Below are 72089 nucleotides of genomic sequence, written 5' to 3'. Positions count from 1 at the left end.
CTAACCTTCGAGTGATCGGGCAACTGCCTGAACTCTTTGGTTCATGCGATAATATATGTCACTCGAGGTGGTACCATCATCGTCTGCCTTGATGAGCGTCAAGTCCTGAAGGGGTACGACTGCATAATCTTTTTTATCAGGATGTTGAGTGTCATATTGGCAATCTAGTGCATTCTACATGAAGCAAATATGAACCCAACCCCAATCAAGTTTTTGAAGCACAGACTGGTTTTTTATGCAGAGCATCCAGAGACAGAAGCAGATTTAGATCTCAATCCAAATATCTAGAACTGTTTCGGACATTACTACCCAAGGTGATCCACACACTTGCAGGACATCTATGGTCCTAGTGGATCTCCCAGTTAGTCGATGCTCGCCGTACTTCTTTTATTATTTTGATTCCATTGTGGAATCATATTTTTGGATATTGTTTCAACAATAGTTATTTCATGTAATCTTTTTTATTTATTTTTTTTGGAGTTGGATTCTACAGATCCGGATAGTTCTGGTACCCTGTAGGATCTTTTTTATGGTACTGGAGGGTGTATAGGGTCGAAGGGTAGTTTTTTATTTTTTTCGTAAATTCGTTTTTCTTTTGTGTTGGTGCAGGATCCAGTTCGTAGCTTATTTGGATCTAGATCATGATCCGTCTTCATGAGACGGGGTCCTAGGTGGCGCCACCTTGGTGTGGTCCATCTTGGACCTCATTCAAATTTTGTTGACCGTAGGAGGTCAAAAGTGGGTTGTTGAAGCTTTATTAGCTCTTAGCAAAAATGAGGCCTTGCACGCTCGTTTTTGGAGCAAGGCTTGGGAAGGCCCATGGCCTCTTTAATGTAGCCCTTCCTAGGCACCAAGGCCTTTAATTTGGGGAGGTCGACCAAGGCAAGGGAGGCTTCTTCTTCATTTGAAAAAACATGAGTTTTGGTGTGGCTGGAATTTTTCTCGAGTGTGGATATTTTGGTGGAAGGTTGCTTGGAGAAGAAGGTGAAACCATATATCACCTTGTGAGGGTGGATATGATAGCTTGTTCGTGGTGGTTGAAATCCATTCCTAAGGTTTGAGGTTCATTTGTGGCTTCGGTTGCTTCCCAACGGTGGCCATTATCATCTCCAATCTGGATATTATCCTTGGTTTCTTCGTTCTAGTCTTTTGCTATTCTTATTTGCATTCGTTTTGCGATTATTCTAGATTTATCGTTGTTAAATTATATTGGATCATTACAGAGTTGCGAATACATGCTTAGAAGAGTTTTATGTTAAGAGTTGTCTTATTTGATTTTAATTTATTTTGGGTTATTGATGTGTGTGAATGAACTCGGATCCCTTTCAAAAGACCAAAACGCTGTTACGAGTTAACATAGATGTCTCAGATAAAACAGTCGTGTCAGGCTCATTTCTGAATGAATTTTTGCGTTCTTTAGCTTCCTGAAAAGCTAAGACAATTTGATAAAACTTTCTAGTTAAACATTTTTCAAGATTCGTTCATTTAAGTCCCTGACATTTACTGTCAAGGCATCGAACTGACAGAAGGCCACAGCCTTTTTTTTGTTACAGAACGTTTGAAATAGTGTTGGATATTTTGCGGTTATCTGAAGATTCCCTACAAGAAATTTAGTTTTTTTTATTTTGTGAAAAGATAAGATCTTAATCTACATCTTTCATGTTTGGAGATTTCGTTGAATCGTTGTCTTTATGCTCTAAAATTGTCAATTTTTGCTACTGTTATTTCGCTTGGAGATTTTTGTTTCATGCTCATTAGATATTATCATTTTCTAACTTCAAAAATTCATAACGGATTGTAGAGATTTCAGAAAATTCCAATCTTTAGAGTTTTGGAAAGGTCTGGATCTGGCCTTTGTTTTGTCAGTTGTGAGTTTTCACAAACTCTAACGTTTGCTAGTCCAAAAAATCCCATCAAACAGACTGTCTGTCGAATTCGCCAGTTTGTGTTGGACTTGATTAGCAGTGCCGGTTTTGAGTCTGTGGAATGGACACTCCTGCTCCGAATCTGTTGTTTCTAGATTCATTGGAAAGTTGTGCGAATTGCGCACAACTTTTATTTGGATCATTTCTGTCAAAATCTAGTGCTTGGGTCCCAAAAACCTGTTTCTTAGAGTTCTGTCCAGATTCTCTATCATTTAATATTCTGTCTGCGTTTGGATTTGTTTGGATCATGGATCAGTGTATACCGAGTCTAGTGTAGACTCGGTACACACCGATCCAGGATCCAAACGCACGTGGAAGCTTAAATGATAGAGAATCTAGATGGAACTCTGAGAAACAGGTTTTTGGGACCCGGGCATTAGATTTTGACAAAAATGATCCAAATGAAAGTTGTGTGTGACTCACACAGCTTTCCAACAAATTTGGAAACACCAGATTTGGAGTAAAAGTGTCCATTCCACAGACTCGGAACCGGGACTGCAAATCAAGTCCAACACAAAGTGGCGAATTTGACGGACAGTCTGTTTGATGGGAGTTTTTGGACCATCAAACGTTGGATTTTGTGAAAACTCACAACTGATGAAACAAAGGCCAGATCCAGACCTTTCCAAAACTCTAAAGATAAAAATTTTCTGAAATCTCTACAATCCATTATGAATTTTTAAAGTTATAAAATGATACTATCTAATGAACATGAAACAAAAATCTCCAAGCGAAATAACAGTAGAAAAAATTAATAATTTCAGAGTATAAAGACAACGATTCAACGAAATCTCCAAACATAAAAGATGTAGATTAAGATCTTAGATTTTCACTAAATCAAAAAAATCTAAATTTCATGTAGAGAATCTTCAGATAACCGCAAAATACCGAACACTATTTCAAACATTCTGTAACAGAAAAAGGCAGTGGCCTTCTGTCAGTATGATATCTTGACAGCAAATTTCAGAGACTTAAATGAACGAATCTCGAAAATTGTTCAACTACAAAGTTCTAGAAAATTGTCTTAGCTTTACAGGAAGCTAAAGAACGCAAATATTCATTTCAAAATGAGCCTAACATGGCTGTTTTATCAGAGACATCTCTGGTAACTCGTAACAGTGTTTTGGTCTTTTGAAAGGGATCTGAGTTCATTCACACACATCAATAACCCGAAATAAATTAAAATCAAATGAGACAACTCTAAACATAAAACTCTTCTAAGTATGTATTCGCAACTCTCTAATGATCCAATATAATTTAAGAACGGTAAATCTCGAATAATCACAAAACGAATGCGAATAAGAATATCAAAAGACTTGAACAAAGAAACCAAGGATAATATCCGGATTGGAGATGATAATGGCCACCGTTGGGAAGCAATCGACACCACAAATGAACCTCGAACCTTAGGAATGGATTTCAACCACCACGAACAAGCTATCACATCTACCCTCACAAGGTGATATACGGTTTCACCTTCTTCTCCAAGCAACCTTCCACCAAAATATTCACACTCGAGAAAAATTCCAGCCACACCAAAACTCACATTTTTTCAAATGAAGAAGAAGCCTCCCTTGCCTTGGTCGACCTCCCCAAATTAAAGGCCTTGGTGCCTGGGAAGGGCCACATTAAAGAGGCCATGGGCCTTCCCAAGCCTTGCTCCAAAAATGAGCGTGCAAGGCCTCATTTTTGCTAAGAGCTATTAAACCTTCAACAACCCACTTTTGACCTCCTACGATCAACAAAATTTGAATGAGGTCCAAGATGGTACACCAAGGTGGTGCCACCTAGGACCCCCTCTCATGAAGACGGATCATGATCCAGATCCAAATAAGCTACGAATTGGATCCTGCACCAACACAAAAGAGAAGCAAATTTACGAAAAAAAATAAAAAACTACCCTTGGACCCCATACACCCTCTAGTACCACAAAAAAGATCCTACAGGGTACTAGAACTATCCGAATCTGTAGAATCCAGCTCCTAAAAAAATAAATAAAAAAGATTACATGAAATAACTATTGTTGAAACAATATCCAAAAATATGATTCTACAATTGAATCAAAATAATAAAAGAAGCATGACGAGCATCGACTAACTGGGAGATCCACTAGGACCATGGATGTCCTGCAAGCTTGTGGATAGCCTTGGGTAGCGATGTCTGGAATGGGTCTGGATATTTGAATTGGGATCCAAATTCGCTTCTATCTCTGGATGCTCTACATCAGTTTCTGTGTGGATAGAGACTACCTTTATGTTTTTGTTTATATGCATGCAAACATCGCTCTTGGGGTCTACGGTCTTAACGAGCACTTCACCCTTTGCGGGTGGATAGCCAACTCTGGCACAACGGCACTTGTGAGTATTATTCATGTACAGTGTTTTACAAAGACATGCATAATCAAAGATTACTTTGGATTGACTGCTCAGCATATTTAGCTGCAACAAGCACTTCCCTAACAAGGCGCAATGATTACTCTAGCGTAGCAACCCTTACGAGTACGGTGCCCTTGAATGCCTATATGGAACGAGTCATCCTGGCAGTGTTCCCACAACAAGATCATCATCGTGCCATCCATAGTATCTTAGGTGAGTATTTTGCTAGAAATTTTTGCAGCATCTCCCTTGTTTAATAAGAAAAATATGGTGTTCATTTTAGCTTAAAGAGCATCTTGTCAGAAATTTTGACAGCATCTCTCATGTTTAATGGGAAAATCGTTACATTAATTTTTTGATAGAAGTATACTATTGTGTGTACCTTGCATCTTCCATGGTTTATTGAAAACCTAAGCCTTAGTTTGGGTGATAGAGATCAGTTACTATTTGTATGCTTATTATAGTGCAATTATATTTAGTAAAAGCAAAAGCTTGTGCATATAATAGCACAATAACAAAGTAAAGTACGTAAAGCGGTAAATAAAACCACACATCAGGCTAAGTAAAGTGCATAAGCAGGGCCCAGTGAATGAAACCATGCATTGGGCTAAGTAAAATTCATAAAGCAAGAGCCTGTGTACATAATAGCACGACGGAAAAGTAAAGTGCATAAAGTAGGGCCTGGTGAATGAAATCACACATTAGGCTAAGTAAAATGCAAAAAGTAATGTATATATATATATATATATATATTAAATAAAGAAGTAGTCACAAGGATACATGTGTGGATATCGAAGCAAGCTTGTGGTACCCTAGAGGCCGTAAACCAATCACTAAGACCTATGACACATATTTCACCATAAGTATTGAGCGATAGTTGCAAAAGTATGGTCGTGAATATTGAAGCAAGCTTGCAGTGCTCTAGAAGGCATGAACCAAGGACTAGGACTAGATATTATTTTAGAAAAGTGTACGGTAAGGAAAATCTCATCGTACATGATAGTTAATTCAACAAATAACATGAAAGATAGAGAACGACGTGCAAACCTATCAAAATTCAGCAGTGATGGCTCAACATAGTGTAGAGGTGCAAACCTAGCAAAATTTAGAAGCTCCAGCACATCTTTACATTTAGTACGGTCACAACCAAGTATGTCTCATTTCAAAACTTGTTGGCACGGTAAAACAATGAGGTATAGGCGAAAATGGATTGGACCTAGTTTAGGTCCAGCTAGATTCGAATGTACCTCAAGTGCGCTAGACTAGGTCAGATGGGTTGGACCTAGTCAAGAAAATGATAGAGGAGATCAAGCTATTAGGGTCAAGGGGTCTTGACCCAGTTGGGTTCAATATAGGTCAGGTAGGTTCAAGCTCACCTCAAATGGGCTTAGTCTAGGTCAAGTGGGCTTGACCTAGGCTAACACCAAAAATAAAAGAAGAGAGAGAAAAGTTAACCTAGTAGGTCAAGTGGACTTGACCTAGGTAGGCTCATGGTAGGTCAGGTCCAGGCTAAAACAAAGAGAGAGAAAGAGGAGAGAGAAGATAGGGAGAGAGATGCTAGAGAGAGAAAGTAGAGAGAGAATGAGATGGGATAATTTTTTTAAAGGCGGGACTCCTCTTATTTATAGCCTCTGACATAAATTATTTTAGTATTTTTCAGGAGAAGAGTAAAAGATCAAGAGCGGTTGCGGGATGGTGTGCGGACCTAGATATATGATATATTGTGTTCCCGGGATGTCAAAAGTTAATTTGGCTATTATTAACTATGGCAATCAGTCATTCAGAAACCCTGACCTTATGTTTTAAACTTTTTATTAGAAATGAAATGAATGATAATTACTTTGAGGATTCCTTTGACGCGCCTGAAATGTTTAACCTGGTTAATTGTGAATCTTTCCGCTGAAATTAAAAAAAAAATCCTTAAAAATTTGGGTTAAATTTCAAGGCGTTACAATATATGTATGTGTGTTTGTGTGATTTGTTCTAAAAACACGCTTATATATATATATATATATATATATATATATATATATATATATATATATATATATAGAGAGAGAGAGAGAGAGAGAGAGAGAAAGTGGCAGTTGTGTAATTACCAGTGGGATGACACTGAGTGTCCATTGTGCAGCATCATGCAGTGCAATGGATGCTCAGCATCAATTTCCGCAAAAGATCTTTATTGGAGCACTAAAAGTGTGCGCCAGTAAAGGTCCTGAGTGCGCCGCTAAAGGTCCAGACCTTTACTGGTGTACACTTCACAAAAGTGTGCGCCAGTAAAGGTATTTTTGCAAAAATTGGCATTGAGCGTCCATGCGCCATGCGATGAACGCTCAGCGTCATCCCGCTGGCATTACGCTCCAAGTGATTGCGCAGCTACGCATCACTATATATATATATATATATATATATATATATATATATATATATATGTTGTTACTTTGCTTTTGGAATTTTTTCTGCGAAACATTGAATCATGCACAATTAATTTTAATTGATTATGTTTTTTATATACGTGTGTTACTTTGTTTCTGATGAATTTTTCTATAAAAGCCTGAAAGCATGTTTAGTATTATGGATTACGTAATATGTTATTTATATATGTGTATTGTGCTTTTGTGAAAGGTTGAAAGCATATTTTGTTGGTTTTACTGAATATGTTATGAATAATTGAATATATATATATATATGTGTGTGTGTGTGTGTGTGTGTGTACAACTATATATATGTATATTCTGGTTACGTATATTAATATATTTTGTGAAATCATATGTAATTTCATACTTGTGTGATGAAAATATCTTATTAGTAAAACAATTAAGCATATTTTTATATATATTTTTTGTATACTTTTTTATATTCTAATTAGGGTATCGACTAGTCCCGCCTAATCCTCGACTAGTCCCGCCTAATCCTCGACTAGTCTTTTTAGGGATCTATCGACTAGGCACCGCCTAGTGCTTTTGACTGGATAGTGGTGGTGTAGTACCACTAGGGGTGGACAACAGGCCGGGTGCCCGGCCCAAGTTGGGTCTGTCTTAGGCAGTCATTTGGTGACTAGGCTCGACCCGATAAATAATTGGTTTGGACTCGGGCTTTAGTCTAAGCCCGAGTCAGGCCCTTATACCCAGTATATATTTTTATATAAAATATATTTAAATTATAAAAATATTTTATCTTATACATGCCCGGACCATATTAGGAATTTAGGTTTTGAAAATTCAAAACCCAACCTATGTGGGGCGCCTTGTATGTGTGTTAAAACGATTGGAATCTTTTCTATTTTATAAGCAATGAGTGTCTTTCGCTCCCTTCCTCTCTACGATATGGGACTATTCTCCAAAAAGGTTTTCCTTTCTTCAAACTTTATTATTGTATGAGACGAGAAATGTAAAGTTTTCTTTCGTAAATGATTTGGAATTAATACTCTCTCTCTCTCTCTCTCTCTCTCTCTCTCTCTCTCTCTCTCTCTCTCTCTCTCTCTCTCTCTCTCTCTCAAAATGGAGCATTAAATTTTTTACATTTTTAAGCATTCCTTGAAAAGAAAAAAACATAACATTAACTTTTTACCTTTTTGAAGCATTCCTAAAAAAAGAACATTAAATTATTTACCTTTCATGCATTATATCAAAAGAAGTGCAGCTTTTGATTTAGTCCCAATCGATGGAGCAGGGGCAAAGTCCCTCCAATGGCTATAAAAGTGGGGAGCACCCATCGTGCAAAACTAACCGGGTAAAGCCAATGGGTTGCTTGCCCGACCCAATCTGACTTAGAATAGTCGGTGTCACCGGCCTGGTGGCTAAATCCAAGCCCGATTGAAGTGGGGCCCAGCCCTACCCAACAATTATTGTGTAGGGCTATCGACGGCCCCAAAATTTATTAGGTCAATCGGGCCATCGTGGGCCCGCTATTGGGCCAACCTATGTCACATGGGTGCGGGTGCGGGTGCGGGTGCGGGGATGCGGCACTTTAAAAAATCATGGGTGCAGGGGTGCGGCAAAAAAAATCAGACCCAGGATTCGGATCCGACCTGGATCCAAACACGATAAAACATACTCGTGCTTATTTAAAGCACACATGTGTCGCTATCTGAGTATAAAAGCTTGAAGAAACAAATGAAATCTGATTTCTTGGATATGGTTCCTTGGCATGCTGGGGACACCTACAGATCTATTAAAAATGATTTTGATCTCTTAATATTTGTAATACCTTTTATTGGATGTTTTTGATATGCATATGATGCAGGTACCCAAATCCATATCTATTCTTTTATGGGAGATGTTTCTTTTGCCCATTTGAGTAAGTTTTGCAACTTTCATATTGGTATAAACCTGAATGCTTAACTGTGCTCCTACCTTCACAGGGCCATCAATAGCCCCGTTATATACCATCTCGTGAACACTGTTGTCAGGTGGTCCACCCTTTGCTGAGATTTCATTATAGGTGTCCACAACTGGTCACCTCTCCACCAACTTCCAGCACAATACATCTTCTTCTGCTTACCTTCTACATGCCCATTCTCACTATAGCAACCATCACATTGTCACAACAACCACGGGCCCACCAAATATTTTTGTGGGGCCAACACATTTGGGGTTTCACTGTTATTTGTTGTGAAAAAAAGTGAGTATGTCATTCTCTTTGTCCTAACAAGAAGAAGCAGATTAGCTCTGCAAAATTCTCTAATTTTGCCTAGTGAGTGAGATATGGCTTCTTAACTGTTTGAGCGTATATCTATGAGGATATATATGTCCTAAATATAATTGGCTCTGCAAAAAAATTTTGTTTCTCATTTTAAGTTAATACGATAAACTTACATAAAAAATACCTCTTATTTTTATTCCGAATTTTACTAAAAAAGTGTGGATCTTACACTTTACCTCTTCTGATAGTGCCAAATAATAAGCCAATTTTTTGACCTGATCAGTTCAACCCTTGTCATAGATTTATTTCATGCATTGTTGGGCTTTCGCAATGTTCTGCTTCAACATAGCGAAAATATAATGATCTACTTCGAGAGATACAACACTTCTATGCTCGTATATGACCACTGACAAGAGAAGAAACTCGTATGACGCCTCGAACAAAGTCATCTCTATAGAGGAGTGATGATTTGTGTTGTAGGCATACTCGCCGATGGCAAAAAGTGGTGATACTTGTTTGGATGGTCTTCCATAAAGCAATGGAGATAAATCTCTACCACTTTGTTCATAATCTTTGCCTGTCTATCCGTTTGAGGGTGGTAAACAGAACTATAGTTCAACTTTGTCCCACTAATCTTGAAGTAGGTGGTCCAAAATTGACTCAAAAAGAACGGGTTATGATCATAAACAATGCTTCTTATCATCCCCATTGAACTTCACCACGTGGCTCACAAACTTTTTGGCTATCAACCAAATGAATGAGTGTACTTGAAAAATATGCCCACCACTATCATGATGGCCTTTTTCTGCTCACATGAAGATAGGGCTTCCACGAACTCCATAAAAATATCTTGCCATGCTCGCTTGAGGATTAGCAATGGCCATAGTAATCTAGGCGGTTTCATTGCCTTGTACTTATGGGCTTGACAAACTACAAGATGCACATATTCATGAACACAAGCCTTTCTGCCCATCCAATAAAAGAGGGTCTTCAACCTATAGTATGTCTTAGACACGTTCCCATGTTCGCCACTCGATGTGTCATTCACCTCATACAATGAAGCCCATATCATGTTGCTCTCCGATGATAGGTAGATTTGTCATTTGTAGAACAAGATCTTACCTCTAACCTTGTGGTTAGGGTGACTGTCTAAGTTCGTACCCAACTCGCACACAATCTTATGAATCCCACTATGGCCTGTTTGGATATTACATGCCTTACTCCATACATTACATTCAATAGTAGTAAGTGTGTGAAATGGTAGTGTATCCTCAAAACATCAGTAATGGGCATCAGTTGCTTTATTTTCCCTGCCCTTTTGGTATTGGACCTCGAAGTCATATCCTATGAGATTCGTGGCCCATCTTTGCTGACTACTGTAGTCATACGCTACCTCAACAAGTATTTGAGCCTTTGGTGGTCAGTCCACACGATGGACTTGTACCCAAGGAGGTAGGGGCGCCACTTCTCCAACACAAGAATTGTAGCAAGTATCTCCTTGTCATAGGTAGACAAGGCATAACTCTGGTTGGGTAAGACCTTATTCAAGAATGCTATGCAGCATTCCTCTTGTGAGAGGACAACACCCACCCTAATGTCACATGCATCTGTCTCTACCACAAGGACCTTGGAAAAGTCTGGCAATTTAATCGCTCGAAAACATTAATGGCTTTATTGGTCCACATGAAGTTGTCCTTCTTCAAGAGGGAGGTAAGGGGCTGGGCTATGAGATCATAGTCCCTCATAAATCTTCAGTAGTACTTGATTAGCCAGAAGAAATCCGAAAGAGCCCGCACAGATTGTAGCTTGGGCCATGCTTATATCACATCTAATTTGTTTGTATCGGCTAAGACGCCTTGGATAGAGACAATATGTGATGCCCAAAAGTTTCTAACCCAAAAAAATTACAAAAAAATTGTTTTTTTTTAACCTGTAAGCAGCAAAAAATGATTATTTTAACTTAGGGGTTAAGCAAACTCTGGGCGGGTCATAGGTGAGAATCATGCACGAAAAACTAGATAAGTTAAAAAAATCCAGATTGTTAGATTTACATGAGAGTTCGTTATACAAAAATATAGGGTCAAAATAATATATAAACAAGACACCCTAAACTGGCCCGTGATCCTCTGGAAGTCTGGTTCAGGATGTTGCCACTGTCTCATGCCATCCACTTTTCATGAGTTAATCACCTAAAAATTCTCTTTAAAGGGTTAGACTGGTGAAAGCCTGGTAGATAATTATACCAATTTCAGGTAAAATCATATATAATTTCAGATAAAGCAAGATTTTAGAGAAAATATGAGTACAACTAAAGCATGAGTATAGTAAAGCATAAATACAGTTAAAGCATGAATATAGTGTAAGTTAGAAATCACATTTCATTAAGCAGGTATTCATAATAATAATCAGTGTGAGCATGAAAATATTTTTTTTTATATTTAACCCCCTATGGGTACTCACAGGGGCAGTTTCAAGTGAAGACCAAGACCGTATGTAGAATTATTATTGTAGGTATTTTAGTAACCCATATGATTAGCCAGCCATAAAAGCTACATAGGACAATATAATGACCAAGAGAGATTTTCCCAGGGCATGTTTTAGTAAGGATGTACCCTAACCTTCTGCAGAAGTGTAGAAACTACCAACCTAAGATTATACTTGCAGTAGATCATCTCTCCTACATCCAATGACCAGAGACATTGAGTTATTGTCACTCGAGGAGCATGATTTTATTGACAACAATGTCAATCGGAGTTGTGCTACTCATCCTCTCCAAAGTAAGCGCAAAGCTGAATGGGTAACATGGTTTTCACTTTATTGTGACACTTATCATTACGTATGTCTCTCGTAGGCATTCCAAGGCTCAATGGCTTGCTTACCCCTTTTGGGTAGCTAAATGTTTATGATATGTACCCACCCATTCACTATTTGCTTTGGTATTGACAGCATTGCGCCTGCGAAGGCAGATCACTTTAAGTGTGTGTATGTATGTTATACTCTTCATTTCAAATTGCTTTGGTGTTATTAGCCCTTTACAAGTACTTTGCCTATGAAGGTGGATTCAAGTATCATATCCATATGAGTGAACATAACAAGTCACATGTCTCATATACACAATTTGATATTTAATTTAGATTATTGTGGTTCCTTTTAACCTTGGTTCTATTTTGAGCCAAACACATATTTGCGTATCAGAATTTCCATGCTTTATGTATATACGTATTCATATGATCCTTAGGGTTTCGTGGACCCTAGCTTGATAGTTGATCAATACGAGCAGGAAAATGATACCTTAGAAACTTGTAAATGCAAGCCTGGAATATTACATGAGAATTCATAATTTTATGTCAGCTATTACATTCCTACACAAAGTAAGACACACGAGTCAAAGTCATACACATGATTCTTAGAAGAACATGCTGCACTAATATTTTTATTCGCAAGAAATGTCCATTTCTCGACTCTCACCAAATATGAGTCGACCCTTACCCAATAGTCATTTGCCAAAGCCAGGAGTTGACCCTTACCATGCAAAAAGTTGACTCTAGAGTCTTAGAAGTCAATCCTAGCATGACCTGAGTCTAGTCTCTTCAATATCCAACCTTAATCCTAGTAGGGGTCGGCTCACTTAGCCATGGGTTGGCCCTTGCTTTGCATAGATCCAAGCAAGGTTGACTCTTTTCTACAAGAGTTGACCTTTGTATGGGTCAAAACATTTCCTTTCTATCGCTTAGGTTTTAAAAAAGAGAATTAAAAATAGTTTGTCTTCCACGGTGTTTTAAAAATGAACCTTTTATGTAATTGTTCTTTTGTTGTGTTAATCTCTTTTAAGTTATTAAAAAAAAAAGTTTGGATTTTTGGTCACGATGTTACAGTTACAGTACAATAGCAAATCAATAAAACTGAATGTTGTGACAGAACAGAAAATTTGTCAGCAATGATGAGGTATCACCTGACCAAAAGATAGTGAATCAGTGAGAACTACGGGGAGAATGATAAAGAAGTTGAAGGATGGAGAAGAATACATAACAGAACTTTGTTTGATCCCCTCCTTAAAAAAGATTGCTGCCAGGAAGAGGAACAGATTCCAAGAATAGGGGAAGACAACAGCGGCAATCTTCGAAGTAAAGCCTTGAGACAACCAACCCAGTCCAACGATGTACCACGCCATTTCCTACGGGCCCTGTCTGTTACAATCCAGCACAGTGCCTCTAGACAGGATCGAGCTATACTCCCCTGAAAATCTAATTATTCCTTTCGCTCTAAATATGTTTCCACACCCAAAGGATCCATCCCCTCCAAACAAATTTCCAATGTTTGCCCTTTGAGTTGAGGTGTGTCGCAATCAGCACCTCCCTAGGAAAGTTGAGGGCATCCAAGTGGAGGTCAAGGTCCCCCCATGCTTTGCTTAGCAGGCTGCGTGTATAGGTGCAATCTTAAAATAGATGGGAGGTAGACTCCTCGCATTGAAATAAAGAACAAGTGAAAACCCAGTTGTTTTAACCTTGCTTTCATATTCACCTTGCCAATCAGAATTTGCCAACCCATGAGAGAGCACCTATTCGGAAGACCCCTATCCCACAATGCCTTGTTTGGAAGCCACTACATAGAGGGGACCTCCCAAAGCCCGATACAACAGCGTTATGACTTGCTGTTACGAAAAGACTCGTTTCCTTTCTCTTTTTGTTAGTTTTCTTTTGTTCTTCATGCAAACATCACATGCTGCAACTATATTACCTGTATATTTGTATAATAAGAAGAGTTTATGCAACTCAATCAACTTAACTAGGTCATTAAACTTGGATATTTGTAGTAGCAGGCAATTATGTTGAATAAACTGGACTTTTAATCAGGTTGTACTTCACAGGCAGGAAAAGGAACATACACCAAAAAATTCTAAATCAATAAGTGATACTGAATAGCAAGCAATTATATTGACTAATACTATACTTTTATTGGCAAGAATTGCTAGCTAGTGGGATCAGGTTGTACTTCACAGGCAGGAAAGGAACATACAGCCAAATGTTTCCAAATTAAGAAGTGATACTGAAGTGGGACGTAACATGGATATTGAATACATCTAGAACATTAGAGTTGTTTTCATAGCATAGGAGTACTATGTAATGTTTAGCTCACTAACCACTTTAATGAGAACAAATCCCACTAATAAATGAGTCTGGAGCACAGCTTATCCATATGCTGAGTTTGTGTTACTTGGTATGGCTATCCTCTACACTTTCTACTGTAACCACGTAACTGCAGCATGCTGAAAAAAATACTCGATTGGATATTTTAGCGCTCTCTCTCTCTCTTGCTTTCATATCACACGAATATTGCGGCTTTTTGGCTTTTCACTCTAGCTATATATACTAAGGAAACCAATATGATTGTAGTCATGGTTTTAGCAAAGAAACTAATGTACCAATAACATCAAACTGTGTGCTGGGAACAGACAATGAGCTTTAATTTAAAATTATCAAATAACTCATTGAAAAGCAACTTTTGTCTTCATGAAAGTTGTGTACCATCTATCATCATGCAATGTGCATGTGGATCCATGACCTTTTCTCAACAGCAGAAATTTTTTCCAAACAGCATTTTGGAAAATATGTATCTGTTGAAAGAAAAAACAAAAGAAAATGTGTTCTGTGAGTGATTATTTCCACTTTCTTTAGGTGCATCATGTTCATAGAATCCAGGGTACATTCAGTGCAACCGCTATGAATGCCATGCCATGTCACAAGGGCACAGGACATGCCATTTTTGCGGAATTTTCATCAAGGATAGTATATAAGAGGACATGACACGGGAGTGAATTGGAGTGTCCCTGTGACATAGATGCCATGTTCTTTCTGTTGACATTGAAGATGACCCATACGTTCCTAGTTTTTCCTTTGCAGGCTTGCCATGGTTTACTTATGATTGCTTTCAACCAGAGTATTATTTGTTGGCTTCAATTGCTTTGCTTCAGAATTTCCTTTTCATACAAGGATAGTCATGCTGACTTGAGTACATATTATGAAAATCAGGTGTGATAGGAGTTGAGCAACTATTACGTCAAGGGCCTCATTCTTAGTTGTCCAAACTGTAGTTACCAAAGCAAGAAGTAGGTGCGAGAAGTGATGCATGAAACATTGAGCAGGAAGTTAGTGTTTAAAAAAAGACCTTAATTAATACGTGAAACATAGAGCATTTAGGAAGCAAGTAACGAGCAAAATTAAAGCTAAGTATAAAGTCACACAAAAAGAAAAACATAAAAACTTGTGTTTTAACATATCCTTATGCTTTGCCCCAAAAATTACCTATCATATGTTGATTCTACAATAAATAAATAATTAAAAGAAACTTTTTACTTGAAAAGTGCATTTTCAACATCAATGAGAGTTACTATTTTTATATTAGAGGAAGTAAGCTTCCCATAAAGTTTCAGAAGCATGGAGCAAGCACATTGTTTCCTGCTTTCAAACCGAGCTTCTGGCAACTATAAAAGTACTGCCTTGTCCCCTACTGGTATATATTTTCCCGTATATTGGTATCATAACTTGGATCTCCGGTGTGATATTTTTTTATCTTATCAGTATGTCGAATTTTATTTTACATTTACTATGCAATAATCCAAAAAGCAAAACTTATGCCCTCTGTGTCCTGGCGCTCTAACTAGGATATAAAGACCACCCGTTCCTTTCTGAGCTATGGAAAGGGAGATGCTAACCATTGATGCAACTCTTCGTGAAAGTATTTTTAAAAGGTGTTTTCCAATAAAAATCATTTATGCAAACCGTACATCAAATCTTAAATTTTTGGTTCACACTAGTGGTGAAGTCAGAGTCGAACACAGGAAAAATGATTAAAAGCTTTTGTACTCCACACAATGACAAAACTTTATTGTTTTAAGTAAAAGAATAAATAAAATGTTCTTCCCTATTATAATTGTCAAGCAAAAAGTAAAAATTATTACAACCCCATTAAATGGCCAAAGGCCCAAAAAAATTAAAAATAAGGAAAGACAAAAAGTTGCAGGGCTCCTTCTTTCGTGGACTAGCTCTCTTGCTGTGCACGGGCACGACCCTAGCGATATCACTTCCTTCGCACACATGAATCCACTTGCAAAACATGCAAACCAAAATGCACGCACCAATTGGGCTTCCCAATATAGCTATGGTTAGTTTGCACAAATAAAAATATTTAAATCCAAATAAATTGCAGGCAGAATCTAATTAAATTCACTACCTAAAGATCTCAAAATCTAGATTAATATGCAACAACGTTCTAAAATAAAAAGACTAAGGAAACAAACCAAGAAGAGGATGCAAGTTGTAACAAAACACGCAGGCCTGGTACGCAATTGGGATCAAAGCAGCGTGTCTCAAGTGAGTTAAAAATTCACTTCCAGTCACCTGTTACTGCTACAGTCGATTGACCATACAGATTTGCATGATTGCTAGATCACACAGGTCTGTTTGTAATGATTGATCAGGCCCAGCCTGGTTACTGAGGCTAACTGAATCAGGTCAAGTTTGAGTAATCGAGCAGGTTTATGAAAGGTAGATAAAAAAAGGAATATATGGCAAGCAGCCACGTTGACCGAGAGAAGATAGTGCAGGTCTGGTCATGCAGATAATGATAACTGAGCAGATCAACACAGGAAGATCATGATGATCTGCGTGATCTGCATGATGAATCAATCCCAATAGGTGCAGATTGGGGTTGCCAAACTCGAACCCAATGTAAATGATGGGTTATGCAGGTTGAATCTGCAATGACAGACCGACCTGCAAACTCTTGCCTGCGTGGGTCGAGTTCTACAAATCCACGCAAATATGTTTATTCAAAACAAAATAAATTTAGATCTAATCTGAGAAAAATACCATATCAGATCTGTATGAAAATGCAAGAACGTGCTAAATCACTTTAATGCTTTCAGCACTGCAAATCAGAACAGATCTGCGTGAACATGCTAATCTGCATTGGGACCTGACCAGATCTATCAATGGTATAAATTCCATGCAGACCAATCTGCAACTGTGTGTCCTATTAAAAAAATAAATAAAAGAATGACTAACACTAAAAAAATTATAAACCAACGATTTACTTTGATTCTAATATAAATGCAGAAAATAAAACATAAATCAGACTACCCTAAATGCAATATTTGAAAGATTAATTATACGTACTCTAAATAAAAAAAATATTTAATATGCAGAAAGTAACGAGAATGGGGAGAAGAAGCATACTTTGTGCTTCCGAATGAGAGGTTGAGAAAAGAACGGTCCTCCTATGAGATCGCACGTGTACCCTGCACTCTAATGATGAGAAAAAGGAGCAGCCGACGAGGGAAGGGAAAGAAAGGGAGAAGAAGAAGTAGAAAAGGAAGAAGAAGAAGAAGAAGAAGAGGGGGAAACCAGCTGGAGAAGAACAAGAGGAGAGAGAGCAGGGGACATGAATTCCAAGGGGAGAGGCGTCCCTCTCTCTTTGTTTAATAATATTTATACTAAAAAAATTAGGTTAGAAAGAATATTTTTTAAAGACTCTACCTAAATTTATGAAATTCTCAAAACTACCTTTTCTAAAACTTATTTCAAAAAGAAGGGCTTTTAGAATAATATCATTTCTCAAAAAACACTCAGGTGAGATTCATTTTGTGTGATTTTTTCTCTTTTTCTGAATTTGAGTAATGCCCCAGAAAAGTTAATAACCATGGGTGTTTATTCTATTTTTGTGATGAATCATACACATAAATGTATATCTAATATGCATAAAATTATGCATGATCAAATTCTCCCATGCTTATCATTTGCTAGTCCTCAAGCAAACTGACCCTTAACAAAAATGAAACTAAACATGCAAAACAACCTAACTCACTTTCGTTGGAATCATGGTTGCATTTAGTGTATGCAACAAGTCCTTTAAACCCCTGGGTTACCCCAGTGGACGAGTAAGATATCATGAGGGTTTACAGTGATGCTACTCACAAACATCTTTGTCATGTATACATCAGAATTCAAATTCAAAAAGCATTAGGTTGTTAAGAAGTTCATCTAAGCAAACATTTCATGCAATTATATTTTCATAACATATTTAGAGTTTTCACATGCCATCACTGAAGAAAAATCTTTTCCTTTACTTTTCTAAAAATCATAATTATTTATGCTTTATTTTTAGAAAATCAAGTACACTCTTATCATTGCTTATTTTTACTCACCTTAATGTTTTTTGCACAGTCTTTCATGACTCTTTCTGAGCACTGAAATTTTTTCAATACGCTCTTGCGATTATTTTTTTCTTTTTTTTCACTTTTTCACACTTTCATTTTTTTTAGTTGAACACTATATCAATTTTCAAGTTTTTGTGACCCACGTAATGAGCTTTGGGTCAATGACTTCCAGGCCGGATGACCTTAGGGTACCAGATACAAAGTATCCCTCGGACTTAATTGCTCGAGTCACTAGACCTTATACTTTTATAATTCTATGTATAGCTTTCTTCTTGTCATGTGTAATGTTAATATCTCTTAGGCTCTCTATAAAGTCCATGTAGCGAGCTTTCAAGATGATCGCTCCCAAACCAGATGGCTTTAGGGCATTGGGTGTAAACACCCTTCAGGCTCTACTTGCTCGAATCAAATAGGCCACAACTAATGACTAGATAAAGAAGTAATTTCCTTCATTGTCCTTTTCAACATGGGAGTCAAACACTTCAACTTGTGTCTGAGCCCAACTGCTAGAGAACAACAAAGACATCAAATGACTAAACATATACTCATTTTCTCTTTTAAGCTCTTATTCTTAATGCTTTTCATTTGCTTAGTTTTTCAAAAATAAAGTTGTGCATATTCATATTCGTGATTCAAAATAAACTCTCACATTCATCTACCATCCTTTCTTTGAAATTCGCATAAATGACCATGCTTTCTAGATTAGTGTCAGAAAAAAAATCGTGAGGCATAAAAATTATCTAAAATATTGGATCATGTAACACATTCATATAAACTCAAACTTATTTCTTAAAAGCCTAATTTTTTTGAGTTTTTATCAAAGTAATTACGTGGACAGAAAAAAAATGGGTGCAAACTATACCCTCCCCCATGCTTGAATGACACTGTCCTCAGTGGCACTCCCCCATGCTTGAATGCACACTAAGGAATAAAAGAAACACAATAGAAGGGATAGATATCACTTGATGTGTACGTTGGACATTGTCCTATCACCTGTAACTCATAAATATTATAAAGAAATGCAATATATACATGACCTATCATTCATACACAAAAACAAAAAAAAAAATACTATGCACACAACTACAAAGTAAACAAATACTAATCATACATAATATACATTGTGTGCTTCCTTACACATCCACAAGGTCAATGACTTCGATATCCCAATTTATAGCGACATCAGAAATGCAGGGCTTCAGCCTTTGCCCATTGACCTTAAAATTCCCGCATGTTCTTAGGTCCATAATATCAATTGCACCATGTGGAAACACTTCCTAGACTATGAATGGGGCATCCCATCTTGACTTCAGCTTCCCTGAAAACAATTAGAGTCATGAATTAAAGAATCAAACTTTCTGACAAGCTAGAACTGCTTTCTCAAAATATGTTTATCATGAAAAATTTTAGTCTAAGCTTTATAAATTTTGGCACTCTCATAAGCATCATTTTGCAACTCCTCGAGCTCACTCAATTGAAGCTTCCGCTCTGTGCCAGCTTGGGCCATGTCAAAATTGAATTTCTTTATCACCTAATAAGCCCTGTGTTCCAATTCAATAGGGAGATGACATGGTTTCTCGAATACCAACCGATAAGGGGACATACCAATTGGAGTCTTGAAAGTAGTCTTATACTTCTATAATGCATTGTTTAAGTACTGAGACCAATACTTTCGGTCAGGCCTAACTGTCTTTTCAAGAATTCATTTGATCTCTCTGTTAGAGATGTCAACATGGCAACTAGGCTATGGATGGTATGGCGTAGCAATTCGATGATGTACCAAATACTTCTTAAGTAAGGAAGCAACATGTACATTCTTGAAATGTTTGCCTCTATCACTAATAATGGCTCTAGGAGTGTCGAACCTACTAAAGATGTTGTGCTTAATGAACTTAAGCACCTCTTTATGGTCATTGGTTTAGGTGGCTACTGCATCAACCCACTTGTACACATAATCGACTGCCACCAAGATATAAACATTTTTGAAGGATGGCAAGAAGGGACCCATAAAATCGATGCCCCAAACATCAAGGATCTCAATGACAAGAATGAGGAGCATGGGGCATCATATTGCACTTAGAAATATTCTCTATTTACTGGCAGCGCAAGCATCTCTTGCAGAACTCATGTAAATCGCTATGCAGTGTCGGCCACCAGAATCCAAATTGGAGGACCTTGGTTGTGGTCTTTTGACTGGAAAAGTGGCCTCCACAGGCCAAGGAGTGACAAAAAGCCAAGAGTGATGCAATCTCCTCTTCAAGAATACACCTTCTAATCATCTTATGCAGACATAGCTTGAATAACTTTGAATCCTCTCAAAAATAGTATTTCACCTACACCATAAATCGATCTTTCTCATTTTTGTTCCAATGCATAGGAAACCTTCCAGTCACCAAATAATTAATGATGTCTGCGAACTAGGGTTGACGCTTAACATGCAAAAGCTACTCATCTAGAAATAAATCACCAATTTGTCCCTAATCAGTGGATGACTCCATTGTCAGTCTGGATAGATGGTCTGCTACCAGATTCTTGCATTCGCTCTTGTCTTGAATCACAAGATCAAATTCTTGTAGCAGAAGTTTCCAACAGATGAGACGCAGTTTGGTATCCTTTTTACTCATCAAATACTGTAGGGTGGCATGATTCGAGTAAACGACAACCTTGGAGCCCAATAAATATGAACAAAATTTTTCTAATGCAAAAACCACAGCTAGCAATTCTTTCTCAATATATTATAGTTCAACTGAGCTTTTGAGAGGGTTTTGCTAGCGTAATATATAACATAAGACTTCTGTTCAATCTTTTGGCCAAGAATGACTCCAACCTCGTAATCAGACGTGTCGCACATGATTTTGAAGGGCACTAACCAATTGAGAGATTGCAGAATAGGAGTTGTGGTGAGGGTCGCTTTTAGAGATAGAAATGCTTTTAGACGGGCATCATCAAAATAGAAAGGCCGATCCTTGGAAAGCAGGTTACAGAGCGGTCTAAAGATTTTGCTAAAGTCCTTAATGAATCACTTGTAAAAACCTACATACCCTAAAAATGATCGCACTTGTCACACGAAGGTCGGTGGAGAGAGTTTCGCAATGGACTCCACTTTAGCTTTATCGACATTGATCCCCTTCTCAGACACAATGTGCTCCAGAACAATCCTTTATTGAACCATGAAATGGCTCTTTTCTCAGCTAAGCATAAGATTTATCTCCATACACCGCTTGAGCACTCTCGATACTTCTGAAGACAATCCTCAAATGAAGAGACATGCACCAAGAAGTCATTCAAGAAAATCTCAAGGACGTCATCCACCATATGAGAGAAAATAGCCATCATGCACCTTTAAAAAGTTGTTGGTGCATTACAGAGCCTGAACGGCATTCTCCTAAACACGAAGGTTCCATATGAATAGGTGAATGTAGCCTTCTTTTGGTCCTCAGGGTGAACGACCACTTGATTATATCCTGAATAGCCATCCAAGAAACAAAAATAGTGCTGGGATGCGAGTCGCTCTAATATCTGGTCAATGAACGACAACATAAAATGATCTTTTCATGTTGTGTTGTTCAGTTTTTGATAGTCGGTGCAAACTCGCCACCCTATGGTAGTTCTCGTGGGGATGTTTTCTCTTTTATCATTGATGGTGACAGTGATCCCAGATTTCTTAGAGACAACCTGGGTTGGGCTCACCCATTGACTGTCAGAGATGGGATAGATGACCCATGCATCTAACCACTTGACTACCTCTTTTTTTACCACCTCCTTCACGTGGGGATTCAGCCTCATTTGCATTTCTCTAGAGGGTTTAGCGTCGTCTTCCATGGTGATTCGATGCATGCAAAAGGAGGGGTCTATCCTCCTTGAGATTCGCCATAGACCAATTGATCGCCTCTTTATGCTCTTGCAAAACCTGGAGAAGTTGCCACTCTTGAGTGCTTGGCAGGTCTGTTGAAATGATAATCGGTAGAGTCTGATTCTTTCATAAGAAAGCATACTTGAGTGAAGCAGATAGAGGCTTTAGCTCAAGTTCAGATGGGTTCTCAATCGAAGGTTTGGCGGGTTTCTTTGCCAAATCTGGGAGGGGCTCAAAGTGCCAAGTCCATTGCATCTCTCCTGACAATCTATCAATCAAACCAAAACTATCTTCCTCGAGTGATTCATCCTCTACCTCTTGAGGTGGACCACTCAACGTCCATATCGGCTCTACTTCTACTATATCCTGAACTAAGTCGACTTGGAAATAAGGATTCTCGCCTGCAAGGCCTATCGCTGCATTGAAAATGTTCAACTACATATTTCTATTGTCGAATGATACATCCATCTCTCTTATGCGGCAGTTAATGCATGCATTGGTAGTAGCTAAGAAGGGTCGACCCAAGATAATGGGTGTCTGCCTAATCTCATCAACTCCCTTTATATTCAAAATGATGAAGTCAATAGAGAAATAGAAATCCTCCACCTTGACCAGAACATCTTCAAGAATCTCTCATGAGACCTTGATCGATCTGTCTGCCAGTTACAGGGTTATCGGTGTAGGTTTCATCTCCTTTAGCCTGAATGCATCATAAAAGAAACCTGGCAAGATATTCACACTTGCCCCAACAGTCGAGCAAGGCACGCTCAACAGTTATGTCTCCTATAATGCACGAGATAATCAGAGCCCTTGGGTCCTTGAGCTTAAGAGGAGTTTGGTGTTGTAACACCGCACTAACCTGCTCAGTCAGATAATTTTTTTTTTGCACATTGGACCTTTACTTCAGTTTCTACGTACAAAGCTCTTTCAAGAACTTTGCATATGTAGGGACTTGTTGTATGGCATCTAGCAAGGGGAGGTTAATTTGAACGTGCTTGAAAATCTCAAGCATCTCCTGTATCTTCACCCCTTGTCGAACGACTTCAATTTTTCTAGAGCTTCAGAAAAGGGGGCCTTAGGTATGTATGATCTGGAAGGCTCGGGTGGAGGAGCCCTCCCACTTTCCTGTGGTGTCCTTGAAGGGACCGACTGCTCATTAATTTGTCTATCAAATTCTCATGTAGTCCCCCATGTTCCATGGAACTTCCCGCTCCTAAGGGTGGTAATCGCCTAGGCCTGCTCTTGTTGTGCATCGGTAATGTGTAGGTCATGAATGGGTTCCTTCCCCCTAGGGTTAGCTAGGAAATGTCCCCTCGCTTTGCCTTCTTAGCACCTTGGCAAGTTGTTCAATCTTAGTTGCTAACTTTGCAATAGACTGGGTATGGAAATTCATGTTTGCCTTGATGTTCGAAAAAGCCTAAAGCATTTTATCCTCAGAAGACTAGCTAGATGTGGGTTCCTGGGACTGAGGCTGACTAAATGAGGGTTGGGCTTGAGGAAAGTTGGGTCTTTGATAGCTCGACTGGTAGCCACCTGCTCTAGGTTAGTTTTAAGAAGGGACAAGGGGTTGTTGTGGATTTCTACACAAAAAGTTGAGATGATTTTGCCAACCCGGGTTATAGGTGTTTGAAAATGGGTTGGGTGCGGGCTTGGCAAAACCTTGTGCCACTTGAACTTGCTCTTGCATAAATTAAGGATACTACGGCGTCGCGGGACAATTAAAGACATGGTGTGTTGAGCTAGCACATAGCGCACATATCTGAATGGCTGGTGAGGGATTCGATAATAACTGGTCCAATTTCTGGGTCAGTAAGTCGACCTTATTTTTTAACTCAAGGTGTGTCTCTATCTCGTACATGTCAGCCTTCTTCTCTCCAACAAAAGCAGTGTTACCCTTTCAGCTCGAGAGGCTAAAGCGTGATGCATAGAATTTTTATTCAGGGTCTCGAACAAGGTCCACGCTTCATCCTCACTCTTAATTATGAAAGTACCCTCATAGGCTGCATCAACCATCTGATGATTTTTCTCAATCAGTTTGTCATAAAAATATTACACTAGTTGACAACTGGGCACCTGGTAGTGGGAACACTTTCGAAATAGATCTTTTATCCTCTCTCAAGTTTCATAAAATGGTTCTCCCTCAATTTGCATAAAACTGATGATAGCCTTACAAAATTGGTTCATCTTACCAATTGAGAAATATTTCTTCAAAAATTCTTTCTTCATCCAGTCCCAAGTGGTAATCTAAACTGTATCCAAAGACTTCAGCCAGTGCTTGGCTTTATCTTTGAGGGAGAATGAGAAAAGAGTTAATCTCAATGCATCATCTCCAAAATTATTGATATGCACAATAGAGCAGATATCTAGAAACTCGTCAAGATGAGAGTAGGTATCCTCATTGCTAAGGCCATAAAAAGAGTGTAACATCTGTATGACACTGGCCTTGATTTCAAATTGTTTCGCTCGTATATTCATTAGGAATGAAATACTCCCTCAGGGGGCAGGTAATATGTTGATCCTCAACCATGGGGTCGGATCTACAGGCTCGCATAATGATGGATTTTGGGTCCTCTATAGGTTGAATGAGCTCAGGGTTAAGAGAGTGCCGCCCTTTATATACCTTGGGTAGCGACCGGTGTAGCAATCGTCCTAAGGATTAGTTTTCTGACTATCCTAGTGTGCAATCGTGATCAAACCACACCACAAAAATAGATAAAAATAAAATAATAGAAAGCTGAAAATAACCAACCACCACTCAATGCAGATATAGAGCTTTAAAGCAAACTACATGCATAGTCACCTAAGAGGGTTCTCTAATAGGTGGGTCGTGCAATAAAAATAAACATACTCTATGTTTTGCACTCAGTGTGGTTCTAGCAATTCTAATTAATTAACAAGAGCAAATTAAACAGTCCTAAATATCAATAGAAAATTAAATTAAACAATCTTAAATCATTAACAGAAGCAAACTAGCAATCTTAAATAAATGTGAAAATGGCAATAAAGTGGGTACTCAATTTTTAAATCGTCGTTCCCCAGCAACGGCACCAAAAAATTGATGCAACTCTTCGTGAAAGTATTTTTAAAAGGTATTTTTTAATAAAAATCGTTTATGTAAACTGTGCACCAAATCTTAAAATTTTGGTTGATACTAGTGGTGAAGTCCGGGTCGAACATAAGAAACAGAATTAAAAGCTTTTATACTCCACACAATGACAAAACTTTATTGCCTTAAGTAAAAGAATGAATAAAACATTCTACCCTATTATAATTGTCGAGCAGAAAGTTAAAATTATTACAACCCCATTAAATGGCCAAAGGACCCAAAAAAATAAAAATAAAGAAAGACAAAAAGTTGTAGGGCTCCTTCTTTCATGGACTAGATCTCTTGCTTTGGATGGGCATGACCCTAGCGATATCACTTCCTTCGCACGTGAATCCACTTGCAAAACACGCAAATCAAAACACACACACCAATTGGGCTTCTCAATATAACTACGGTTAGTTTGCATAAATAAAAATAATTAAATCCATAAAAATTGTAGGCAGTATCTAATTAAATTCACTACTTAAAGAACTAAAAAACTAGATTAATATGCAACAACGCTCTAAAATAAAAAGACTAAGGAAACAAACTAAGTAGAGGATGCAAGTTGTAACAAAACATGCAGGCCTAGTACGTAATTGGGATCAAAGCAGCGCGCCTCCAGTGAGTCTTAAAAATTGACTTCCAGTCACCTGTTACTGCTGTAGTCGATTGACCATACAGATCTGCGTGATTGTTGGATCACGCAGGTATGTTTGTAATGATTGATCAGGCCCAGCCTGGTTACTCAGGTTGACCGAATCAGGTCAAGTTTGAGTAACCGAGTAGGCTAATGATAGGCAGATAAAAAAAGGGAATATATGGCAAGCAGCCACGCTGACAGAGAGAAGATAGTGCAAGTCTGGTCATGCAGATGTTGATGACTGAGCAGATCATGTTGATTTACGTGATCTGCATAATGAATCAATCCCAACAGGTGTAGATCGGGGTTGCCAAACCTGAACCCAATGTAAACAATGGGTTATGCAGGTCGAATCTGCACTGACAGACCGACCTGTGAACTCTTGCCTGCATGGGTTGAGTTTTGTGAATCCACGTAGATATGCTTGTTTAAAACAAAATAAATTCAGATCTGATATGAGAATAATACTTAATCAGATCTGTATGAAAATGCAAGAACGTGCTAAATCACTTTAACAATTTTGGCACTGCAGATCAGGACAGAACTGCGTAAACATGCTGATCTGCGTTGGAACCTGACCAAATCTGTCAATGATGATAGATCTAGTATAAATTCCACGCAGACCAATCTGCAATTGTGCATCCGATTTAAAAAAACTTAAAAGAATGACTGACACTAAAAAAAAATTATAAACCAATGATTTAGTTTGATTCTAATTTAAATGCAGAAAATAAAACAAAAATTAGACTATCCTAAATGCAATATTCGAAAGATTAATTATGCGTACTCCAAACAAAAAAAATATTTAATGTACAAAAAAATAATGAGAAGGGGGAGAAGAAGCATACCTGGTGCTTTTGAATGAGAGGTTGAGAAAAGACCGATCCTCCTATGAGATCGCACGTGTACCCTGCACTCCAATGACAAGGAAAAGGAGCAACCGGCGAGAGATGGGAAAGAAAGGAAGAAGAAGAAAAAGTAGAGAAGGAAGAAGAGGGGGAAACCAACCGAAGAAGAGAGAGAGAGAGAGCAGGGGGCATGAATCCCAAGGAGTGAGATGCCCCTCTCTCTTTGTTTAATAATATTTATACTAAAAAAAATTAGGTTAGAAAGAATATTTTCTAAAGACTACCTAAATTTATAAAATTCTCAAAAGTACCTTTTCTAAAACTTATTTCCAAAAGAAGGGCTGTTAGAGTAAATCATTTCTCAAGAACCACTCAAGTGACATAAAAGTATATCTAATATGCATAAAATTATGTGTGATCAACCATATTTCGCCATCATCTCTGCCTTGACCCCACTTCTCGGACGCCAGTAGAGACAATTAACCACCATTACCATTAGCACAAGCACCAGTCGACCTTCACCAACCGTACCCTCACTACCAACATTAATGCATTCTGAGGAAAAGGCACTAGGTAGGTTCATGGATTTTGTGTGCATTAACTGCATGTCAAAGCTAACAGAACTTTCCAAGGAGCCATTCTTTATTTGTATCTGAAAAATGATACACGTTTTCAAGTTATCTTTTTGCAAAAATAATTAAAGAGAAACCTGAAGCTAATTCGATGGTTAAGATACACTAGCAATTGAATGTCTTTTTCACTTTGCCTTGAAAGAGCGTTTTTACTCTATAGTATGCAAGAGAGCGGTTTAAGATAGTTCCTATAACTCATATTGGCCATGGTTAACCTGCGGTAACACGTTTCTATCTGTCCATTTCAATGACAAGTATGGGCAGCTCTTCCTATCGCTCCATGTGACAAGCACGAGAATCTTTCAGTAGCGAACAGACATCGACCGCACACACACACACACACACACAGTAATGAACGTCAAACAGTAACTTATCATTATTTGTAATTCCAAGGTAAACAACTCTTCGACTGAGACCAACAAAACCCAAAACCCTTATCGAAAGCCAAAGAAGACTAGTAACTCCTTAACGGGGGAAAAAATTAAAAATTAAACAATTAGAAAAAAAACACTTGCATTTAGTTCACTGGGAGACCGTAATAAATCATGAACACATTTAAATAAGATAAGACCATGCAGCAACAAAACTTTAGGCACGTGACTTCTTTCCAATCCACTGAAGCATCGGCACACCCTTATCTTTTTGTCCCACTTATCGGAAGTTTCGGTACACTGGACTGTACATGCAACTCTCTGCATAGCCCACCAGATCCTCAGGTCGAGGGAGACGCGTTGCCAGCCCTGTTAACAACACAAAATAATACCATTATTGTCACAGTCGTTAGAAAGACAAGACATTGTAAGTTTGAGCTGACTGGAGCCCCTTGTCGAGCAAGTTAGAGGTGAGCGACAATTGGTTGCAACAGCCAGAACATGAATCGACTGCTGATAGATTTTTTATACTATGGTTCACAACGAGATGATCTTTATTCCTGCAGGTGGAGCTTCACTTCAAACACAAAGATAGGTGCACCCCCACTAGCAACATTGAGAATAGTTGAGCATTGGGTTCCAAGGTAACACTCCTGTGAGGCCCACTCAGATATATGATACTTACCAAGCTCGTATGCCTTGGCAGCAACATTGGCAGCAATAAGTGCTGATATCTTTCTGATGTTCAAGAATGGGGGAAAAAGCATCCCTTTAGCTAAATGCTCCTGGCTCACCAGATTAGCTAAAGCTTCAGCTGTTAAAACCAGACATTCACAGTCAGGAACTCAAATCTTACGCCGTGTATATATATGTATATATATATATATATATATATATATATATATATATATATATATATATATAGAGAGAGAGAGAGAGAGAGAGAGAGAGAGAAAGTCGAGGGTGGCATCTGTCTGAAAGCATAAATGGCAGCCAATTTCAGGCCAGCTGATTGATGCCAACGACTCTCTCTCTCTCTATCTCTCTCTCTCTATATATATATATATAACAATCAATGCTTACCGGCTGCAAGGAGCATGTCATCATGCACACGGATTGCTCCAGAGATCACCAAACCCAGACCAAAACCAGGGAAAATGTATGCATTATTTGACTGAGCAGCAGAAAGAAACTCGAATCAATTAATTACAAGGAATACTTTCTAGTTTCTATGCATGTTCACTGCATATATATTTGCCTGAGAGCGCCAGAGAGAAAAATAAATCAATAAATCCAAGAAGAAATTTCTATGCAAATTGCAGCTTGCATGTTTTGATCAGGCTTCTCTCTCTGTTCTCTGAATTATTTATGCAACCAAAAACATATGAAGATTATAAAAAAAATCCTATAAAATATGATTGTCGCATGTATTAAAGGCCATCGCCATGTGACAAGATATTTAAACGGATAACAGCAACACCAGAACATGAATTCTGGAGTTGGGAGCTTAGATCCAGGTCAGGTTGCTAATGGATCCAGCAACTTGGTAACCCAAAACCAACTCTATACATTCAGTGGGCTTCCCCTTCAGTGCATTTCAGTAGAAGATAGCATGGGACTATGGCCTAAAACCATAAATGAAGATTAGCTAATTAATTCATACCTGACCAGGCACATGCATCTTCCCATTGACTTCCACAGGATCAAAGGGGCTACCACTTGCAAAAATTGCACGACCCTGAACAGAGAAAAGGAAGTGGATTTGAGCCATGAAAAGGTTTTCTTTTAAGATACGGTTCCAGGAAGGCAAGCTAGCAACAATGCCATAATCATCCCCAGAAAGAAAGACGCATACCTGGCTCCAATTGTATGCTTCTTCAGCTGTACACTCAGATTGTGAGGTTGGATTGGAAAGAGCAAGGATGATTGGTCTCTGCAATACAAGATGCCATTATAACCTATAAGATCTGCTCAAACCTAAGGAATGACAAGGGGGATTCTGGTGGACACCTCATTGAAGGAAGACATGGTTTCCACCACTTCTTTTGTGAAAGTTTTTCCTACACCAGATGATCCAATCAACACTGTTGGCTTGATGGCCTTAACAGCTTCCAGGAGGGTCCTGATTGGTTCATGCTCATGAGCCCAAGGCTTCTTGAAATGTTGGAGAGACTCCCTGCGAGAGCTGACAATGAGTCCCTGAAGAAAGGAAAATACACATGAATTGATCAAGCCATTCAAACAACAAAGTAAATTGGCTAAAGGAGGCCTAACTTCAAATTCAAGCCAGAAGTGAGGGGTCCTAGGAATACCTTGGAGTCTACAAGCCATATTCTCTTTCTGCATTCTTCTAATGGGGCTTTTGTCTGGAAAAAGAGAACTTAGCAATTAATGTTTAAGGTTCAAAGTTATTAACCTACTACACATGTATTCAGAAAGGATACCTGTTTTGACATCTCAAGGGCAATGAGTTCTGCAATATCAGTCCCAGCCTGCAGGCATCACAATGAATGACTGTTTCAGAAAAAGATGATAATACAAAATCTTCCAAAATACAGAGGATTATACCAATCCTTATTTCAAAATACTTTAGCATATCTTGTGTCTTAACCATGAAGTACGAACAATGACAAATTACATCAGTTCATTGCTCATTAAGTTAATTGAAAATGATGCTGGAGATTCAAACAAGAACGTTACCTCACCAGCACCAAGGAATAGGAAAGTGTGCTCAGCAAGGGTTCCACCAACCAACTTCAAAGCTGCAACGAGCCCAGCAAGAACCACAGCAGCAGTTCCCTACATACATCCAATAATTCTCAGTTAGAAAGGGAAGAAAAAGGTCTTGGGAGAGTGATCGTCTTGATTATATAATCATGTTACCTGTATATCATCATTGAAGACAAGATGTGTAGTCCCATATTTCGCAAGCAACTCAAATGCATTGTGATTAGCAAAATCTTCAAACTGAAAAGGTAAAAGGCAATGGTCAGTACACCAGCATCAAGAATAATAAAATGATTTGTAAAAGTAAACCTCCATCATAAATGCATTAAAACCACCAATAAGATCAATTTACCTGTATAAGAACTTTCTCACCATAGGTCTGTTTAACAGCACACATGAACTCGTGCAAAAGCTCAGCGTACTCCTGTAAGTTTAACAAAATCAGAGCTGGCGCGCGCGCGCGCGCGCGCGCGCGAGAGAGAGAGAGAGAGAGAGAGAGAGAGAGAGAGAGAGAACCTGTCCTGTTGCCCTCTTCTGCCGAAGACCTATGTAAAACTCATCCTTCAGCAATTTCTCGTTGTTAGTTCCAACATCAATTGTAATGGGCAAACACTGCATATCACAATGCATTTATTTTAAACTATAATAAAATTGTTCCCCAAGATGATTTATGCTTTTCCAAATCCATTAAAAATAAGGGATTCATCAACCATGAAAAGCATATAAAAAGTAAGATTCTTACAGCAGATGGACGGATCCCTCCAAGAGCGGAATACAGAGACAATTTGCCAACAGGAATTCCCATTCCCTATATATGTTTCAGAAGATCATAATAACAGTAAAAGGCGAGTGATGGAAAGTGAATATGATGAATGAATCAGCAGTCAGGAGATGACAGGTTTGGATTGATAATCACAAGGCAATTACCTGACAACCAAGATCACCAAGCCCCAGAATACGCTCACCATCAGTGAGAACAATGACCTGGATACTTCTTTCCGGCCAGTTCTTTAATACCTCAAGAATCTTTCCCCTGAAAAAACCATCTTATCTCAGAAGCTGATGCAACCCGCAAGACAAAGCATGGACAATGAAACGAAAAAGCAAAGAGAAGAAAAATCCAAAAAAAAAAGTGAGATTACAAATATTGGTGTTAGAAAGAAAAACTAGGTGAAACAACTTACTTTTCTTTCAAGCTTATGTAAAGACCTTGAGGACGCCTGAAAATGCTTCCATACTTTTGGCAAGCTTCACCAACAGTAGGAGTATATACAATTGGGAGTAACTCTTCAACATTATCTATCAGAAGCTTGTAGAACAGCCTTTCATTTCTTTCCTGTTATTGAAACAAAGTATTCCATTGGAAATTGGTTAATAGTATGATCAAAAAACTTATCACAAATGCACAAACCTCCTTTACAATCAGCAAGAACAAATGCATACCTGAAGATCCATCAAGGCCACGTATCTTTGCAGTGGAACTTGATATCGACGAAGGTTTTCCATGACTTTCTTCTCCTGTACGCGTCAGTTTATAGGAGAAACTTCATTACCAAGCCAAATCACGTGCAAATAACCTTTCAAAGTTAATAAAACATTTGAGTATGCAAAAACAATGAGCCAACTTGGGGGCCCAACTGGCTCCACCTGTTTTTTCTATATAACATAAGCACCACCTGAGTCATAGCCAATCCATGTGGCTACAACCAAACCCAAGCTCTATCCGAGTCTGAATAAAGCCATGTTTTGTGTAAGATCCAAGATTATTAAGATATTAAGCATGCCTGAAGTTCCTGGGTAATACAAGCTGGGGGTAGAAGTCCTCGCAAATAATGGGCATCTCTTTCTTTCTTGTTGAAGGCAAGCCCTTTGTTGAAGTGTGGATCTCTCAACAATGAGTAACCACTGCAAAACCAAAGGGCACAATTGTATAAAAGCAAATCACGTGAATTAAACCATAAGGGTGACAAGGTTTCATCATAGTAAACTGTTCCAGATAATCCTTGATTGAATCCTACACCAGAAAATGGACACGTTCCTATCTATGATAAAACCAAACAACGTATACAAGATTTGCATTTCTGAATCTGGCAAAAGTTTAGTAAAACATAGCTAAAATTCTGTTTTAAGCAATAAATCTTCAACCCATCAGTACCAGTAATTACTCAGATCTGTAAATTTGTTACATATATTACATAAAAATGACTCTTGAAAAGAAACAAAAAAAAAAGAATGTTTCAATAGATGCATCCAAGACTAGTCAATGAGGGCAATAGTGGTCGACAAAAATTAGCAGAATACAACTATTTCGTTATGAAGAGAGAACTAGGAAAAGAGTTAACACATGAAAATTGACACTGTAATAGGATGAATGGCTTCCAAAGAACCGATAATTCCTCATAGAAAATTCATATATGACTTACAGCTGAGCATCACAGAAAAAGACAACCAACAAAGTCCTCCGTTCCACGGATACGTACAGACAGACATAAACAACAATAAAATCCTTTCCCAATGAACATAGGAATTCCCTATCGGATCTAAATCGGGATTCCGTAATTTTCAATAAATTTGAGATTGATTATTAGCTTTCAGTCTCCCTCAGGAACCAACAGACCATATGAAGAAACATTGACTAATAAATAAATTAGTCAACCAGCTAAAGTTGAAGCTTAAAATCAACATAAGAAAGTCCGTCCTGGCCAGAATGGACGCCAGGAAGGCAAAAAAGGAATACAGAAAGCAAACAGTTCTTTGACAATGACCATCAAAAAGATATAACAATTCCTTGACAATCCAATGGTAAGGAAACGTAAAAGCGTTGGCCAAAGGAGCGTACAAATACTTCATCCAAACAACAAATTCTCTTTGCAACACAGAAAAATTACAAAAGGGGGCATCGCTTAAGACCTTGAGCTTTCACATCCCAAAGAGATTAAAAGATCTCGATCTCAAACTCGCCTAACAGGAAGCAATTTTTTTTCTGATCAATAATTATAAAAAACGCAGAGGTAAGAAATTAGTTAAAGAGGAAAAAAACAGATCATCCTCTGACATCCGCTCAGACTAAGGAAACGCAAAATGAAAACCAGTCAAGAATGTCACAAAATAAAGCTCAAAACTCAAGATGAATGGGCCAAACTTTGACAGAAAAGTTAGGCCAAAGGATCACAAAAGCGATTGAGCTCCACGAACAGCAAAATTTAAGACCCTGAGGGGAAAAAAGAGGAAAAACTCTGAAAATTGCTCCTTTAGAGCAAAAACAATAAAAAAATCCAAAATTTCGATCGCATGGAAGGAATTCACGCTGAAACCGTTCTAATTAGTAAACATTTCCCGTGAAATCAGGCAAAAAAAAAAATCATAAACTTCAAAGTATTTCAAGCCGACACGCTTAAGATCACTTAAAATAGAAAATATATATTCAATATCCGATGTAAATTCAATACAAAAAGATCCCGCAAATCCTCAAAACAAAAAGCAGACGAAAAAAATATTCCTTCGAGATCGCATAATCAATATCCAAAATCAACGACGCATAAAAGATGAAATGAATGTACATAATCCGATTGAATTTTATATAAAAATAAAAGAAAATAGAAAGAAAAAAAGAAGAATAAGAAGAGAATCGGCACCGAGCGTCACCTCCCGACGGAGACCGTCCACGGCGTGACGAGCTGATCCTCCGTGGCACGATCCTCACCGTAGATGTCCTCGACACCCCCGCCGACGGTGTACTTTGCGTCCATGTCCAGCACCGACGGCCCGTCCCTCATCTCCTTGAGCGTGCTCTCCATTGCCGCAGACGACTTCACCACCGACGACCTGCAGACGAAAGGAAGCCTCTGCTCCCTCGCCGGCACGCAGAAAGGAGAAACCAAAGAAGAAGACGATGACGACGACGCGCTAGCAACTGATGAACAAACACAACTCTTCGGGGAGACGCACACACACAACAAAACGCAAGAGAGTTAACCCCTTCAGAAGACGAACGTAAACCACGAGGAGTGGAGGGAGAGAAGCAGGGGAGTGGGGGGGATTTATGGTTCTCGTAAAAGCGGGAACAGAGAAGGAATGGTGGTCATGTCGTCACCATTTCTAGAATTAAAAAAGTCTGGTTTTTCGAAGATCGGGATCTTTTTGACAGTTGTCAAATAAATGTCTGAGAATTTTTTGGGTTTTTTACCTGGATGACCCTGTTGATTGCGAACATGGTGGCGCCGGGAGCGGAGTCGTGCTGTGTCTGACTCGTCTTCTTTTCCTCGCTCTGGAGTGGTGGGCGGAGCCGAGCTTAAGCTCTCTCCCTCGCCTCGCCGCTTTATGCGTGCGTGCGTGGACGAAAAGAAAAGGAAGGACGGAGGGAGGAAAGGCGGGCGCCCGGCCTCCGGTTTTATATAGTTAGTTGGCGGGAACGTGAAGTTACCGAAAAACCCAGGGACTTTTGGTCAAGGGACGAAACTGGGTAAGGGTAAGCGTGGAAGTGATGATCCGTTTGCCTCTGGTTTTATAGTTAGCTGCCGGGAACGTGCAGTTATCGAAAAACCATGGGGCTTTTGGTCAAGGGCGAAACTGCGTACGCGCTTTAAGGGTAAGCGTTGAAGTCATGATCCGTTTGCTTCTCAAGCTAGAATGATGCGGACTCCGGATCGGGTGCAATTACATGGCACAAAATTTGTGCAATCATATTGCATCTTATTTTTCACAATGATACGCGCCTGGAGGTACTTTTACTGTCCGCTCTTTGGGATTGTAGGGCCCACAATAGAGCCTTCCCCAAGTGGCAACTGGCGACTCGGATGGTTTGCCTTCTCTTTTCAATCCGTGCGTATAACGTGCACCACCATTTCCATCATTTCCTTTATTATTATTATTTTCTAAATCTGGTGTTACAAATGTTATGTACAAGGTTGATTTATCGGAAGCAATAAAATTTCTCATAGAGAAGTTTTGATATGACAAGATTTTTAAAATAAAACGTTTCCCTCAACCAATTGCAAAATAAAATAGATAATTTAAGAAAAATATTAAATTTGATATATATTATGAAAAACCAATTCACAAATTAGAAATATATTAAATGAACTTAAAGAGCATGATCCTAGAGTTAAGATAACACATAATTATGAAATGTAAATAAAGGCTATATACATCTTTAACTCGTTTTTAAGAAAAAAAATACAAAGGCAAAAAATAAAACAAAAACCTAAAAAAAGAATTTGTTAATAATAATAATAATAACTCAACCACAAATTGATTAAATTCAGAAGGAAAACATTGACAAAGTCCATGAATGAAAAATCATGCAATCATAGCAGTCCTATGAAAGATGAAGCCAAACAAAAAATTGTAAGTTACAAAAAAGGTGCTACATAGATCGATTAACAAATTTGTATCATCATAGTTCATAACACCGAAAGAATTCTCCTCCAACCGAAAATAAAATGATCAAAACCGTTAGAAATCAGGAGAATGGAAAGATGGAATTAACCTAGCGAGGACAAGGCGATCACAGAGTTGCACCCAAACATCTTGAAGTAGGCATCGAGGATCTTCCCCGACGCCTTGTCAACCTTGATCTGGAGCTTCATCACGTCACTATAGGCAAGGCGCCGATGAGGTCGGTGCCAATGGAGGGGTCATTCTTGTTCAAGGAGCCACCTCCTTCTGCTACTACTAACTATTGTTGAACGACTAGAGGAGAAGAAGAAGCAGTGGGAGTAGACGGCGTTGGCGAGGTCAAGGGGGAGGGATGAGAAAGACGTGCTTGAGTGGATGTATAATACCCTAAAATATTTAACTCAAAAAAATTTAAGAATTTTTTTTAAATCATAGCACAATTTTCTTATTAAGAGTTTGGTTAAATATCTCAGGCGAGTTACCGGTGGCTAATAGAAACTTTCATTTCATAAGGCAAAATGTTTTAAACGTTGTCTTAATTAATTACATGCCAAGCAAAGTCTTAAGTAATAAAGAAAATTATTTAAAACCGAGTTTCCTAGGACATAAGTAGAATTGTATGGTCTCATGACACCAATTGCAGTGATGCCTACATCCGCTCTATGCTGATCATTCCCGATCTGAAAAAATATTTAAATATTAAGATCAGACTACAACCAGTTGGAGTAAGAAACATAGTAGCAATATAAGTATTTATAATGTCAAGTATACAAATATACGTGCAAAGTATCAAAACACTAAGGTTTCACATCAAAACACATTCAAGTCATGAAATTCACCCAATGTAATATATAGTGATCTGGCAATTAAAAACATCATTTATAGCTATGCATCATAGAGTAGAACACAATCATGTTACAACAATCGCAATATCAAGGCATGTATCTTAAAACATAAAAAGGAAATTGACCAATTGTAACTTTAGGTTTCTCTTTTTAACATTATTTGTGAGTATGCACAGGCTAGCAGACCGAGGCCATACAGAAGTTTGCTATACTTTATTTGAATAACCCGAGTGACTAGTCGTACAAATACCTAGAGAGGACAGTCTGTGACCGAGAAAGTACTCCCCAATGGCAAAACTAGAATAGGATGCATCCCAAGACTTCTGCAGAAGAATTGGATCTACCACCTATGATACATTGATAGTCCTGACCCCCTAACTCCGCAGACTGAGAACCGGGTGTGATGTCTAGCTCGCACATAAACAAAAATGTCTCACGGAGTTTGTACCATTTAACTTCTTCATGGTAGACCATAGATTTGGTAACATATACTATTTTCCAAGTATACTCAGAACCTAGAAAAAATGGTAACATATATTGTCTTTTAGGTATACCCAAAATCCAGTAACTTAGGTTATGTGTACATGTATTAAATTTGTTTATTTCATGGCACAAGTCATAGCACCTAAAGGGATTATCGTAACCCCGAACCCACACCCTGGGTGATCTAAGTATATGCACTCCATCAAACCTAGTGCACATAAGGCACCACCACAGTTTTCTCATAATCATAGGCTTATATACTAACTGAGCATTTGTGTATGTAATATTTAATTTTATAAGTTTGGGTGTACGTATCGTACCCCATTAGTCTTTTTCAGCCACATGCTCAGTTTCGGGTAAAACACGCATAGGTATATGCATCACACCGTAGCATCATAATACAATCATGGAAAGTCACACATATAAAATTTTACAAGTACTCATATGGCACCACAAGGGTTTTGTGAAACTGTATGCTCAGTTTTGAGCTTTTGCATAATCATGATCCTGCAATTTTCATAATAGTGCAATTATTAAGAGTATGCATTTAACAACAGGCAGTCCATACACTGGATGTGGTCATGACATTCATATGTGAAACAAATAGGATTGTTGATATTTCATTATTTCGCAGAGCTCAGTAAGAGTATACCATTTTTTTCATGTACATGTGATAAAAAGTGCATTTTTGCGAAAACTTACACATGCACCCTCAATCCAATAGCATAATGGTCAGAATAATAGAATAAACATCTTTATTTTATTTTATCAGATTTTCAAAAGGAAGAACTACCCGGTTGAGTGCAGGACAAAACATTTGAGAATCCAATCGTGCGAACAAATCATACACATAATGAGTATTCCTATTCAAATATATTTTTTTTCTACAAGAATCTTGCAACCGAAATAGGTGATAATGATGTATATATTATTTCACACACACATCTATATATACATTGACTAAAATGCAACAAACCACTATCGTTCCTATTGTGCACCCGTTATAGTTATACTTGTTATGCCCATTTTTTTTCTTCCCCTTTATTTTTTTTTATCTGCTGTAAATTTTTTTGAGTGGCAGTTGGGCTACGATAGACCTCTGGCAGGCCTAAAACCCGCCAATGTCATGATTGTGGCATACTAGCAGTGTGCCACACCCTGCTGATCATCCGGTCTGAGAGGCAACCTGGGGTCAGGCTGACACCAGCCTCCTGCACCCATATGGATGCAGTAGCTATTGCGCACCACCAAATCATAGCAGGGTGCAATGTCTGGCAGTGCACGCTAGTGAGCTGCAGGTTGGGGGTCGGGAAGACCCCAACCTGTCATTTCTAGATAGGTGCAACAAGGAGCAACAATGCCCAAGAGGGTGTAGCATACGCTGATGTGCCCTGTGTCACTCAGATCGGGGTCAGATAGACCCTAGTTATGCTTGGACAATCCAACCTATCAAGTCTGGACTGGTCGACTACATAAAAAAAATCAGATAGGGTGACTGGGTTGGGGTCAGACAGATCCCCTACCTGTTCCCAAACATGATCACACACCATGTATACAGTTTTTTTTTGTTACAACAGAAAGCCAATATACAATACAAATCGTATGGCAGTCCATGTATATATATATTTTTGAAAACACAATAAATAATCTTATGCTGAATCATGCATGGTATGTACAACATGGGCATGCATATACATCCAGGTTTTGTCTGGGTATACATGCAGCCCAATATACAAGAATTCTCTATATATATGTACAACATGCTCATTCATATACATTCAGGAAGTCTCTATGTGCATGGATAACCTACTTAAGCAGGGATATCCTCAACATAAAAATCATAATTTTATTATTGAAGATTACATCATGATTTAAGCCTACGAAGTCTGTATTTTCCTATGCAGAAATACAATAACAGATAAGTATAAAATTTGTATTTTGGTAATGCAAAAATGCAGCATAGGTTAAGTATGAAGAGCCTATATTTGCTAATGCAGGAAAAACATGTATTGTATATATACGATTTGCATTTGATAAAACACCTATAAACTTAAATATGCACATCCATATCCCTATATATATATATATATATATATATATATATATATATATATATATATATATATATTCAAATTCATGTTTTGATTAATACCTTCACATGAATATGCATATCCACGATCACCCATGGATCTGTACTGCATATTTATAAACACATTTACACCCACATAAACAGGCTTATTCAAAAAAAAAACATATGGGTTAGTAGATCCATGTACACCCATACACAATGTTAGAAGAAACCTACCCATGCTTTAATATATATATTCATACATATATTCAGATAGTGTACCGCATACATGTGCCCCACGACACCATGCACACGCATAGAGACACTATGCCCTTACCTCAATCGATGAACCCCAAAAAAATAGAAATAGAGAGGGGCGCCACCCCCTTTCCATTGTGTTTTCTCACTCTCAAGGTAACTCCTTGAATATTTTCTTTCTATATTTATTTATTTTTCTCTTATTATTGTTGTGATTTTCTTTTTATATCTATTTCTGTTTTTTTAAATTTGTCTCACATGCCAAAATAAGAGAGAGATGTGGGATCGATTTTCCCCCTCTTTGGTAGGTGGATCCCACTAGGGGGCCATCCACCCTATCCTCTATAATTTCAAAAATTCTGTTTAAATTTTAGTATTAGTTTAAAACTCTCATTTTAAGTTTCCTATTTTATTTTGTATTCACATTTGCATTTTATTCTATTTTGGATCAACCAAAATTTTAAATCCAATTCTAAAATGGATTTTGGATTTCTCCAAGATCCAATTCCCAAACTCCAGATCCAATATAATTGGATCGGATTCAATATAATTTGATGGGATCCAAAAACAAAAATTACTAAAGCTAATTTTTTCATTAGCCCCTAAAATGACCAAGACTATAACCAAAAATAATTTTTCTTTCCTAACCTACTTGCCTTAAATAATTTTTCTTGTTTTAATTTTACACCAAAATGGCATGGAAGGGTGTTCCATTAATATTCAAAAATCCTAAATTTAATTAAAATTCAAACCCAAATGAAACTCCAAGTTAATTCCACTGAAATGCTAATTTTAAATCAACTTTAAATGAAATTCAAATTTACTTTAAATTCCAATTTCTTTGAAATTCAAATCAAACTAATTCCAAATTAAACTTGAAATTAATTGAATTACAATCCTACTAAAATTCAGGTTAAATTCACATTGAATGCTTATTTTTAATATGGATCAAATCACTTAGCTTTTCAAGTAGGGTTTTGGATCCTGAATCAAAATCCAGTCTAGTTTGGATTCTGGATAGAGTGCCAGTTTAAACACTTAGAAATAATGATCCAAATAAGGCAATCAACTAAAAATTTATATTAAATCAGTAAAGAAATCCTTAAAAATTCTCGAATGTTACATCCTTCCCCTCTCAAAAGAATTTTGTCCCCAAAATTTGTTACACATATTACTCAAATAAATGGGTTTACTTCTCTCTTATTGCTGCATCGGGTTCTCAAGTATATTCTTTAAGGTCGTGATGTTGCCATTGCACTTTGACAAGCGAAATGGTCTTGGTTCTTAACACATGTTCCTTGTGATCTATAATCTCTACTGGTTTTTCTTCTACAAACTAGTCTTCTTGTATGTCTACGTCCTTGAACTGGATCACATGAGATAGGTCATGTATGTATTTCCTCTATATCGATACATAAAAGACATTATGAATCTGTATAAAGTGAGGAGGCAACTCTACTTGGTATGATGTTTCTCTGATTCACTCAAAGATTATAAAGAGGCCAACATATATGGGACTTAGTTTACCCTTTTTACCGAATTTGAACACACTTTCAGTCGGAGATACTTTCACAAAGACAGAATCCCACACCTTGAAGGTGAGTTCTCTGTGACATTTATCAGCATAACTTTTCTGTCAACTCTCTGGAGTGCGCAATTGGTCTCGTATCATTTGTACTTGTTGAGTATAATGCTGGAGTACCATCGATGATTCCACTGTTAGCTCACCAACCTCATCCCAGTATATTAGTGATTTGTAGGATCGTTCATACAAAGCTTTGAAAGGAGTCATTCCAATGCTTGTGTGGTAGCTGTTGTTGTATGCAAATTCAGCTAGTACCACGTGTGCATTCCCATCACTCTTCAAATCCAACATGCAAGCTCGTAACATATCCTCCAGAGTTTGTATCATTCTTTCAGACTGACCATCAGTTTGAGGGAGAAAAGTTGTGCTAAACTTTAGTTTTGTGCCTAAGGTTTTTTGCAATTGACCCCAAAATTGAGAGGTAAATCGTGGGTCTCGACCAGATATGATCGAGGCAGAAACTCTATGCAATCGCATGATCTATTTGATGTATAAATTTGCCAAACTTTCTAGGGATTGTCCCTTTTGAATAGACAAAAAGTTAGCTAATTTTATAAGTCGATCAACCACAACCTAGATAGCATCATAGTGTCTACGGGTTCATGGTAAACCCATCACAAAGTCCATCATAATATCTTTCCACTTTCACTAGGGAATCTCCATCAGCTGCATTGTTCCCTCATGTCTATAGTGCTCAATCTTGATTTGTTGACAAGTCAAACATCTCGAAACATATTTGGTAATATAAATCAAATTTTATACTGTTATTTTGAGTCAAGAAAGCAATGGACTTGTTAATCACTAAATAATTAATCCAAAATCAGATTACCTAGCGATATCCTGTTTCATGCCATTCCACCAGTACCCACATTGTAGGTCCTTAAACATCTTTGTACTGCTCGGTTGGATGGTGTACCTACTCTTATGTGTCTTATCTAACAATTCTTCTCTCAACTTAGGGTTATTTGACACTCAAAGTCGCTCTCACATCCATATGCTTTCATCCTCTTTGAGTCAGAAAGAGGTATTCTTCTGTTGGGTAAGTGCCTTCATTTTCTCGTACCAAGGGTCATCTTTCTGTCCAACAATTATCCTTACTTGAATTTTTGGTTGAGCTGCCAAACTGAATAATCTCACAGCACCTTAGTCGCCGAAAAATAGCTTTCACTCAACAAAGTCTTCTAATAGTTTTCACCCTATACTCACCAAACTGGCTAAGGTACCCCCAGCCTTGCGGCTAAGGGCGTTGGCTACCATGTTTGCCTTCCATGGCTGATAGAAAATAGTGAACTCATAATCCTTTATGAATTTCAACCACCTTCTTTGCTGCATATTCAATTCTCGCTGCGAGAACAGATACTTCAGACTTTTGTAATTCATAAATACTTCAAATTGTTCTCCATACAGGTAATATCTCCATATTTTTAAGGCAAAGACTACCATTGCCAATTCCAGGTCATGAGTTGAATAATTCCTTTTATGAATCTTTAATTATCATGATATATAGGCAATAACTTTCTCATGATGCATTATGACACAATGCAGACCAGTACTTGAGGCATCTATATAAACTATAAATCCACCACTACCTGATGGCAATGCCAGTACTAGTGTCGTTGTGAGCTTTGCCTTCAATTTCTGGAAACTCTCTTCACATTTCTCATTCCACTTAAATTTAACTCCCTTTCTTAGGAGCCTCATCATAGGCATAGTGATTCATGAAAAGTCGTGTATAAATCGCTTGTAATAACCTGTCAGACCAAGACAATTCTTTATTTTACTTACATTCTTCGATTGTACCTAATTCATTATTGCCTCAACCTATTAAAATATTTAAGATCCATTTATCAAAATCTATTAAGGTAAATGAATAGAATTTTTTTTGTATCAAAATTTTCAATAAGGATAGTCATTCACCTTAGTTGCGTCCACTGAGACTCCATTCTTCGAGATGACATGTCATAAGAACATGACTTCTTCGAGCCAAAATTTATATTTTAAGAATTTGGCATACAATTGATGCTCTCAAAGGGTCACCAATACAATCCTCAGATGGTCCTGATGCTACTCTATATTCTCGGAGTACACCAAGATATAATACATAAAATTAATCACAAATGTATCTAGATAAGGTCAAAATACTCAATTCATCAGATCCATGAAAGCAATTGGTATATCGATGAGTCTGAACGGCATCACCATAAATTCGTAATGTCCATACCTTGTCTAAAATGCCTTTTTTCTGAATGTCATCATCCTTGATTCTAAGCTTATGGTACCCGGACCTCAGATCAATCTTTGAAAAGACCTTGGCCTTCTATACCTGATTGAATAGGTCTTATATGTGGGGCAAGTGATACTTGTTCTTAACAATAGACTAGTTAAGCATTCTTTAGTTGATACATAACCTCATGGATTCATCATTCTTTTTTACGAATAACATCGGTGCTCCCCAAGGTGATACACTTGGTTGCATGAATCCTCGCACCATCAATTCTTGCAGCTGCTTCTTTAGCTCCTTGAGCTCTGCTGGTGCCATGCGATAATGTGCCATGAAAATCAGTGTTGTTCTAGGCACCAACTTAGTCTCAAACTCCACCTTACAGTACAGAGGGAGTCTTGGGAGTTCCTCTGGAAACATGTCTGAAAATTCATGAATGATATCCAAATCCTCGATTTGTATTAGTTTAGACTTCACTCTCATTATAATGACTAAGAATGTAGTGTCACCTCTCTGCAAGTACTTCTAAGCCTTGAGGGCAGTGATTACCCGATGCTTGAGAATAGGTCTCGAAAGTCTGAATTCGACCTTTGACATTCCAGGTCAAGATAAGATGACCTTCTCTTATTTACAAAGAACCCTGGCATAATGCTTGAATAGCTAGTCCATACCCAATATGACATCATACTCAGTCACATTGAGTAGAACCAGATTAGTGGGTAAACTTTGTTCTTCTAGTTTTATGTTCACATCTGACATATAATTTGCATAAACCTCATTAACACCAATCAGATTATACACAACTAATTCATGTTTTAATGACTCGGTAGGTACCCTCAATTGTTTAGCAAAATTTATCGATATGAAAGAGTGAGTTGCACTGCAGTCAAATAAAATGAGAGTCGTCTGACCAAAGACTAACATCGTACCTTACACCAAGTCACCAATTTTCAATTGCTCTGTGGTGGTAGCGTAAAATTGTTCAGACACCTTCTTCTGGGCTGCTTGTGACTGTTGTTGTTGTTGTGGTCCCCCTGTTGCATGTTATGCATCATCGACTTGTTTCTTGCAGCACTTCTTGATGTAGTGTTCGATCTTCCTGCAGTAGAGACAAGCACCAGTCTTTTAGGGACACTGTTGTCCAGGGTGGAAGCAATTATACTTTTGGCAACCTTGGTTATGCACCTACCATGGTCTATTTTTTCCATTTTACTTTTGCTTCTTTGCTGGTGGGGTGAACTTCTTTCAGCCAAACCTCTTCTTGAAGGTTATTTTTTGACCTCCGAACTTGTTCTGCTGAAACTTCTATCCTTTAGTCTAGTCAGCGTCTAACAGGGTCGCAACCTGTCCAATATCATCATGAGCCTCGAGAGTTAAGTTGATATTTCTCATAGTTATTTCAGGATCTATCAGACTTAAATATATTCATTACCTGGATGGCCTTGTCGAGTGATTTTTATCGTCGAGTATACAGACGGTTCCTCAAACCCGCTTTCAAACCACAGGCAAATTTCATCGCCCTATCCTCATTGATCGTGCAGATGTTCAAAGAATATCATTCCAAACTATGAAACCTAGTGATATACTTGGCTAAGGTCGAGTCACCCTGCTACAAGTCTAAGAACTCCTACATCTACTTGCATTGTTCGTGCTTAGGAAAACAGGCAGCATTGAAAACTTCTATGAACTGAGCCCAAGTCACTAGTCCACTATGGAATCAGACCTCATGAGTGGTCTCACAACACTTTTTTGTGTGCTTCTTGAGTATATAGGTCCCAAAGTTGACCTGACGATCCTCCAAAACCTCGAGAACACAAAAGATTCATTTGATCTCTTGTAACCAATTCTATACTGCCTCTGGATTTGTTTTTGCCGTAAAGGCAAGTGGATCCATGTCCGTAAATTTTTTATAAGAAACACCACCCTCTGCAATCAGCCTGTCCTATGCCACTTGTTGAAGGTTTGCTTCCATCTGCTATATGGCAGCGGCTTGTTGTCCCACAACCTCGGCTAGGTTGTTCAAGGTATTCACGATGTCACTACACCTATTTGCCCAGGCCATCTAAAAAAAATTAACTGTAGTAAGTTATAAGTTTATCTGGACTATGAACTCATCAAGGATCTGCATTAAGCCCTTTCCTATTTGCTATAGTGATGGATGAGCTTACGAGATCAATTCAAGAAAATGTGTCGTGGTGTATGTTGTTTGCTGATGATATTGTTTTGATTGATGAGTCTAGAGCTGGGGTTAATGCTAAGTTATAATTATGGAGGCAGACATTGGAAGCAAGAGGTTTTAAGTTGAGTAAGAGTAAGACAAAATATATGGAATGTCGGTTTAGTAAGCAACGAAGTAGTGATGGGAGTGTAGTGAAGCTTGGTGAGCAAGAAATATCGGTGGATGACTATTTCAAATATTTGAGATCTATCATTCAAAAGTATGGAAAAATTGATGGAAATGTAAATCATAGGATAAAGGTTGGGTGGATGAAATAGAAAAGTGCAACTGGAGTGTTGTGCGATCATAGAATGCCATTGCGGTTGAAGGAAAAGTTTTATAGGATGATAATTAATCCCACTTTACTATATGGTACGGAATGTTGGGTTGCCAAGAGATAACATATTCAAAAAATGAGTGTAGCTGAAATGCATATGCTTAGATGGATGTGTGGAAATACAATAAAAGATAAGATTTGAAACGAGGAGATACGTAAGAAGGTAGGCATTGCATCTATTGAAAATAAGATGAGAGAATTGTTTACGGTGGTTTGAACATATTCGGCGAAGGCCTAATGATGCTTCAGTTAGAAGGATGGAGAAATGGGAAAATATATTAGTTAAAAGAGGTTGGGGTAGGCCTAAGAAGACTTGGATGGAGATGATAGGAAAGGATATGAATGCTTTGAACCTCACCAAGCACATAGCATTGGATATAAATGATTGGAGGAGAAGGATTCACGTGGAAGACCCAGAATGATTTTCTTTTTTGGTTCATATCGCCGACCCCAATTGTTTTGGGATGAAGGCATAGTTGTTGTTGTATGAACTTGCTAAATGATAACCCTATTAATATTTCTAGGTTCTCATTCACACACAAAAAGTATATTTTAATTTATTAAACAATATAACAATAACTCATTTATCATATACTTACAAAGCTATGCAGGGTCGTTAGAAGGGCTATGACCTATAAATTCTTGTCTTGCTTTGATACCAAAGCTGTAACGCACAAAAGAATCTTACTGAATCATGCATGTTATGTACAACATGGTAATGCATATACATCCATGTTCCGTCTGGGTATACATGCAACCCAATATACAAGAATTCTCTACGTATATGTACAACATGCTTGTTCATATACATCCATGAAATTTGTGTGTGCATGGATAGCCTGAACATAAAAATCAAAATTTTATTATTGAAGATCACATAATGATTTAAGCCTACAAAGTCTCTATTTTCCTATATAGAAATACAATAAGAGATAAGTCTAAAATATGTATTTTGGTAATGCAGAAATGCAACATAGGTTAAGTATGAAGAGCCTATATTTGCTAATGTAGGAAAAACATGTAATGTGCATGTACGATTTGCATTTACTAAAGCACCTATAAACCTAAATTTGCACATCCATATCCCTATAGACCTATATATATATATATAGATTCAAAATCACGTTTTGATTAATACCTTCACATGAATATGCAGATCCATGATCACTCATGGATCTGCACATTTATATCCCTATATGAATAAGCATATGGATTTACCTATACTTATAAGTATGCAGATTCACAACACACATTGATCAACATATTTATAAACACATTTACACCCACATGAACAGGCTTATATATATATATATATATATATATATATGAGTTAGTAAATCCATGTGCACCCATATGCAATGTTAGAAGAAACCTATGTCAACCATGGAACCCATGGCTGTCATACATATATTCAGATAGTGTATCACATACATGTGCCCCATGGCATCATGCACATGCATAGAGACACTATGGCCTTACCTTAATCGATGAACCAAATCTCCACATAAAACCGTGGGTATGGATCGATCGATTGGCTATCGTCCTCCTCCTAGCTACATGTTGTCTAGCACCTCCAAAACGTGTGGAGGAAGGAGAAGAATACAAGAGAGCAAGAGGAGAAGAAGAGGAGAGAGAGAGAGATGAGAGAGTTGATCTTCACATAAATGCTAAAGGGGCACAAGGCAAGGGTCATCCCCTTATGTGAGAAAATGAAATGTTGAAAAGAAATAACCAAGTGAGAAAAAAAAATAAAATGGAAAGAAATTTAAGACTTAGGTTTCTTTCCAAGTTCTCTCCCTCCAAAACCTGTGGGAAAGAGAGATGACATTCTTTTATTTTTTTATTGCTTACTTAGCTTTCTAGATTAATACATATATAACTGAGGGAGGTTGAGTATGTGAGTGTGACTCCTTCCTTAAGGACCACCCCAAAAAAATGGAAATAGAGAGGGGTGCCACCCCCTTTCCATTGTATTTTCTCACTCTCAAGGTAACTCCTTGAATATTTTCTTTCTATATTTATTTATTTTTCTCTTATTATTGCTGTGATTTTCTTTTTATATCTATTTCTGTTTTTTTAAATTTGTCTCACATGCCAAAATAAGAGAGAGATGCGGGATCGATTTTCCCCCTCTTTGGTAGGTGGGTCCCACTAGGGGGCCATCCACCCTATCCTCTATAATTTCAAAAATTCTGTTTAAATTTTAGTATTAGTTTAAAACTCTCATTTTAAGTTTCCTATTTTATTTTGTATTCACATTTGCATTTTATTCTATTTTGGATCAACCAAAATTTTAAATCCAATTCTAAAATGGATTTTGGATTTCTCCAAGATCCAATACCCAAACTCCAGATCCAATATAATTGGATCGGATTCAATATAATTTGATGGGATCCAAAAACAAAAATTACTGAAGCTAATTTTTTCATTAGCCCCTAAATGATCAAGACTATAACCAAATTAATTTTTCTTTCCTAACCTACTTGCCTTAAATAGTTTTTCTTGTTTTAATTTTATACCAAAATGGCATGGAAGGGCGTTCCATTAATATTCAAAAATCCTAAATTTAATTCAAATTCAAACCCAAATGAAACTCCAAGTTAATTCCACTGAAATGGCAATTTTAAATCAACTTTAAATGAAATTCAAATTTACTTTAAATTCCAATTTCTTTGAAGTTTAAATCAAAATAATTCCAAATTAAACCTAAAATTAATTGAATTACAATCCTACTAAAATTCAGGTTAAATTCACACTGAATGCTTATTTTTAATATGGATCAAATCACTTAGGTTTTCAGGTAGGGTTTTGGATCCTGAATCAAAATCCAGTTCAGTTTGGGTTCTCGATAGAGAGTCAGTTTAAACACTCAGAAATAATGATCCAAATAGGGCAATCAACTGAAAAATTGTATTAAATTAGTAAAGAAATCCTTGAAAATTCTTAAATGTTACAGGGTGAGAGGGGCCATCTCTCCTGGTAAGAAAGACTCCTCCACCCCTTCCCTAAGGAGTCTTTCCTATCAAAATGTGTATCTTTTTCAAAATGTTTCTTAGAAAAATATTTTCGCTTGTTTGAAAAGGTCAAAAAAATCGTATGGTTTTCTAACCGTGGTTCACTTTTTTTAGATGTTTCCCGATGTTTATGGTCTTTATTTCTTAAAAAGGATGTGTTCCACCAGTGCACTCAAAGTGTGCACGCTTAAGTTGTGGACATACAGGTGTGAATCCCCAACATTTAATTGGTTTCTTCCCGTTCATGAAAGATTTTAATTTTTTAGTATTTTTTTAGAATTTGACTTCTTTGATGTGATTGAAATGGTTTGTTTAGTAGGATTGGCTCTTGGATCATTCAGTTATAACATCTAAAAAGTTTTTTAAAAGGCTTAAAAAATCAACAACCTAAAATTTTCATTAATTTCAAAGTTGGCAAAATGTATTTCTGTATTGCAAACATGATTTAAGAGTTGATTGTTAGTAAGTGGATCATGTTGAACACATTTGTCAATTCAAATTTGCAATACATGACCTTAAACATTAGAAATTAGTGTCATCCACACTATTTATATAGATGATAGAAAGAACTTATATATATATATATAGTCACTAGAGAATTGAAAATATGAGAACTAATATGTGAATCACAAATTTTTATGGATTTTTTAAATCTAACCATAGGAATATGATCTACATGCTTGGTTTTATAAGAACCTGCTCTTGAATTATCCGATTTTGATGCATAAACGAGATTTTTTAAGGCTTTAAAATCAATGGCTCATAATTTTCATAAATATTCAAGCATTTAAAAATCACATTTTTTTATCAAAAATACACTATGCAATTATTGATTCCTATCAAATACACCTTGCCAAGCATATCTACATGGTTGAATTTGTGAAAAAAAGTGTTGAAAATGTCTGTATTTCTAGTTCTCATATGTTAGTTCTCACGTTCTAGTGAATATATATATATATATATATATATATATATATATATATATATATATATATATATATATATATATATATATATATATATATATATATATATATATATATATATATATGGGTAAATATTGACTACTAATGAAGGTACAAAACTGATGAGCAAGATATCATAGGTGCAAGTTGTATCAACTCAATCTAACCACATAGATGTGTTCAACATGGTTTGTTTGCCAAGGATCAAGCCTTAGAATGTGTTTATCTAATGTAAAAATATGATCTTTTAAGTTATGAAATTTTGGCACATTGTAGATCGTTAATTTTTGTACTCCTTTAAAAACATAATTACTTGTCATAATCACATGATTCAAAACAAGTTTCCTACTAAACAAATTATGTAAATCACATCCATAACAATTGATCTACAAAGACATAAAAACTTTTGAAGAAAAATTTGATTTCTACTTGTTTGTTTTGTACCTTCATTAGTAGCCCATATTAACCATATATATATATATATATATATATATATATATATATATATATATATATATAGAAGAGTCAATCAAGTTGACAATCTAGTTTTAAATATTACATATAATTTTCTATTAATTTGAACTAGTAGATGTATTTATCATTGCCCGTTTACTAAAAAACATGCCTTCAATTGACTATTTGGTCTTTTATTGCAAATTTAAATACAATATCATATATGCATTCCACTAAAAAATGTGAAGATTATGCTTATATATATAGAGAGAAGGGTGTATCGTTGTACACTTAAAAAATCCAACCAAAATTGCGTGATCAGTTATGCAAAAAAAAAAATCTCAAATGCATTGTGCGGCACTGCAAAACTGCCGTTGAAAGTCTGAAATCTCAAAAAAAAAAAGGTGTGCAGCATTACACCGGGCATTGATGATACCCGCTTTCGTGTATGTGTTTATATATATATATATATATATATATATATATATATATATATATATATATATATATATATATATATATATATATATAGAGAGAGAGAGAGAGAGAGAGAGAGAGAGAGAGAGAGAGAGAGAGATTCCATTTGCAAGGATAGGTTTACATAAATTTCAAAATCAACAACATACAAATTCTATAAATTTTTGAGGCCCCAAGTAATTTCTGATAATTTATAATAAATCAATCATGCTGAATGCAGCCGTACGGTTAGAATTAAAAAAAATATTTCTTAAGAAAAGTTTTCATTATATATATATATATATATATATATATATATATATATATATATATATATATATATATATATATCTATATATAGAATTAGCTGCTTAAAGATGTTGACTTTGGATATAAAATAGATCCAACGGTCAGACTGGTTTTTTCCTTTTGGTTTTCGCCTACGCTCTTTCCCTCGCGTTGCCCTTTTCCTCTCCCTCGTTCCCTTACCGGACCAGCGGACATGGTTGGCGGCGGCAGCAGTTCTTTGCGACGGCAGTGGAGAAGCACGATAGATTATTTCCTCTCTCTCTCTGTTTTCAGCCATGCTCTCTCTCTCCTCTCTCTCTAGGCTGCCACCCTCCTCCGCTCTTCTCTGCAAGGAGCCCTCTCTCTATCTCTTCGTACTGTGAAAGTGGAGACTATCAACCCCTCTCTTTACGCGCGCTCCCACTTGCTGCTGTGAAGGTGGAGACAATCGACCCCTCTCTCTACACACTCTCTGCCCCAACATCTCATCCTTCTTTCCTGCAAAAAGCCGTAAACGATTTATCTAAGCTTTCATCCTTGGGTTTTCCCCCATCGCTGCTCCTTTTGTCTCCTTTGGGTTTTCTTAAAGCCGTAACCCCACTCTCCCCCCTCTCTCTTTTTTCCCCTTCCTCCTACTCCTCATCTGCTCTTCTCCTCCTCCTTTTCCCCCTTTTCTTCACCTCTACCGCCACCTCCTCATATGCTCTTCTCCTCCTCCTTTTCTCCTTTTTATTCACCTCTACCGCCTCCTCCACCTCTGCTCTTCTTCTGACTATTCCTCCTCTTCCCATCTTTCTCTGCCTTATCCTCCCCTCCTCCACTTCCACCTCTCTCTCTCTCTCTCTCTCTCTCTCTCTCTCTCTCTCTCTCTGCTGAAGAGTACGTGGGTGCGCTTGCTGCTGGTAGCGAGAATGGTGGAGTTGCTGTTGTTTTTGATGAGATTCCTTATATAAAGCTTTTCCTCACAAGCATTCTAAGGAATATGCCATGTTCGGTACCTCTGCTCCACCTCTCAGACAGGTGATATCCCTTGGGCAACAACGACACCTTTGCTTCACCTCTCCCACCGGTGAAAGCAATCAGACAGTAGCACCAGCTGCATCTGCATGTGTAAAAAGAGCAGATTGAGCGTGCCGGCAAAGTTTCGGGTGACAACAAAGGCCGACGGTTCTAAGGTACCTCTCTCTCTCTCTCTCTCTCTCTCTCTCTCTCTCTCTCTCTCTCTGGTGTGTGGCCGTGAAATGCAGCACATGTGGCGGTGATTGCTACTGCATGGAATCGTGAACCATCGCTGCTCCTGGAGTCGTCCTTGGGTTTTCTTTCTGTCTTCATTTGGAGTTCTCTCTTTGAGTCATCGTCCAATATCTCTCAGTCTTCATCTAAGCTTTCGGCTTTACCACAGTTGCTGAGAGGAGTGTCAGTAAGCTTATCTACATGTCTTCCTCGCCATGTTTCTTCTGGGGTATCGGTTCCAACCACCCTTTGCATGTCAACCAGCAGACCCTTCTCTCCATTTAGGACACTTTAAATGACTGGGGCGCTGCTTTTGCACTCCGACAATAGGGTTTTCATGTTGCCCTTTCGTTCTGACTATCGTTCAAGTTATTCTCCTCTCTTTCGGTCATTTTTTCTTCATATGTAGCTTTAGGTTTGCTGCTCCCCCAGGATATCTGGCATTTCATCCGTATTGTTAGGAGGGCGGGCGCCTCTTCAGTATTGCTCGGTGGGGGTGTTGCTTCACACACCATTTTTCTTTCAGGTTTTTCCTAGTTGGGGTGATGACTGGGATTGGCAGGATGTTAAGCCCTTCTAACAACTTTCTTTCTCCGGATTTCGTTATTGCGCTCAGTTGCACTGTGCAAAGCCTGGGGACTGGTGGTGCGCCGAGTGCTTCTCCCTTAATTTTTGAAAGCGCGTTACATGTCATCGTTGTGCCACATCTTTTCTCTCTCAGCAGCATCCAATATGGAAGAGTAAGCATGCCATAGCCTCCCCGAACAACTATTTGCGGCAGAAGTCGATTATTGGCCAGGATAGTGGAAGATCAAAGATGCTTTGCCGCCACGCCTCATTCTCTCTTTGGGTGCAAGTTGGCAAACTGCATGAGCCCAAATAATCTTTTCAAGCTTTTAAAATCGGATCTATCTGGGTTTCGATCAGCTAGTCGCCTGCATTGCCCATGTTGTTCACTGAAAAAGCCTTCGTGCAATCAGTTGCGGCACCATCTTCGTCATATCCTGTTTTTGGTGACTACTCAAGCTTGCTCGATGCTTCAATCGTTTCCCGCTCCTCTATGTCGCCATCATCGCCTTTGGTAGGTACTCTCGAAGATAGTGAAAATCTTACCTCTGATGACTGCTCTTCTGGCAAGCTGTCCTTCATCCTTTCGTTTCCCCATACTCTTGGTTTGTAAGGGTTTGCTGAGCCTTTATCTCCAGGCGCTCCTTCCAAAGGTGCTTTGTCGGTGCATAGTGATGTTGGTGCTCTTCTCAGGAACTCGTTATTTTGGAATCCACACTCCTTGTTCCCACGTAGGTGGTTTTTTGGTTTTCGATTCTTTCAGACGCCAAGAGCTTCTTTGTTTGGTGCTATCGAGGCTTTTGGGAATCCGACCTATAATGATGGCAATCATGCCCAGTAGTCTGCCACCATCTCGTTTCCACGTGCTCATGTTTCCAATATCTCTGCTGTTAAGGCCATTGAGCCATTATCAGCGAGCGCTTCGACCTGTGCTCTCATTTTGCACGATTTTGTGGTGGCTTCTGGAGACGTGTGGCTCTCGTAAGCATTAGTTTTTTTGAAACTCGCACTTCATCCTTTTCCCATGCAGGCATTTCGATGGCCTGACGATTCATGTTATGGGTTTCAATGCCCTATCCTATCGAGCTATCAACTGCATGATGATCCGCTTGCAGACTTCTTTCCTCCTAACTCTTGCGGACTTCGTGTTTTGTCAACCTTCGCATCTGGCAATCGACCAAGGTTCGTCTGGGGAGCCGGTTACCTTTACCTTTGGAGACTCATCTTCTGCGGGTGCTGATCCTACAGTAGGGCAAAACCATCTCTTTTCTATGCTGGGTATCGAAGTTGATGAAACTGCCCGGCTTCTCGATATTTCTCTTTCCTTGCAACAACTACTTCATATTTCAGGCGTCATGCTTGCATCTGTTGCTGCGGTCTCCGACCTTCTACCTTCCTTTGCGGTAACTCAATCTGGGGTCGTTCTTCATATGTCGACTCCCAACTCGTTTCCCCAATCAGGTGTTGGGGCCTATTATGCCCGTCGAGGGCGTCGTTGTAACCTGCAACCCTCGACCTCTCATGCTGGTGGTTCACCTCAGCGTTCAGCCAGAGCTCACACCCCTCGGAGTTTTGCTCACTTTCAATTATGAAGACTCTATGCTGAAATATCAGAGGGTTGAATTCTCCCGACAAGCGTCTATTCCTGGCAAACTGGATTCGCTAGGAAAAGTTAAATCTCATTGCCCTATAAGAAACAAAAATGGAAGACGTCTCTCGTTCTGTTGTTTCTGAAATTTGGAGAGGGGTGAACTTCTTCTTTGAGCCAACGGTTCACTACGCTGGTGGTATTCTTATTCTCAGAAAGCCTTCTCTGGGTATCTCCCAAGTTGACGATGGCCTGTTCTATCTTTTGATTGCACTTTTCTTGAAAGCGGGAACTCATACAACGGTGGTTACTATTGTCTATGGCCCCAACTGTCCTCCCCTTCGACTAACGTTATGGTTCGATTTGAGTAGAATTATCAGTTCTTTTGGGGAGTTGCACCTTCTTATGGGGGACTTTAACTGCTTGTTGTCTATTCATGACTCAAATCCTCCCATTTCTTCGACTGCCTCTATGCGGGGTTTTCAGGATTTTGTACAACAACATTAGCTTTACCCTGTTCCTCCTACCGGTGAGCCTTTCTCGTGGTCGAATAGAAGGTTTCACTCGTGCTACAGGCTGCTCGATCGAGTGCTCATCTCCCCCGATCTGCTGGAGATTCTACCCGACATCACCTGCTTTCTGCTTCCTCCTTTTGTCTCAGACCATACCCAGGTTGTCACTCGTTGGGGGGAAGGTTTTACCTCTGTAAGGACTTTCGTCTTTGAAAAGTGGTGGTTGAAGGAGCCGAACTTCGAATCTGTGGTCTACCGTTCATGGAGCAAGCCTCCTATTGCAATCTGGGCCGTCATTCAGTGCCATAAGAAGCTTTTCTGCCTCAGCCGCAACATCAAAGCTTGGCTTCTGAATCATAATATCAATAAATTTCAGCAAATAGACGCTTGGGAGCAAGAGCTGTCGACCATTCATCATTCTATGTCTTTCTCGAACTCCCTTTTTTATTCGACTATTCAAAGCTTAAAGGCCAGATCCACTGAGCTTTCCTTACTTTTGCAAACATGGCGGATCAATGATGAAATTCGATGGAAACAACGGGCGAGGGTGCATTGGCTTGCGACTGGTGATGACAATACTAGATTTTTTCACTCCTACGCTTCGCACCGCCACAGGAGGAACGCTATTCCCTCTATCTTCATTGGGGGAGTCAGCTACTCCATCGATAATGTTCTTCCAGCGGTTTTTCACTATTTCAAGACCCTTTATGCTGCCCAGACCTCCGTCGATGGCACTATTGGCCCTCTTCTCATATGGGCTATTGATCAATCTCAAGACAGAGCTATGCAATCTAAGTTTGCTGACGCTGAAATCATTTCAGCTATCAACAGTCTTTCAGGATGAAAAGCTTCTAGCTATGACGACTTTCTCATGAATTTCTTTCGTATCTTTTGGTCTTGTATTTAGGATGACTCTATCAATGTATTTGTTGAGTTCCATCGCAACTACCAGTTACCGGTTCACATGCACTTAGCCATTGTCTCTCTCATCTTGAAGGATGTGGCAGCCTCTGATATCTTGAGGTTTCGTCCAATTTCGGTTATGAGTGCGCTCTACCGCAGTATCGCTAAGGTTTTGGCCAATAGGCTCAGAACCGTTGATGTTCAAATCTTCTCGGACTCCCAGTTCGCTTTTATCTCCTACAGGCGGATTCAACACTCATTCATCTTGGCATCAGAAGTTCTTCACTCTTTGCATATCAGCGGCCAACCTTTCTTCTATCTCAAGCTCGACTTCCATAAAGCCTTTGACTCGGTCCATTGGCCATTCTTATTCCACATGCTTACCAACTTCGGTATCGGTCGTTGTTTCTCTCGATGAGTGCACGATTTGGTATCAAATGCTCACTGTTTGATTAAGTTTAACGGAGCAAGAGGTAGGTAGTTCAAGCTTGGGCGCGGTATTCGGCAAGGCTGCCCTCTCTCCCCTTTATTATTTAATGCCATCGCCGAGGGTCTCATGGTGTTGCTCAAGAGGGAAGTGGATAAAGGCATAATTGATCACATCGACATCCAGAAATTCCCCCACCATATTCTAACCTATGCTGACGACATGATCATTTTCGGCCATGCTTTCGTGCACAGATGTTGAGATTCAAGCTCATCCTTCAGTTTTTCCTCTCTCTTTCAGATTTATCCTTTACAACAACTACTACGCCTTCATCCCAAAACAATTGTGGTTAGCGATATGAACCAAAAAAGAAAATCATTCTGGGTCCTCCACATGAATCCTTCTTCTCCAATCATTTCTATCCAATGCCATGTCTTGGGTGAGGTTTAAAGCATTCATATCCTTTCCTATCATCTCCATCCAAGTCTTCTTAGGCCTACCCATACCTCTTTTAACTAATATATTTTGCCAATTCTCCATCTTTCTAACTGGAGCATCATTAGGCCTTCGCCGAATATGCCCAAACCACCGTAAACGATTTTCTCTCATCTTATTTTCAATGGATGCAATGCCTACCTTCTTACGCAACTCCTCGTTTCGAATCTTATCTTTTATTGTATTTCCACACATCCATCGAAGCATACACATCTCAGCTACACTCATTTTTTGAATATGATGTCTCTTTGCAACCCAACATTCCGTACTATATAGTAAAGCGGGCCTAATTGTCGTCCTATAAAACTTTCCCTTTAACCGCAATGACATTCTACGATCGCACAACACTCCAGTTGCACTTTTCCATTTCATCCACCCAACCTTTATCCTATGGTTTACATCTCCATCAATTTCTCCATCCTTTTGAATGATAGATCCCAAATATTTGAAATAGTCATCCACCGATATTTCTTGCTCGCCAAGCTTCACTACACTCTCATCACTACTGCGTTGCTTACTAAACCGACATTCCATATATTATGTCTTACTCTTACTCAACGTAAATCCTATCGCTTCCAATGTCTATCTCCATAATTCTAACTTAGCATTAACCCCAGCTCTAGACTCATCAATCAAAACAATATCATCAGCAAACAACATACACCAGGGCACATTTTCTTGAATTGTTTTTGTAAGCTCATCCATCACTATAGCAAATAGGAAATGGCTTAATGTAGATCCTTGTTGTAACCCAACTGTTATAGGAAAATTGTTTGTCACCCCTCCACAAGTGCGGACATTGGTTACTACTCCTTCTTACATATCTTTAATTATACTAATGTACTTGAGAGAAACACATTTCTTTATCATTGTCCACCAGAGAACATCCCTAGGTACTCTATCATATGCCTTCTCTAAATCAATAAAAACCATATGCAAATCTTTGTTCCTCTCTTTATATCTCTCAATAATTTGTCTAAGAAGATGTATAGCTTTTATAGTTGATCTTCCAGCCATAAAACCAAATTGATTCTTCGATATCATGACAACCTTCCTCAACCTATGATCAATCACCCTCTCCCAAAGTTTCATAGTATGACTCATGAGTTTTATACCACAATAGTTTGTGCAATCTTGTATGTCACCCTTATTCTTATATAGAGGCACCAAAGTACTCTTCCTCCACTCGTTAGGCATCTTATTTGTTCCCCAAATCTTGTTAAAAAGATTTGTCAATCATTCTAAACCACTCCCACCCAAGCATTTCTAAGCCTCGATAGGTATACCATCTGGTCCAACTGCCTTTATTGATTTCATTTTCTTTAAATCCTCTGCAATTTCTTTCTTTTAAATCTTGCGCATGAAGTCACGATTCATCTCATGAAAAGGAATGGAGAAGTCTCCAAGATCCTGAGCATGACTTCCATTAAAAAGCTTATCAAAATAATCTTTTCATCTCTCCTTAATCTTCTCATCTTTGATTAAAACCCTTTGAGTTTCATCTTTGATGCATCTAATATTACCGAGATCCCTCGATTTCCTATCTCTCATCTTTGCAAGCGTATAAATATCCTTCTCACCCTCTTTGGTATCCAACTTGTCATAAACCTCCTTATATACCTTATCCCTCACGTTTCGAACTACTTTCTTAGCTTCCTTCTTTGCTATCATATACTTTTCCAAATTCTCATTATCACGACTTTTACTTAGATTTCTATAACACTCTCTTTTAACCTTAATAGCTAATTTGACATCCTCGTTACACTATGATGTATCCTTACGTAGCGGTGCACCGCCTTTAGACTCACCCAATACCTCCTTAGCCACCTTTCTCATGCAACCCGCTATCATATTCTGCATTGATTCTGAATCCTTCTCGAGACACCAATCAACTTCCTTAACTACCTGTTCTACAAACATTCCTTGTTTAGCTCCTTTCAGTGCCCACCACTTAATTTTAGGATTTATGTTATGTCTATCTCTTTTGCGACATTTTCTAATTCTAAGATCTAAAATTAAGACTCTATGTTGTGTAGCTACACTTTCTCTCGGTATAACCTTACAATCGATGCAACAACCCTTATCTCTCTTTTTAAGTAGGAAAAAATCTATCTGACTCGTATTAACCCCACTTTTAAATGCTACTAGGTGAGACTCCCTCTTCCTAAACCAAGTGTTGGCTAAGATCATATCATAGGACAAACCAAAATCTAAAATCCTTTCTCCACTTTCGTTTCTTTCTCCTATACCATAGCCTTCATGGATACTCTCAAATCCATCCCTATTAATGCCTACATGCCCATTAAGGTCACTGCCGATGAAAATCTTTTCTCCATGAGATATTCCTTGTACTACTCTGTCTAAATCTTCCCAAAATTGACGCTTGATGGAAACATCTAAACCTACTTGAGGTGCATAAACACTAATAATATTAATAATATCCGTACCTAATACCAATTTAATAAGTAAAATCCTATCACCCTTCCTACGGACCTCAACTACATTATCTATAAACTCATGACTAATAACAATCCCTACTCCATACCTATTCCTATTTATTCCTATATACCAAATCTTATATCCCTAAGTGTCTATCACTTTTGCCTTCTCACCTACCCATTTGGTCTCTTGTAAACCCCCACACGATTTTTGAAGAAACTACTCTTTCCAAAAACTTTTCAAATTCCATTACTTTAATTACCTTCCTTCTCAAAAATCGCCAACCCTAATGGTGCTACTTTCTAAACTAATGCAATTAAAACTACCTAGGGAATAAAAGGAATGTCCCTAGTTTTATCAAATTGTTTGGTATTTAGTTTAATCGTTTTTTTTTAGTTTGTATTTTTTTTTTAGTCTTCTTCTTCCCCAAGGAGGGGCGACAGCCATTAGATCTCCAATTGAGATCTAGGTCGATTTTTTAGAAAGTATTAATTGCAATTAGGTAGGTTAGGAAGGTGTCTAGGTTCAATGTATTAGGGTTTATTGCCTTAGCCGTTTTTAGGGGTCATTTAAGTAAGTTTTGGGAATTAGGGTAGCATTTAATCCTAGAAAATCGTTTTTTATTTGCTTTTTCTCTGCAGGGAGTTCTAGTGAGGCGCCACCTACGCGTGGGCCCACTAATTATTTTATTTGACAAAAAAAAGCAACAATAACTTCCTTTTTGTGATTTTTGTAACAGTATGTTAGTTTGGAAAATACGAAGTAAGGATTGGCTTGATTTCAAAATTTAAAAAAAAAATGGTCCTTTAGGGTAAAATAAAAAGATGCAGAGATTTTATAAAGAAATTTAAAGCCGTTTTGCAAGAGTTTGAAATAAAATCTTCTCCATTTAAAGTTGTGTCCCCTTCTTTCCAACTGACGAGATTTGAAAATCAATATCAAGAGCCATCCAGATTGTTTTCTTGAGAAAACTTTTGTAATTCGGAGTCCTGGGGGTAAAATGGGAAGAATTGGCAGTTTTGAAGACCCAGGGTTTTGAAATCAATTTTGAAAAGGGTTAAGACTCGAATCTGGATTGAGGATTTTAAAATCGAGAGTTCTGGACCTCGAAATGACATGTTGTGCAGTGAAATGATATGAGATGCTCATGCAATGATATGCAAAGACAGTTTTCCTGAAATTCCCCTCTGAATTAGGAATTGAAAATTCTTGCAATTCTGCCTGTCCATGTTCAATGCCCCATCTTCCTTGCTGGCCGCTGGGCAACAGATTTTTAGCTGCACAACTTCGGATTTACCTATTTTCTATCGGGGTTTCTCTTTACAAATAAAGTGCATCCCCTCAGTCGCTTGGACTACCACTATCCAAAAAGTCCAGACTAAAATATTTTCCTGGCAGGCTTCCTACCTTTCCATCGCCGGTCGACTTACTCTTATTAGGCACGTATTGTCCTCTATCCTGAAATTTTTTATGTCCATGTTTATGATGTCCAAGGGTGTGAAGAAGAAGTTCTCTAGTTTGATGGCGGATTTTCTTTGGTCTGGTTGTCACCTTCGGACTAAGCGCCACCTGGTTGGATGAAACTCGTTGGTGTTACCAAGGCGTATGGCTGGTCTGGGGATCTTCGCTCCCAAACTAAGGAGTATTGCTCTCCTCGTGAAGCAATGTTGGTTGGCGCACCGTCCAGGCGATCCGTGTGCTACTCTGCTCCATGCTAAGTACAGTTCCCTTGAGTTGATCCATTATATTTGTCGTTCCCACATGCTTCATATTTCGCACTTGCGTCGCATGTGGCTTAAGGTCATGTCTTTTGTCCTCATGCAAGATGGTGATCCCGGTCCTGACGCACAATTTTTGCAATGGGCAATTGCGCCTAGCGGCGTTTTGTGCACCAAAACTCTATATCAGTCTCTTCTTCCTTCAGGGGCTGACTAGCTTCCTGAGCGTCTTTTATGGGTGAATGGGCCAACTCCCCGCTCTCGGTTCTTAGCCTGGTTAATTTTACACAATAGGGTACAGACGGACAACTTCCTTAAGAAGGTGGGTTTTCAGTATCCGAGTAGGTGCGTCCTTTACCAAGCGGCGGAAGAATCCACCTATCATCTCTTTTGGGCCTGTCCAATATTTGTGGATCTCTTTAAAAGTACGTGGAATCAGCCTGAAGTAATCGTGAGACAGGAATCCTTCGTGCTGGACCTTCTTTAGGGTCCGCCATGGGTTCGCAGTTGCAAGCAGTGGTGGCTGATCTGGAGAACTTGGCTTCTTACTTCTTGGTGAGTTGTGTGGATGACTCGCAACAATGCGATCTTCTCGCCCATTGCATCTTGGCTCATGTGTACGCAATTCTGTGCCTCTACTCCTATGTTATCCACCCTCTTCAGCCGCCTTCTCTTCCTGAAGACCCTGACTGATCTCTATGTTCTTCTATTTTTATGTTTTGCCTTTGTGCTTTCGGCACTTTGTTTTGGGTCTGTTGTTTTTTTGTTTTAGCGGGCTCAACTTTTTGTTGATCCCTTGCCTTAGTAATGTAGATGCTTTTCTCTCTCTCTCTCTCTCTCTCTCTCTCTCTCTCTCTCTCTCTCTCTCTCTCTCTCTCTCTCTCTCTACGGGGCTTAACAGTCGACGGTGCAGTGCGGCAATACTCTGTCGTTCTCTCTCTGTCTCTCGTTTTTCTCTTTCCGTTGGTGTAGATCTATTCAAATGAAATAGAGGAATGATTTGTCCCAGATTATTTTCTCCTTCTTCATGCTTAGATGTTCGGAGATTGTCTATCAGTTCGATCACATGAGATGTTTATGTAGAATGTTTGATGAATACTTGTTTATATTTCTGCAGAAAAGTAGTTGTTTTCATTTTTTCGTTTTTTGGTTTGGTTTCGAAGGGTGTTAGACAACACTATTACGATTGAATAAATTGGGAGCACCGAGTAAAGTTTCAATGGCATATTTGAAGAAATTTCTTGAAGCATCTGTGTGTTGGACATTATTGATCACATGAGACTAGAGGGTCCATGGTGAAGTACAGTGCCTACTACATTTTATTTTCACATATGTTATTTTTGCTCCACCTTTCTAGGGGTAATTCTGTGAAAACTCTGTTTCATTTAAAGAATTCTATTGGACTTCTTCCAATCAATCTACTTATTTAATGATAATTGGAAATCATAGGATGGACACAAATTTATGGTTTTATCTGAAGGCATGGAAAGGGATGTTTTTGTGTCAGCAACAGAAGCCCAAGCTCATGGCATTGTTGAACTTGTAGTGGTGGAGAGTAACATGGATTTTGTGTAATTGGTAGTTCTAGTCATACTATGTTTTGAGATGAAATGTTCTATTCAAATGAAAGTAATTCAAAATCATCAGGTTAGGATCGTAGACCATATCTTTTGGTTTGAATGTCTCATTTTAACATTTCATTTTTTCTTGAATCTGGTAATTGCTTCACTTCATATTTCACCTTCTTGATTCACACATTCTACCCAAGAAATTATGAGACCCTTGTATGTAGTTACAATATGATGTCTATTTGCATGTTACAGTTACAATCACTTCCTTGCCTCTGAAACGTGGAAGTGAATGTTGAGTCATGCAGTTTATATTCTCAAAATAGATTGAGCATTAGAATTTATTTGTATAAGTGCTGGCTATAATTGTTTCTTTTTACTGCCTATCATTTATAATTGTTTGTCATGTTTGTTTTATGCTATAATTAGTTGGAGGTTTAACTAATCTTTTGAATCGGATTTGATTCATATCAAAATGGGTTGGATCTAATATTATTCATTTAGGTATGGTTCATGGTAAAATCTACATTTAAATGCATTAGATGCAAAATTAATTGTATTTCAATGAATAAGTATTTGACCCAATATCAAATCCAAGTCAAGGTTTTATTATGTATAGATCCGATTAGGTTGATTTTGGTAATTTTCATGTCCAACCTAGTTACAGTTTATGGGTTAGCACTGCTTTTGTGGTAACTGAAACCATATGGGGAAGGTGTCCTGTGAAAGTGATTCATTGTGAACTTGACTTGGGATAATAGCTCCCATGTTTGATGTAAACTTGTAACATGAGGAAGTGATTCATTGTGATATGAAAAATCATTTTCCCACTTTCCAATAGTGTCCCTATCAGATTCGACCTGGTACACAGATCAACAAGTCTGCATGAACACGTTAATCAATCATTAGTTTTTCTCTTCAGAAACATTTAAAACGTAAGATGAATGTGTTTATACTGTAACTGATCTATGTTTATAACTTTATTGCAAACTATGTAGGTTCCAGCTTCGGTTCGAGCGAGGAGGGAGAGCATCCAGAAACCAAAACCAAAACCAGCTAGTGTTTCAGCGACCCCAAGCCCATTGTTAGCACCTGCAAACACTGAGTCATCAGTCCAAGTTCAGTCTGGCAAGGTTGGTCCTAAAGTGCAGAGCATTGATGACTCCTACATGGCATTCTTAGAAGACATGAAGGCATTAGGTGCCCTTGACAGTTGGGTATTTAGGCTGTCATGTGTATGGTATAATAAGCTCATCTTTGATTCTGCGCTAATTGAAACTCAGTTTGTAAGGCTGGCCCTTTGTAAAAGGTTGTTCACCCTGCCCCAGGCATTTTGTAGCCTGGGGTAAAGGGTAAAGGATGATGTACACAAGGATTTCTTGATACAATCTTAATGTCAACAACTGGCAAATAATTCAAGATCTAAATGACTATTTACTAATGGAGTTTTAGACCTCATTGATTCTTTATCTGAGATTTTGTCCGCACGCTGAATATTTTCATGAACTGAGTTTTCTGTTGATGACATTTCATTAGTTTGTGCTGCGGTTTATAATTTCAGTCTGTTAACTTTATTGCACATAATTTCAGAGGTGCAAAAACTCATTCCCAGCTCTTCTCTGCTTTCTGTATTGGATGACATCGTTTTATAGAGTTCATCTTCTACATTTACAACTAAATGAGCTTTGAGTGTTGTGAGAAACATTGGTCAATATTTTATACCTTATATGCAACTATGGTTTTTAGGACATAAGCCTTATGCTGCTAGACATGAACTGGTTGACGAGAGAATAGCCTAACTGGTTGGTGTCAGGTAAACACACTTCCCTTACCACCTCCAACCTGGCTTTTACTTGGAAAAGAAATTTAGCAGAACCATGTCAGGTAACCAACTGTGTCACAACATGCAACCTACATCCAGCCTTTGGGAATTTTGCCATGTCAAGCATAGTGACAAACATTTTTATTGGCAAAATCTCGTTTCTCAAAAACTCACGAGAAATTGGCATTTTTTCATAAATCTGGCATTTTTTTCGGCAAAATCTCAGCAATAAAAAAATAAATTAAAAAATATAAAAATATTTTTTATAAGAAAATACAACAACAACAACTACGCCTTCATCCCAAAATAATTGGGGTCGGCGATATGAACCAAAAAAAAAATCATTATGGGTCTTCCACCACTACAAGAAAATTGTTAATTAGCGACGGAAATTAGCGACGGATTTTTTCCGTCGCTAATTAGCGACAAATTAGCTAGAGATAGAATCTGTCGCTAATTTGCGACGGATTAGCGAGGAAACAAATTTTATCGCTAATCTGTCGCTACTTAGCGACGGATTAGCGACTAAATTTTTTGTCGCTACTTTTTATTACAAGAACACCATTTTAGCGATGGATTTAGAGAGGGAACTCTGTCGTCGCTAATCCGTCGCTAATTAGCGACGGAGTAGCGACAGAATATATTCCGTCGCGGTTTTTGTATTTTGATTTAGCGACGGAATGTTTCCGTCGCTAAGCCGTCACTAAATATCGCGTAAATCCCTAATCCCATCCCTCTTTCTCTTTTTCCTGTTTCGCTGTATTGCTCCCGCCCGCCGCCCTCTCCCTCCCGCCGCCCGTCGGCTCTCGCCACCGTTCGGCCGCCGCCGCCTCGCCGACGATCCTCGCTGCCGACCTCCCTGCTTGGCTAGCGACTGCGCCAGGGACCCCGAGCACCGGCGACCCGCCGCCGACCTCTTCCTCCTCCCTGCTGTTCCTCCCTGTGGCTGCTGCCGGGAGGTGTTGTCTCCCCTTCGCCGGTGACTCGCAACCGGCGTCCTCAGCCGCCGACGACCGACGATCCTCCCTGCAGCCACCTCTTCGCCTCCGCTCTGAGTTCCGGCGACCCAATGGCCCCCGAGCTTCGCTCCAGGTCTCCCCCTCTCTGCTGTCGACTGCGCCGGCCACCGGCGACCTCGCCAGCCGCCGCTCCCCGTGCTTTCCGGCAGGGGGGGTCGACCCCCTGCGTTTCCGCCAGGGGTGGTCGACCCCCTGCCGAAAAGGCATGGGGGGTCGACCCCCTGCCGAAAACGCAGGGGGTCGACCCCCCCTGCCGTAAAGGCACGGCAGGGGGTCAACCCCCCATGCCGGAACTGCCTTTCCGGCAGGGGGTTTAACCCCCTTCTCTGCCGGAAAGGCAGGTGATTTAACTGGCTAGGTTGAGATTTAAAATTCAAAAAAAAAATTAATTATAAAAAAAAAATTCAAATCGAAATCAACTGGCTAGGTTGAGATTTAATCAACTGTGGTTAGTTAGAGTATTTCATAATTTTTTATCAATTTGTTAGTTTGTTCTAGTTAGAGTAGTTCATAAATTTTTATCAATTTGTTAGTTTGTTAATGTCTACTGGTAGTTAGTTTTACTTCAATTTGTTTTCTTGAAATCTGGTTAGTTAGAGTATTTCAATCTATTAGTCTTTTATAATTATATTTTTCTTAGATAGATTGGTATTTAATGTTCTCACAATCAGTTAGTTAGATTAGGGATATTTGAATTCTTTATGATAGTGGTGGTTAAACGGAGTTCACATCTTTTCTAGTAAACTAATTGATTGATTTACTATTCCTTTGCTAAGTAGTTCAGATTAGAAATTGTCTATGACTTTATGTTAGTCGACTGGTTCAACATGTTATAGCTGGTTTGTTAAATTAGCATCTTCTAGTTAGATTTGGCTTAACATATATACTATTTTTCTTTTCTCTTCTTTCAATTAGTTAGAGTTGTTTTAATTTATTTTAATTTTTTTAGTTAGTGTTTCATCTTGTTTCATGATTAGTTAGTTTGTTACTTAATTTGTTTTGTTTTTGTGCAGATTTTTCAACAGAACCAACTCATGCTCGGCCACCTGTGGTAAGTAAATGACAAAAACAATGCAAATCGGGTAAATACCCGTGGTGAGTAAGTGATGCAAACGTATCACATGTTATTTAATTTATTGAATGCAGCACTTTATTGTTCACACACTCACTTAGTTGTTGATATCTAGGACTGCTTTGTTGGAGTTCGGAGATCATGCTGAGCATGATTTTAATGTAGAAATATGGAAGTGTTCTTATTTTTGGAGTACGGAGTCCATGCTAAGCATGGTAGTAGTTAGTAAGATATTGAAGTGTGTTTGCTGCAGGTACATGTTTGCCATTTATTTGATATGAATGATTATGATGTATTGCAATGTTTGATGTAATTGTATCCATGCTTGCATGTAGTTACTTTCAATTTGATTTTGACTTCCATGTGAAATTTTATAATAAAAGCATGCTTCAAATGATTGTATCATGTCATTAATAGTTTGCACATGAAAATATTAAGTTATCAATGCATGCATCAAAATTCTTGTTATTGTTTGACATAGTATATTGCATGATAAATTTGATATTTTTTTCATCGTAGCATTCTGATTGTTTTTTTCTTAATTCGTTAGGATACTATTCGTAACATCATACGACAGAATGACTGCAAACCGTGAATGGATGTACCGTAGGATAGTGGACAATGAGTTATCGCATGAATATATGGATGGTGTCGATAGTTTTATTGAATTTGCAACGGCGAGTGTCAGTACGGTAGATCCCACAGGTCGGATTAGGTGTCCCTGCAAGATTTGTAAGAATAATCGATTTGTAGAACCTCATGGCGTTAGACATCACCTATACAGGAAGGGTTTTGTGAGTGATTATCAGAACTGGATGTTTCATGGAGAAGAATTTAGAAACGATTTTGATGCACGGGTGAATGCAGTCCTACACCCTTCCGTGGATTTGGGAAGGAACACAATTGGACGAAAAAATCTATTTTTTGGGAACTACCGTATTGGCCGACCCTATTGATACGACATAATTTGGATGTGATGCATGTAGAGAAAAATGTGTTTGATAATGTGTTCAATACAGTAATGAATATTAAAGGAAAAACGAAGGATAATCCGAAGGCCCGTATGGATTTAAAATTAATATGTAAAAGACCAGAATTGGAACTCAAAGAGTATAATGGCAAAATACTGAAACCAAAGGCGAAGTACGTGCTCGGACCTGATCAAATAAAACATGTATGTCAATGGTTGAGACAACTGAGATTTCCAGATGGATATGTCTCTAACATTGCTCGGGCTGTGAAGATTGACGATGGACAGTTATATGGGTTGAAGAGCCATGATTGTCATATCTTTATGCAATGATTGATACCCCTAGCATTCCATGATATGTTAGACAAACCTATATGGGGGGTATTGTCTGAGTTGAGCGGATTTTTCAGAACATTGTGCGCATCGGAGGTCATTGTATCAGATGTAAAGAATCTCGAGGACTCTGTCATCACTACTGTTTGTCTGTTAGAAAAGATATTTACGCCAGCATTTTTCGATGTTATGGAACATTTGATCATACATTTGCCATATGAACTAAGGGTTGGTGGCCCTGTGCAATATCGATGGATGTACCCATTTGAAAGGTATATGTTTTTTTATATTTGTCTCTTTAATGACAGATATTTAAAATTTGAAATGTATATTCTTGTCAGATGCATGTTCGACCTAAAAAAAAAGGTTCGTAATAAAGCAAGAGTAGAAGGCTCTATTTGTGAGGCGTACACTTTAGAAGAGATTTCAAATTTCTCATCTATGTACTTCGAACCTCATATTTCAACACGTTACACATGCCCGCCCCGTAACGATGATGGAGAACAAGTAACTGTAGCTGACAAGCTGTCGATATTTCAACGACTTGGGCATGCATTTGGTAGTTGCCGATCAAGGCTATTGACAGATCGAGAGCAAGATGCAGCACACATCTATATTCTTTTTAATTGTTCAGCGATCGACCCATACATCGAGTAAGTATATGTATATGCAACTCAATTATAAATCCTTTTATGTTCTATATGTGGATACATGGCTCAGTAATATAAGTATTTGTGGTTTGCAGACGATTTGATCTGGAGTTGCAAAGCAAAGTTTCACATCTCACTAATGCAGAAGTACAAAAAGAACGTGAAACTAAGTTTGTGGAGTGGTTGAAACAGTTGGTAAAGAAGCTAACATAAATTTTGTACTTATAAACAATACTAAGTTACTTAATTGATCGTGATCACAATAATTGTTTATGTCTGTGCGTAGGTTCGCCATGGTGATGTTAAAGATCAAGGAATATGTGATTTAGAAAATGGTCCGACCAAAGTTGTGCAATGCTACAACGGGTATATCGTAAATGGTTATCGATTCCATACAAAAGACTACGGTATAAACAAATCAACGATAAATAGTGGCGTGTGTGTCAAGAGTAGCAGCTACGGTGAAAATGAACATGATTACTACGGTGTTATAGAGGAAATAATGGAGTTGACTTACTTAGGCATGAATAACAGGGTTACGGTATTCAAGTGTCATTGGTTTGATCCAACTGCAACAAGACTCGACAAAGCTTCAGGCATTGTGGAGGTGAATCATAAATTCAGGTCTGGAACATATGAACAATTCATATTAGCCTCGCAAGCTCAACAAGTTTATTATACTTCATATCCGAGTATAAAAAAGTCAGATAGAAATGAATGGTGGGCAGTTTGCAAGGTGAAATCCAAACTATACCCCGAGTATGATCAGTTACAGGAAGATGAGTTAGCTGAAGACAGTGATTACTATCAATCAGATGATGTCTGTGACTTCGCTTATGGTCACGATGTTGCGCATGATATGCATGTCATATCTCCATTGGCTGATGAAACATTCATAGAGGAATGTGATCCAAATGATGTACCAAGTGGATGGGCAAACAATGAAGAAGAAGAAGAAGAAGAAGAAGAAGAAGAAGAAGAAGAAGAAGAAAGTCAAACTAGTGACGAGGAAGAATTCTCAAGCTAGTGAGCAAAATCTTATACTACAAACCTCTATTTAAATGCATTGTAATACTTGATGTGAGTTGTATTGCAATACTTGGTGTGAATGATTAAAAATTTTATTTCAATGTATTGTAATACTTGATACGAATGATTCGAATGCATTGTAATACTTGATGTGAATGATTTCAATTATCTGAATGTATTATAATTTATGCAATTAACGAATGATTTGAATTAGTGCAATACTTGATGTCAATGATTTGAATTATTTGAATGCATTGCAATGCTTGATGTGAATGACTTGAATGCATTGTAATACTTGATGTGAATTATTTGAATGTATTGTATGACATATGTTATTTGTTAGAATATGGTTCGTGGAGGTTATAGTGGTCGCTCATCCAGTAGTAGCCAGGCTCAACCTTCATCTTCACGGGCTCCTGTGATAGGTATATCATATAACTAATTAGATGCTTGATTAGTTCAAATGCATATTCTGAGAACTTGGTGTGTATTTTTTTACAGATGATGTTGCGCCTGTACACGACCCACCTACACCAGTTGATCGCACAAGTCAACAGCCAACACAGGAAACAGGGTCTTCTCAGGCTGGCACAAGAAGACTCATTCGAATAGTGTATATCGATAATCGACCGTAAGTATTTTGTTTTCAATTATTGCATATCTTTTAAATATTTTATATTGATATTTACTGTGTAACAATTCATGTGCAGCACGAGGTTTGAGCCACAAGAAGTAGTACGGGAGATTAGGAATTCACTTCTTCAACATCTACCAGGACCAGTTGCTCAATGGAAAGAGTACCCAAAGGAGGTGTTAGATAGATTGTGGTCCTCATTCATGGTATACAGTTGTTCCTCATAGTTAATGTGTTTCATATTTAATTTATTTAAGCAATGTCTACTAATTTTCTGAAAATATTTGTAGGCTTCGAATCGCTTTGCAACTACGGTGGAAGAAAATGATGCAAGGAAGGTGTGGCAGAAGGTGGCTGCCAATCGATTTGCAGACATGCTGCACACTATGAAGACTGCAGCAAAAAAAGGATCTGGCGTAGTAGATGATCCATTACTGTGGAAGGGCCATGGTCCTATTACTATCAGGAGAGATTACTGGGATGAAATGTGCGATATGTGGGCGGGAGATGCATTTAAAAATCGCTCTGCGAAGGCTTCACAAAATCGATCGAAGATGCCCGAAGCCCATCTACACACAGGTGGATCTAAGACATTTGGGAGCCCCCTAAAGAAAATGGTAACTCATCAATATATAATATTAATTTTATAAGTATTGTTGCAAATTTGTGTACTAAATCTTTTGTCATTTAACTTCGCAGGAAGCAGAAAAAGGAGGCAGTGTACCATATAAGGATGTGTTTGTAGAAACACATAAACAGAAGACCACGGGAGTCTTCGTATCAGAGAAGGCGAGAACGACAACGGTATGTATTAATTCTATTAATAATCATTGCAATATATATGCAAGTCATCATAATGTTATCATTAATTATTAATGAATACTTTAAACATTATTTTGTAGGAGGCATATGAGCAACATATGGTAGAGCGATATGGCGAAGACGCTACTCAGCATCCATCATTTGATCCTACAGCATGGGTGACTGCAGCAGGTGAACCCAAAAAAGGTCGCGTGTTCGGGTTTGGGAGTAATATGAACACTTCACCAGTTATTGGTTCTTCCAGTTACGGCTCACCGACTTCTTGCGCCGACATAAGCTCCAAGCAGCCGACTATTCTTTCTGGTGATGATGTACGCGAGATCATTAATGAATCACTGAATAACTACTTTCAATACACCGTCGCCCCCTTTCTCCGAAATGAGATCAAGGCCGCTGTTCAGGATAGGGGATCTTCGATTCCAGGTCCCTCTTAGGTATAATCACATATATAGTTTTTTTGACTGTCTTAAAGCACATCTGAGCATGGTAGAATCACATATAGAGTTTTTCTAGATGCCTTAGAACACATATGAACATGCTATAATCACATATTCAATTTTTTTACTGCCTTAGCACACATATGAGCATGATAGAATCACATATAAAGTTGCTTTGCCTGCCTTAGAGCACATATGAGCATGCTATATTCACATATTCAATTTTTTTACTGCCTTAGCACACATACGAGCATGATCGAATCACATATATAGTTTTTTGTCTGCCTTAAAGCACATCTGAGCATGGTAGAATCACATATAGAGTTTTTTTATATGCCTTAGAACACATATGAACATGCTATAATCACATATTCAATTTTTTGACTGCCTTAGCACACATATGAGCATGATAGAATCATATATATATATATATATATATATATATTTAACTTTTTGTCTGTCTTAGAGCACATATGAGCATGATAGAATCACATATAAAGTTTTTTTGATTGCATTAGAACACATAAGCATGCTATAATCACATATTCAGTTTTTTTACTGCCTAAGAACACATATGAGCATATTATAATCACATATTCTGTTTTTTGACTGCCTTAGCACACATATGAGCATGCTATAATAACATATAGAGTTTTTTAACTGCCTTAGAACACATATGAACATGTTATATATCATTTATGATAGAATCACATATAAAATTTTTGGCTTTGCCTGCCTTAGAGCACATATGAGCATGCTATATTCACATATTCAATTTTTTTACTGCCTTAGCACACATACGAGCATGATTGAATCACATATATAGTTTTTTGCCTGCCTTAAAGCACATCTGAGCATGGTAGAATCACATATAGAGTTTTTTTATATGCCTTAGAACACATATGAACATGCTATAATCACATATTCAATTTTTTGACTGCCTTAG

At 38.2% G+C, this 72089-nt stretch overlaps 2 protein-coding genes across 5 annotated transcripts; one reads left to right on the top strand and one right to left on the bottom strand.

Moving 5' to 3' along the window:
* Positions 1-27574: 27574 nt before the first annotated feature.
* Positions 27575-34642, bottom strand: LOC149828745 (NADP-dependent malic enzyme-like). Of its 4 annotated transcripts, XM_090016953.1 has the most exons (19): positions 34504-34636; positions 33963-34249; positions 32102-32222; positions 31761-31835; positions 31502-31653; positions 31245-31350; positions 31060-31125; positions 30834-30929; positions 30670-30741; positions 30474-30557; positions 30291-30389; positions 30035-30082; positions 29903-29956; positions 29601-29789; positions 29446-29523; positions 29254-29328; positions 28674-28764; positions 28276-28404; positions 27575-27959 (listed from the first exon to the last, which is right to left on the bottom strand). In XM_090016953.1, exons 1-19 carry the CDS (start codon positions 34528-34530, stop codon positions 27871-27873), a joined length of 1938 nt encoding a protein of 645 aa, XP_089873079.1. In that variant the 5' UTR covers positions 34531-34636; the 3' UTR covers positions 27575-27870. The 4 variants fall into 4 exon arrangements, with proteins under 4 accessions (XP_089873079.1, XP_089873082.1, XP_089873080.1 ...); XM_090016956.1 differs by lacking the exon at positions 33963-34249 and having other exon boundaries at positions 34504-34642; XM_090016954.1 differs by lacking the exons at positions 32102-32222; positions 33963-34249 and having other exon boundaries at positions 34504-34638.
* A 19765-nt stretch (positions 34643-54407) lies between these two features.
* Positions 54408-55649, top strand: LOC149828744 (uncharacterized). The gene is made up of 2 exons (XM_090017129.1): positions 54408-54649; positions 54869-55649. Exons 1-2 carry the CDS (start codon positions 54408-54410, stop codon positions 55647-55649), a joined length of 1023 nt encoding a protein of 340 aa, XP_089873255.1.
* The last annotated feature ends 16440 nt before the right edge of the window (positions 55650-72089 follow it).

Source organism: Nuphar pumila, chromosome 9 (assembly GCF_984573655.1).
Source record: "Nuphar pumila chromosome 9, dmNupPumi1.hap1.1, whole genome shotgun sequence".
Lineage (NCBI taxonomy): Eukaryota > Viridiplantae > Streptophyta > Magnoliopsida > Nymphaeales > Nymphaeaceae > Nuphar > Nuphar pumila.
Note: the sequence above shows the minus strand (reverse complement) of the source record. Positions and strands in the feature narration are given on the sequence as shown.

What these genes read in the sequence shown, in the direction of transcription:
- LOC149828744 (XM_090017129.1), top strand. Translation starts at nt 54,408, where the DNA reads ATGGAAGACGTCTCTCGTTCTGTTGTTTCTGAAATTTGGAGAGGGGTG. An exon ending in CCCCTTCGACTAACGTTATG is followed by an intron (nt 54,650 to 54,868) that starts GTTCGATTTGAG and finishes CTCGTGCTACAG; the next exon opens with GCTGCTCGATCGAGTGCTCA.
- LOC149828745 (XM_090016953.1), bottom strand. Translation starts at nt 34,530, where the DNA reads ATGTTCGCAATCAACAGGGTCATCCAG. An exon ending in TCTTCAATGATGATATACAG is followed by an intron (nt 30,390 to 30,473) that starts GTAACATGATTA and finishes GGATGTATGTAG; the next exon opens with GGAACTGCTGCTGTGGTTCT. An exon ending in TGACATGCTCCTTGCAGCCG is followed by an intron (nt 28,405 to 28,673) that starts GTAAGCATTGAT and finishes TGGTTTTAACAG; the next exon opens with CTGAAGCTTTAGCTAATCTG.